This window comes from Microtus oregoni, unplaced genomic scaffold (assembly GCF_018167655.1).
Source record: "Microtus oregoni isolate MIOR12 unplaced genomic scaffold, Mior012 000028F_ref0000031, whole genome shotgun sequence".
Taxonomy (NCBI): Eukaryota; Metazoa; Chordata; class Mammalia; order Rodentia; family Cricetidae; genus Microtus; species Microtus oregoni.
In genome coordinates, this window is record NW_024543087.1 from 26,667,315 (window position 1) to 26,738,671 (window position 71,357).

At 41.8% G+C, this 71,357-nt stretch overlaps 1 protein-coding gene across 1 annotated transcript; it reads left to right on the forward strand.

Annotated features, from left to right (window-relative positions):
• The first annotated feature begins 6,965 nt into the window (after positions 1-6,965).
• Positions 6,966-40,186, forward strand: Slc25a36 (solute carrier family 25 member 36). Its single transcript, XM_041677009.1, has 7 exons — positions 6,966-7,183; positions 20,934-21,098; positions 24,419-24,496; positions 25,683-25,783; positions 33,175-33,241; positions 35,595-35,884; positions 36,503-40,186. The coding sequence occupies exons 1-7, from the start codon at positions 7,143-7,145 to the stop codon at positions 36,694-36,696; spliced, it is 936 nt and encodes a 311-aa protein (XP_041532943.1). The 5' UTR covers positions 6,966-7,142; the 3' UTR covers positions 36,697-40,186.
• Positions 40,187-71,357: the final 31,171 nt, after the last annotated feature.

The following is a 71,357-nucleotide window of genomic DNA, read 5'->3' on the forward strand; positions in this document are numbered from 1 at the left end:
GCCCAGGACCAAGGCCGGCTCCCACCTCGACCCTTTTAAGTCAGTGCCATCATAGCGATCCATATCATTGCATAACCATGACCATTTCCAGAGTTTCTCTTTACCCCAAACTGAGCTTTGTCCTCATTAAAGATTAAACTTTCTACAACCCCTCTCTGTCAGGAACTTCTGTTCTGTTTCTGTCTCCATGAATTTGCCTTTCTCTCTCTCTCTCTCTTTTTAAGAAAAAGAGGGAAAAATATGGAACTAGAAGACATAAGCAAAACCTTATAAACAGTTGCTCATAGAGACAAAATGAGGTGCTAGGAAGGCCAGGAAGCTGATATTTTCCTTGTAACTGTCCTAGTGGTATATATTTATGACCATGTGCACTGCCTGCATACTTTTATTGTGGTTAAAATTCCATAACATAAATTTTTACACATCAACCACTATGGAGCATAAAATTTATTGGTGAGATGGATGTGCTGGTGCATGCCTGAAATTCCAGCACTCAGAAAGATAAAGAAGGAGAATTTTAAGTTTCGAGCCAGCCTAAGGTGCACATAGCAAGTTCAAGGTGAGCCTAATATATGTAGTAAGACTCTAGCTGAAAACTTCAAGAGCTCAGCATGTCATTCTGAGGTACAGAGCTTGGCTGGCCTATGAAGACCATGGGTTTAATACCCAGCAACATAACCCAGACAAATGCACACACCGGACAGACAGGCCGACAGACAGACAGACAAAGGAAAAAGGTCCCACAGTTGTTCAGTTACAAAAAAACACAGAAAGGTTTATATTAATTATAAACTGTTTAACCTATTAGCTCAGGCTTAATATTAAATAGTTCTTACAAGTTAAATTAACCAAGTTTACTGATTTGTGTATCACCCATGTGGCTGTGGATTATCAGTAATGTTCTGGCATCTTTCTCCTTTGGCAGCTACATGGCATCTCTCTAATTCTGCCTTCTTTCTCTCTGTATCTCTGTTTGGATTTCCTGTCTGGCTCTGTTCTGCCTGGCCATTAGCCAAAACAACTTTATTCATCTACCCATAAAAGCAACCCATATCACAACACACAGAAGGACATACGTACCTCTATGCCTTCTGGTGGCAGTCCATATAAATAACATAAAAGAAGGAAGCTTTTTGCTTTTTCCTTCTTTTTCTCTCTGGTGCTGGCAAGGTCATCTATCCTGCTGCTGAGGAATTCCTTTGCTGATATTAGAACCTACTTCTTTGGAATTCTAGCACAGACTGAAAAGCAACTGAGACATCTACCCTTGTGGTCTGAACAACTACCTGATTCTTGGCCTTTGCATCGGGAGACTAGGGGTCCACAGCCTGTACATCACTCTAATAAATCTACCTTTAATATTAGTCAGGGTTCTCTAGAGTCACAGAAATTATAGGATGAATCTCTTTCTCTTCTCCTCTCTTTTTCTTACAGGCTGGGTTTCTCGGTCCCAGGATGCTGGGTGCCAGCTGGTCTTCTGTATGTGTTGGAATCCCAAAGACTCCAACGCCAGTGAAGGGATGGATGTGCTGGCAAGGCAAGGGCAAGCAGGCAAAAAAAGAACACACTCCCTTCCTTCTTTCCCTGTGCTTATGTAGGCTTCCAGCAGAAGGGTGGCCCAAATTAATGGTGTGCCTTTCAGCCTCAACGTCTGGACCCAGCCTCAAGATCCATATCAAAGGATCAAAGGACCGTTGTCTTCTTACCTCAAGGTCTGGATCACAGTTGTGCCCTCTACTGCTAGATAAAGTTAGGCTGACAACCAAGAATAACCCCCACAAATATAGAGAGATCCATTCTATCAATTCTGTCCTTGAGAACCCTGGCTAATACAGAGAGTTGCACCAGGAGTAGTCCTAGAGATATACTTGTAGGGGAGAGAAAAGAACATGATCAAAATAGACTGTGTAAATAAGTTCTTTTTTTTTTTAAATTTAAGATTTATTTATTTATACATACACAATGTTAGAAGAGGGCATAAGATCTCATTACAGATGGCTATGAGCCACCATGTGGTTGCTGGGAACTGAACTCAGGACCTCTGGAAGAGCAGTCAGTGTTCTTAACCTCTGAGCCATCTCTCCAGCCCAAATAAGTTCTTAAATAAAAAAATGTTTGAGGTTTTTCAGGAGCTCTTGGGCATGCTTTTAGGCCCTGAGACATAGTATTCCCCACAAAGGAAAAGTTGATTCACCATCTTTACAAGTAAAGTATTTTATCTATCTCTGCTACTCCCTCTAAATGCTTATCACCAGGGTTCATGGCTAAGTCATTAAATGTCATTCAGTCTAAGCGACACAGAGTGGCTGACAGGAAGTACCCACTGGGAGATTAGACTGCATAAGGAAGCTTCTGTCCTGGGATTTTCCATTTGGAACTCAGATGTATGTACACACTTCTCCTCCAGAACCTTTTGGAGAACCAATCCTGATGTCTCTTTCCAAAGATGTTCAAGTTTTTGTAGGAACTTCAGTGCATGTTCTCAATGGGGGAGGACTATTGCACTATCAGTGTGGACTAAGGGATGAGAGAACAGACTTTCAAGTGCATGTTCTCAATGGGGGAGGACTATTGAGCTATCAGTGTGGACTAAGGGACGAGAGAACAGACTTTCGAGTGCATGTTCTCAATGGGGGAGGACTATTGAGCTATCAGTGCGGACTAAGGGATGAGAGAACAGACTTTAGAGCCTGACTCCTTCAGTTCCCAGCCCAGCTTATAACTTGCAAGTTGAGTCAGTTCAATAAATCCCATAATCTCTTTGCATCTCAATTTCCTGTCTGTAAAATGGGACTTCCCTGCCTGTCACATGAGAGGAACAAAAGTATATGTCTATACAAATGCATGAACATGAATTTATTTGTAATAACTGAATACTGCATACAGCTTAAACGGTTGCCACGAGACCAGAAATGAGCTACTGCATGAAGTAGTCTAAGAGTAATTATGAAAAGAAGCCAACACACATATGTATATGTGGTAATGTATGTATATGTGTTTGCATTCTGTGGTTTTATTTAGATGAAACTGTAGACAAATGTAAGTGAATATACAGTGGTTGCCTACAAGGGTTAAAAAGACTGGAAAAACTACAATGGGCAGGAGATTTGGGGTGGAAGGGTATTGATGGATATACCACTTACTTTTATTACAGCGGTGCTTCTAATGTATACATATAACAACTCATCAAATTATATTACTTTATGTGTGTGGTTTACTACATGTCAATTGTAAGTCAAGAAATCTTAAGACAAAGCAATCAAGGGATAGTCATAGAAAGTGCTGTATAAATATAAAGTGCTTCAAAGTGTCCAAAGTGTCCCCATGGCACAGAGTGTCCAAAGGGATAGTCACCCAATTTGGACAATGGTTTCCACTGAAAAGTATGATTTGGGAAAGGATACTGACAAGAAGATTTTAACTTTCTCTTCAAACCCTTCTGCATTTGAACTCACTGCTGAAAGTAAAATGAGGACGTGGGGATGTGGCTCTGTTGGCAGAGTCATGCCTAGCATGCTTGAAGCAGCACATAAAAACCAGGCCCGGAGTCACAGACCTGTGACCCCAGCACTTCAGAGGAGGAATCAGGGTCAGAAGTTCAAGGTCATCTTCAGATAAGTTTGAGACTAGCCGGGAAGTCTGAAACCCCACCTCAAAAAACAAATTGAAAGAGAGAAAGAAAGAAAGAAAGAAAGAAGAAAAGAACGGAAGAAAGGAAGAAAGAAAGAAAAGACAAAAATGCCACATTTGGTATAATAAAAAAGAAAAAAGAAAATCTACTTTGCCTTTTGAGATGGTCTGAATGACAAATAGTTTCAGGTATCTGGATACTTGTTCCTCAGGTGGTGGCACTGTGGTGAAGCCTTACTGGGGAAATACATCCTTGGGAGCAGGCTTTGACATAAAAGACATGCCCCAGTTGGCTGTCTCTGCTTCCAAGGTTCCCATTGAGGATGTGAGTTCCCAGCTTCCTGTTCTGGCATCGTGCCTACAGCTGGCTGCTAGGCTTCCCCACCACGATGCACTTAGGTTTCTGGAAACCTAAGCTAAAATAAACTCCTTTTTCTTTAAGTTGTTTTTGGTCATGGTGTTTTACCATAACAACAGCCTTACACAACAAAAACCCACCAGACATTTAAAACTGACGCTGCCAGCCTGAGGCTTGAAGCTTATAAGAATTCCTAAACCTACAAGAAACAAAGATAACAGGAAAAAAAAATAAGAAAAACAAGAGATTAGCAACATGACGTCAGTCCAGCTGTGCTTCTATTGCGCCCTGCCCCAACAGCTACTAAGAACTTCCAACTATTTAGCAATTACAGTTAAAAATCATTATTTGTCAAGAAGTTGAGGCCCTTGTTTTGAGGTACTCACCTGATTGTGAACCTTCCAGAAGCCCTTTGGGTAGAAATTGGGAGAGAACGGTAAACAGGTTCCATTCACCCGGTCCTAAAGCCGACCTTCAAGAAAGCGCACAGAAGCTTGTAGAAAGGGGCAAAGGGAGCTGTGGAAGGAAGCTGCTTACAAGGTGTTCTAGTCACGAGAGATAAGGAAGGTTATGACAGTGGCGGCAGGCTTGGTTACCTCAGGCCTGAGTCCTCGTGGACTTAGCAGTAGCGCCCCAGTGGGCAGCGCCCAATTTTAGCCAGACTGTGCCCGGTCAGAGTCTGCTTCCACAGTGGCCTCTAAGAAAGACAGAAAAGGAAACGGCAACACCGGACTTGTCACTGACCTAGGAATAATTGTTATTGTCCAGAAACATGTCCACGGTGGAACTTGTCCACAGCTGCAGCATTGGGAATAGCTTCAGTATGGAAACGACCCAATTGGCCATTCACTGAATATATAGATCATATTGTGATATAGCCAAACAAGGAAACAGGCATGAAGGGGAAACGAAGCACCGTCATGCAGTATGCTGCAATCACCCAGGCCGCACATGGTATTATTTACTTAGATGGAATGTGCAGCCTCGGCAAAAGCAGAGGGGTAGAAACCAGAGGAGCGGTTTGAGGGAGTAAGAGGAGAGAATGTGAGCGATTGCTAACAAATCCGTGGTGGCATTGGGGTGAGGAGGCGCTCTGGAATCAGGTAGGGGAGGGTTGAACACACCGAAAACCACCAACCCACACATTTTAACAGCCACTGTTATGGGAATTGTGTCTCAACAAAATTGCTGTAGGATGGATGGAAAGAAATAGGCATTGGATGCGATGCCAGAATTTTTGGCATTTGCCCAGGGTTGTTACTCTTTCAGTCTGCTCTTCTACCTTTGCCCAGTTTTTTTTTTTCTTTCCTGACCTAATAGATGGCTATTATTTTAACAACTAAAGTTCTAAAGTCAGACTCTCCTGGATTCAAACCCGAACTCTTCCAGGAGGGACTGCATAACCTTGGGCAAAGCACTTTGACTGCACCTGCCCCTCTCCCAACAGCAATAATAATCAAAATAAGAAGGAAGACAGTGTCATTGGCACTGTTGAGATTCTTTAAATATTTTTACCCACTCAGTCTGTGCATTCTGTAGGAATCTAGGAGCCAGTGAAACAGAAAGAGAGTTAAGGCAATCAGATTTTGTCAAGGAAGTGGTGTCACCAGGAAAGTGGCTCTGGAGAATTCCATGTGGGCTGGAAAGGGTGATGGGGGCCTGCAAATGGACAGGCAATCATATGAGAAGAAAAAATAAAATAAAAATTGTTCCTTGTTGGGGACCGCGGACCACCAGACCCCGAATTTCTTGTAAACACTTCTTTTCCTCTGCTCTGAGCAGCCTGCAGTTGCTCTGAGCACAAGACCCTGATGGCAGGGGAGCGGGTTCTGATGGGTCCTGAGATCTGGGGCATGGCTAGAGCCCTCTGTAAGCTGCCCCAGAGCACAATAAAGGGGCATGGTTGGCATTCTTGTCCAAAGGATGTTCCCATGGCCCCGTTTGTCTGTCTGTCTCTGTGTGTGTGTTTTTAAATTTTCATCCTACTTCCTGTAGCGCGTAGAGAGTCGAAACGGTGTAGTTTTACGGTTCCTTCTGTGTGATTAGCATATTGGTGTCTATTATATTATTTTGCCTGTTCATTTGTGCCTCGGAAATAATTACCAGTTAATAGGAATTAAATTTAACAACCATTTTCTAGAGAAAAAAAAACACTTTCCTTAGTCTTATGTATACATATAAGAAACATATGTTGGTCAATAAAATAATTATCTTTTCCTATAGTAAACCTTCAGATTAATCTTGCCCTTCACTTAAGAAACTTGGAAGGTTTTCCCCCCACGTGACTCTACCTTATTCCTGTCAGGAATTCTCTGTCAGCATTCTGCCACAGGAATGTTCCACAGAGCCTGGAAGGCCTTTAATCCCACCACTTAGGAGGTTTAAGGCATGCAGGTGTCTGTGAGTTGGAGCCCAGCCTGAACTTTATAGGAACCCAGACCCATCAGGGTTCGTTTCACCGTGAGGCCTTGCACCCCGCCCCTGACAAAAAGTTTCGTGATGTATCTCGTCTCTCCGCTACAGATCCCCAATTTAACGCTAATGCTGAATGATCAGGTTTAATACTGTGCTGTTGGTGAGCATGCACGCGGGTATCTGTGCACAAGCGGTTCCAAACATTCAGCGATTTCCGAGGCGCACACAGAAAGCCGACTGGCTCAGTCCTGAATTCACGCATTTGCAGAGTAGATCAGCAGTGACCTCGGACCGCTGGGCTCTTTGTCGCAACCGGTCTGCGCAGATAAATCACTGGGCCGCCTCCCGGATTAGCGGAGCAGGTGCACCGGCGAGTCAACCCACTTCAGTCCCGCACGCGTTCCCGTCCTGCCCCTCGGCCTTTCATTGAGGAGTGCCGTGCCCCCCCACCCCCGCCCGCGATCACGTGAAAGAGGCGTGCGGGTCTCGTGACGTCACGCGGTCTCACCCAATAGAAGCTTCTGTTTATGTAGGGACGTCGGACTCCTCGGGACTCGGGCTGCGCAGTCGGGTGGAGGTCGCCGAATCGGGGACGGCGCCGGGAGGGTTCGCCAGTGGCCCTTCCGCAGCTGCGGCTCCGCCCGCTCCCCCGGCGTCCCTCTCGGCCCACGCCTCTGCCCGTGGCGGGCCGCCTGCTCCGCGTCCCGCCTCTGCGCCCAGAGGACATGCAGAAGAGAGGATGAGCCAGAGGGACACGCTGGTGCATCTGTTTGCCGGGGGGTAGGTCGGTAGGGCGCGCGGGGTGCAGGCTGCGGGCGGGACCGCGCGGGCCCACGGAGGCCACGCCGGGCCTGGGCGTGAGTCGCGGCCTAGCTTGGCGGTCGTGCGCGGGCGGCAGCTGAGGCGCACGGACCCCGGCCTCGCCTAGGAGGCTCGGCCTGGAGACAAAATGGGAGCCGCCTTGGCCGGCCTCTTCGCCCCGCGCTCCTGGGCCTCACGTCGCCTACGTTCGCGGGCGACCTTGTTTCCGGCCGCCGCTGCGCGCTTGCTGCTGCTGCTGCTGGTGGCGTCGCAGCCGTCGGGGAAGGCGTTGTTGTGCTCTCTCACCCGCGGTACCTGGAGGTTGTTTTCTAGCTCTGGAAATTTTTTTTTTTTCCCTAGCTTGTCCCGATTGCGGGAGATGGTGCAAAGCGGCAGTGACTTTGAAGACCTTTCTCTTGTTATTTTTATTTATTTTGCGGGAAATCAGCCCCCCAGCACTGGCCGCTTTGGAGAAGGGCTGAGTTGAGAGAAGTCATGCACTTAGATGAATATTTAACTATATATGTGCACAGGATTAGGATGGAGCCTGAAGTCTGGTTTGCTGATCCACAGCCATTTTGCTGAGCCAACTTTCTTCCTCCATTCGAGATGTTCTTTCCCTATTATTTAGATAAATAGAACAACGTTAAGATTTTTATCAGTACGATTATAACCTTGTCATAAAAATAACTATGGTGGATTAGCTTTCTAATCTATTCAGCAGAATAAAGTAGTCTCAAACCCCAAGGGTTTGATTTTGGATCAGTCACTTTAAGAATATCAAAGGAAAAAAAAATAAAAATAAAAAAAAAGAATATCAAAGGAATACATATGCATTCTCTTCGTGGTTGTGTACTTTGACTTAATATATGGGGATTCTATTGCTGATAATGACAGTACTTTTCTTAGCACACATTTAATTCAGCATTTATTATTCTCCCGTTTTGAACCGTTCTCTACTCTGGCGTTAAAGCAACTGCTAATTTTGCGAGAACCCGTTTGCTTTTCCTGTTTCTGAAATGTTTACTACCAGTAAGTCTCTGCTGTACCTGAACTTTGCACATGCTAAGCAAGCTCTCCCACCACAGGGCTCCATCCCTGGCCTTTAAGACATTTTAGTAAACTCTGTGTATTGGAGGGGAGGGGGTAAGGGAAAGTAAGGATGTATTCTACCTGAAGTTATTGGATTTCCACTTGTAACTAGATCTTGTAGCTACACCTGGTGCAAGGTAGAAGACCATAGATGTAGTTCAGGCTGGCCCTTTGAATTTGAATTAAGAATAGACAAAACTCTTTCATTTTGATCACTTCACCTATAAGGCAAAGTTGATGTCCTCTCTAAGGCAGGACCTTCTGTGGCTCCTGTGTTTAAGTTTCATGTTTTGCAAGTTTTGTTAAAGATAGAGCACATATGTATATGAAATAAATGTTAGCACAAATGCATTAGTTTTCCAGCTTGTACTGGGATCGTCACCTTGTGTTTATTAATACTTATGAATTTAGACCATTTAGGGGTCTTTTTGGGTTTTTGTTGTTGTTGTTGAGAACTGGAATGGAGGATTTTTATGGGATCCAAAAATATCAGTTTGTTCCCTCCTTCCCAAAGAAGTCTAGTATGTGCACAGTAGAATGTTAAGTGGGACAAGATACAGTGCTTTTGCTTGTAAATTCTCTCCCTTTGCATCTCATCTCGACTTCATATTTATATAGAGTGAATGTCTAAGTGATTTAGCATACTCCTCACAGAAATAGTGGAGTGATAGGTGAGACAGCAAAGGTCCTTTTGATCAAAATAGAGAAAAATATGCTAATGTAAAAAAATTCTCTTCCCTATGGTCAAACATTTTCATACAAGTAAATGAGGAATAAATAATTGTAAAAGTCTTGATGATTGAATAATACATAAATTCTGTTGTGCATCATATTCTGGCAGTGCTGTGTGTGATAAACACGTAGAGATGAGAGGCGGGTTATGTTGGAAATGTTCTTAATTAAAAATGTCTAATTTGTGTACCAAGCTTGCATGTTTTTGACAATGATTTGGTGTGTTCTTTGTAAGTGCTAAGTTTATCATTACAGGATTCTATCCACACTAGGAGCTGTAAGATTTATTTTACCGCACAGAAGAGGTGTGTCTTTGTAGCCTATGTCTTGGCTTCCTCGCATGGTGTTCCTTGGAATGCGTTCAGCATACCTTAAAAGAACCAAGAGGAACCTTTCATGGTGACATTTATTCTTAGGCAAGGGTTTCTTCACCTGGGGGCCTGTGAGCACCTGTCCTGATGACTTAAAATGGTGTATGCTGTGCACTTCAGGATCCCAGAAGATTTTTACTATGGGCTGTGCTGTTAATAGGAACATTTGAAACAGCCTGGACCTTGGTTCTGAATGACATTCTCACGTGCTTAACCCGTGCTTTCTTTAAGGCACCATTTGATCTCATTATGCGTTTTCTAGAGTTAATATTCAGGATTTGTAAGGGCATTCATTGGGTTAATTGAGTTACAGAGGCGGATCATGGTAGCTGTGAAGAAGAGAATGTTAAGGTTTAGTTTCTACTCCACCTCAGATGCTGTGTGTCTGTTCATAGACATAAGTACTATAAAGACAACTTTCTCAAGTTACTTATTTGTTGAGTAATATTGTGATTTTTTTTTTTTGGTTGCGAAATTATTTCACCTGGCTCCTTGTAAGAACAGGCCAGAAGTAGAAGTTTAATGAGGTTTATTTGTATTATACTATGCCCATAATTTTTTTACTGTTCTCATTTTCTTCCATCTTTTCTATTTTTCTGTGGAGTTTTCGGGGATTTTTTGTGATTTATTTTTGTGTGGCTGGAAAAACAGCTCAGTGATTAAGAACACTTCTTGTTCTTGGAAAGGACCCAGATTTTGATTCTCAGCACCCATACGGTAGCTCACAACCATCTAAAACCCTAGTTCCAGGGGATCTAACAGACACAGTACAAAACACTCACATACATGAAGTAAAATAAACTTAAAAAAAATATATATACACACACACGCGCATGCGCGCGTGCGTATGCATATTTTAGTATATGTATGTGCACCACATGTGTGCTGAAACCCATGCAGGCCAATCAAAAGAGGACATCAGAGTACTCTAGTAATGGTGCACACCTTTAATCCCAGCACTCTGGGGGCAGAGGCAGGCAGATCTCTGAGTTCAAGGCCAGCCTGGTCTACAGAGGGAGTTCCAGACAGCCAAGGCTACACAGAGAAATCCTATCTTGACAAAAGAGAAAAAGAAAAGAAGATGAAGAAGACAGCTTCAGATATCCTGGAACTGGAGGAACACACAGTTGTGGGTCGCTATTTAGGTGCTGGAACTGAACCCAAGTCCTCTGCAAGAGCAGCAAATGCTCTTAACCACTGAGCCATGTCCCCAGTTCCATCCTGTGTCTACTTAGACCTTTTGGGCTGCGATTACAAAATACCATAAATCAGGTGGCATCTAGAAAGTTAATATTTATTTGCTCCAGGTCTAGAGCCTTGAGAGTCCAGGTGAGCAGATTGCATGCCTGCCTAGAGAGGACCTACTAACTCCAACTTCATTCTCAGTTTCAAATGGTGAAAGGGGCAGCACTCCTTTATGTCATAAAGCTCTGTTTCAGTACCTAGTCACTTCCCCCAAACCCAGCCCTTCTTCTCAGTGCTGTCACCTCTTAGGGGGTAGGATTTGAACCTATGAATGGGGAGGCAGATGTCTTAAACACTGAGAAATACTCTCCTGTGAGAATTTCATTCTAATGGATTGGAAAACTAAGTTACTTACTCTGTTTTGTTAGCTGTTTCCCTGTAGAGAGTTAGCTTGGCACAGCAAGGGGTAGTGTTGGAGCTGGGGCAGTAGCAACTCCTTTGAATTCCTAAGAACTTTTCTCGTGGTCCCGCCTCATTTAGGAACAGAGTCTTAGGTTTGTACAGGGGCTAGGGAGTGCCTACTGCCCAAGCATGGAGACTTAAGTTCAGATCTCCAGAGTAGACGAGCCAGATGAGCCTGGTGGCGCATGCCCTTGGTCCCAGCACTCAGGAGACAGAAGCAAGCAGATCTCCGTGTGTGAGGTCAGCTGGTCTATATAATTAATGAGATCCTGTCTCAAAGAAGGAAAGAAACTAGAAGAACCAGAAAATGGGTTCTGAGACCAAGTGCAGTAAGAAAGACATACAGATTAAGCTAAAGAGCGCTCAGTCACTGGATCGGATCTGATTGGAGAATTTAGTGATTTTGATTAGTTGTTAAAAATGTGAAGGGAAGCAAGTAGAGTTGGTTTGTTCATTTGTTAGTTTGTTTTTCAAGACAGGGTTTCTCTGTAGCTTTGGAGCCTGTCCTGAAACTCGCTCTATTAGACCAGGCTGGCCTCGAACTCACAGCCTGCTTCTGCCTCCTGAGTGCTGGGATTAAAGGCTTGTGCCACCACCACCTACCTGAAATTTACTTTTTCAAAATAATCATGTTTCCTCGTGCATATTTTGTTTCCATAGTGGATTTTTTTAGTCCTTAGTCTGGTACTATATAACTTTATCTTGATCTGTGTATTAGTGTCCATCCACACATGTATGTTTATCTAACCAGCTGGTCAGCATTTTTCTGATTCGGGTATTATTATTATTCTTTATTTTGCTGTAGCACTCAAAGTAAGAATAGTCTTTTTAATTTTTTCCTGAACCAGAAATATCACACATACCTTAAATACCCCTTTCACTTCAACAATTTATTTAGTTTTTCATGGTAATCTATCACTGTATAGGATAATCTATCAGTTGATAGCCATTTTGAAAAGGTGTGTTTCTTGCCTTAAATACTAAAGACTTGAAGATAATGCTCAGTCTGTAGTATTGGTTAACAAATTAAGCTATAAAAGAAAAAGTTGAGGTTAAAATTCCTTAATGAAGTTTATAGGATTTTAGAGGTGACCCACATGTTTTGTTATTGTTTGTTTGTTTGGTCCTTCCCCCCACCCCCAGACAGTTTCTTTGTGTAGCTTTGGATCCTGTCCTGGAACTCACTCTGTAGACCAGGCTGGTCTCAAACTCACAGAGACCTAGGATTAAAGGCATGTGCCACCACCACCCCGCTGACCCACATGTTTTAAGATACAAAAAACCTTAAGATAAATTAACATTTTCGTGAACTGTTTTTTAGTGTTGTTTCTCATGAAATGGTGTGTTACTTGGAAACAGAAAAATGGGTCAACTTGTTCATTCTGCTTTTACAAAGATAAACTGCATTTGTTCGAGGAAATAGGTTTGTGTAAAGATTAAGAAAGATGAATTTCCAAGCACCTGTTAAAATGTGTACTCCACCCAGATTTGTGGACCTACTTAGGAAATACTTTGCACACTTCCTTGCCTGTCCAACAAGTGTTGTGGCTCAGGCATGCTTGGAACCTCAGACTGAAGGCAACCTATGTCTGACAGTCAAACAAAGTCTTGGAATCTGTTCTGTTCCATGGTCCTCCCTTTCCTTCAGCAGAATCTTGAAAGTTCTTAGGTTCCTATGTGCCCCCCCCCCCCATATACACACACATACGCCTCAATTTGGTTAGTAAAAGTTCTTTATAGACTGGGAAACTGGTCCTAGTGATTCAGCTGTTTGAGACTATAGGACTGTATTTGTAACTATATACCTGGCAGGTTCAAGATTCTTAGCAGCATGGTTGAAATGGATCTGCTTGCTACTTCACTGCTGTTTAGTGAAAACTTCCCCTTTGCCTCCCCCACCCCCTCACCCTCAGCTTACAGTCCTCGTGCCCTGTGGTAAAGTTGCACGGGAGAATACTTTGAAGCTGTCAGTCTCACAAGATGTTTGTAGTTTTTGAGTTATGTGCTTTTTAAACAGTCTCTTGGTGCCTAGCTTACTCAACTGTGCCAACTTACTCAAGAGGTTGGTTAAAAAAAAAAAAGTACTAAAGTAGTTGACCTCTGGCATGCCTGAATTTTTCTTATGTACATAAGCAAATAGAAGCAACTTGTCATAGTTGGGTAAGCTTACCACACAAACAAACATAAAAGTAGAAGAGTTTTATTTGTCTTATAAAGTAGTCGAATTTAACAATGTTGAAAAGTCTGTAGATAGACGCATAGAACACGACTGTCTTATTGCTCTAAGTAATCTTGGCTGTTTACCCCTTTAGTTCCTTTTCCTTCCTGGTTCATTCTTCCTTTCCTTTCTCCTACCTTTCTCCCCTTCTTCCCTCTCTCCCTCCCTCTTTCTGGGTGGCAGTGTTTTGTTATGCAGGTCTGCAGTTCTTGGTCCCTTTGTCTTAGCCTCAACAGTGCTAAATTATAGGTGTGGACCACTCCCCATTAATTGCCTATAAACTTTATTGTTTTATGTGCCTAGTGTTTTGCCTGCACTGTGTGCATGTTGAGTACTGTTAGATCCTCTAGAACTGGTATTACATATTCTTGTGAACCTCCATGTGGATGCTGGGCATTGAACTCCTGTTCTCTGGAAGAATGACCAGTGCTCATAACCCCTAAGCCATTGCTCTAGCCCCTGCCTATAAACTTTTAAGATGCACATTGGTCCAGGTAGTTTGACTAAGAAGAAAAAAAATTGAGGTTACTTTGGATATATCGAACATACAATATCATTTTACACATGAATACAGAAAGATGTGTAATGTAGAGATTTTTGATGCTATAATGAATTTTTAATGTTCCTTGGTCTCAAACTAGGCTATTCTCTCCCTTCAATTGCCAGTGAAGAAAACACAGCAAATGAATGATTGTTTTACAGAAATAACTTTAAATTGTAACTTTTAAGTAGTAAAATATTCACATTAGCAGATGAATTGGCTGCCATACTACATGGCTCTAACTTCTGGCCTGGTCACTGGGTCAGAGGAAAATAGCACCTGTAGAAGGCAGGAAACCCTAAGGGCTTGTTTTAATGCACTTGGAGTAGGTGTTGAGTAGCATGTACACACAGCCGGAGAGAGTTGAAGGTAATTGATTTTTCTTTTTCATTTGTTACTTTGTGTCTTTTGTGTGTTTCCTTTGCTTTTTGAGACAAAATCTGCTATGTGCCATGACTGGCCTGGAATTTGCTCTGTAGGCCAGACTACCTCAGAGATCCACCTGCCTCTGTTTCCAAGACCTGGGACTAAAAGTATGCACCACCATGCCTGAGTGGTGTGTCTTTTACTATTTCTTGTGTTTTTTGATAGTTGAGTGTCAGAAAACCTTGAATCCTTTTTATCTTCCTGGTGATTTTTAACTTCTAGAACTTTCTGCATGGGTATAGGCCTTTTAGCTTGTTTTGGTTTGAGGTACTTCATCTTGATTCTATATTCTCATGCTATTCTGCAAAGTAAACCTAGAGCCTCATGCTCCAACCTCTTTTTAATCTTAAGACGGGATCTCACTAAGTTGGCCTGGCTCATCTTGAAGTGGAGTACCCTAGGCAGGCCTTGAGCTTGTGGTCTTGCTTCTTGACTTCTTGCTATTTTTTAAAAATGTGATTATATTGGTTATGCAAGTTGGTGTTTCTGAAAGGTTTAATTTACTGTCTTAATGAAAATTTAGTTTATTGATGTGAAACTGAAGGAGTGGAATAAGGCTCAAATAATATTACATAGTATTTGTTTTTTGAGATAGTTCATGTAGCCTAGCCTTGCCTGAGTTCACTGTGTAACTAAGGATAACCTTGAACTTCTGATTATTCTTCTGCCTCCTCCTTGCTGAAACTCTAAGCCTGCATCATGGCTCTCAGGCCTTTCCTTTAATTAACTACTTGCTTAACTTATAATAATTGTGCATCCACATCTTAGATGCATAAGAGAGCTATATACTGTATATTTAATATAGTTTGGTTGTGTTCACGCTCATTTAGACATAAAACTAAAAGCATTATAGCACAGTGCTTTAATCTTGTACACAAAGCTGATGATGCCATAAAAATGAAATCCCTTTCACGTAAGTTAAAAAAGTACAGTGTTGCTGAGGACTCAGGAGGTAGAGGTAGGCCCAATCTGACTTCCAGGCCAGCTAGTGTTTTATAGAGAGACTCTGTCTCAAAAAGCAATATTTTGAAAATAAATGCACACGATAAGAACCAAACAAAGCTGCTGAACGATAATAGAACCCTACCCCTGCGATGTCTGTGTCCAACTCTAGATTTTTCTTTGTAATTTTGATTTTTAAAATTTCTATATGGTATTTTGATAGTGATAATTTAGTGTACCACTTTCCATTCCTCCCTCATTTCTCTTTTCACTATGATTACTTATCATCCAGTTTTTAATAAAATGAAGTCAGAGCTTATCCTTTTTCTTTTTGTTTGGCTCAATATTTACCTCTTGCTAAGTTGTTTATGCTTATGTTTCTTACATGTAGTATGAGCAGTGGGGTGCGTCCCACCACCCTGCTAGCTTTACCCGAAATAATTACACGGAAACTGTATTCTTTTAAACACTGCCTGGCCCATTAGTTATAACCTCTTATTGGCTAGCTCTTACATATCGATCTAACCCATTTCTAATATCTGTATTGCCACTTGAGTGTGGCTTACCAGGACGAGTCTAACGGGCATCCATCTTGGAGAGGAGAGTCATGGCGACTGCCTGGAGAGGAGAGGCATGGAGTCTGACTCACTGCCTTCTTCCTCCCAGCATTTTGTTCTGTTTACTCCGCCTACCTAATTTTCTGTCCTATTAAAGGGCCAATGCAGTCTCTTTTTTTAACCAATGAAATTAACACAAAACAGAAGACTCTCCCCCATCATTTCCCCTTTTTCTGTTTAAACAAAAAAGAAAGGCTTTAACTTTAACATAAAGCAAGAATTAGTTACAATATTTACATCTATTTTATCTTTTATCATAACTAAGAAAAACTATAGCTATCCATTCTTTAACTCCATCAAAGACTCCAAAAGGATATAATATTACTTAAGCAAATAAGAAATCCAAACTCTAAGCCGGGCGATGGTGGCGCACGCCTTTAATCCCAGCACTTGGGAGGCAGAGGTAGGCGGATCTCTGTGAGTTCGAGACTGGCCTGGTCTACAGAGCTAGTTCCAGGACAGGCTCCAAAGCCACAGAGAAACCCTGTCTCGAAAAACCAAAAAAAAAAAAAAAAAATCCAAACTCTAGAAATGACAGAGACATCTCGCTGCCTGGACAGTCACCCAAAGTTCCTCTGTACCGTTGGGGCATCCATCTTTAGCCTACAGGCCCATAGTATCCAGCAGACTTTTCCATGAAGCAGGAAATTTTAAAGACAGTCAGTTATTATCTGCTGTGTCCTGCAGAATGTCTTGTAGACTCTTTCATAGATCAGGAACCCCAAAAGACCATCTCACCTTTAGGCAAGTTCAGCAGTCCTCTCTCTGCAGGTTCTCTGTGTCCAGTTTATGTAGCAGTCCAGGCAAGAGCAGTTTCTCTTGCCCAAATGGCTATCAAACTCCATAAGGATCCTCTTTGATGCCCATCTTCCTCCTGAAGTAGCTGGTGCTGCCAGGAGCAGACGTGTCTCATTGTCATGAAAAGCCCTAAGTTATTAAAACATTTAAAATGCCATATTCTGTAGTCTTTGAAAGATATGAAGAATGCCTATCTAACTGAAATATATCTCTATATATCTAGAAAATCTAACTAACATGACTACAAGCTTTACTATTATTGATGATTATCCATTAACAACCTATATTTCCTAATTATACATTACATTTTAAAAATGAACTTCACAATCACAATACCTTAATCAATATTAGAAGTACACATACATATAACAAAATTGACCTTAAAATCCATACCAATGTAAATTATTCATATCTATATCATATCCCCCTTTAAATGTAAAAGAACATTTATAAGCAATATTTGGGAACATGGGCACAGTTTTTTCTCTCCAAACTGCTTTCTGCTGAATGGGGGCACTGTTATTTAGGTCTTTCATGGTATAACCTGGCAGTTGAATGAAGTAATTTTCTGAAGGTGTTTATGGTGATCTTTCAGGAAGGCATGGTCTATTATACCATATTGGGATAGAAGCAATCCATAGCCTCTCATTCTCTGTGAAAACAAAAGAAGACCCTCTCCAAAGCATCATATCCTTAGGCCCAAATTCTGAAATCATAATACCCTTATATCCATTTTGGTTTGGCAGCCCATGTAATGAAATGTCTCTCTGTACTTAGCTCCTTCACAGTCAAAAATTTTAAAGAAAACACAATGTACATAATCCAGACTCTGTGAATTTTCCATTTTTACGTGGCTTATTTTTCTTTATTTTTTTTTTACTCTGTCTCTTTAAAGACTTCACCCTTTTTTAAGAGCATTAACTTTATTTTTTTTCTTCTCTCTCCCAAGCCTATGTACACTCATCCAACACTGTGACCCATTTAAGTCTTTTATGTCTGAATCTGTCCTATTGTGAATCTGTAATTTTTTTTATTATCCAGGAGCAGTTTTTAAAATGCTAAGTACTTCTTAAAAACTTAAGTTGCACCATGTAGGGGTAATTCGGTACTGCCTCTTTACTGCCAGTCTAAACCTTAACTGCACTGTTGTTATGGTAATTACCATCGTTCCTGTCTGAGGTCAACACAGTTCAGCATGGAGCAGCCGCTCCTGCCTCAGATCCATTTGGTGCCCCAGAGCTGCGCACAGTTCCAGGCACACAGCAAGTCCACATTGGAGCCACACTCGAGCCGCACTCAGCAGTTTAACTCTGAGACTGAGTGTGCGGCACAGAAACTCTTTTCATCCAAGTTACATCCAAATCTGACACGCAGAGCATTGTGCAGCCTGGAAACATGTCTCTGTATGGCGGCAGGAATCCGCCATGCTCTTCCACCTGCCTAAGCCTGATTCTGTCGTCTGCCCAGGTGCAGGCGGGGAGCGCTGAGCCATCAGCACGGTCTCAGAGCACTCTCCTCAGGGTCGTGGGTTCGGGCCCCACGTTGGGTGGCTCATACCACTCTGTAGTATGAGCGGCGGGGTGCGTCCCGCCACCCGGCTAGCTTTACCTGAAATAATTACACGGAAACTGTATTCTTTTAAACACTGCCTGGCCCATTAGTTATAACCTCTTATTGGCTAGCTCTTACATATCGATCTAACCCATTTCTAATATCTGTATTGCCACTTGAGTGTGGCTTACCAGGACGAGTCTAACGGGCATCCATCTTGGAGAGGAGAGTCATGGCGACTGCCTGGAGAGGAGAGGCATGGAGTCTGACTCACTGCCTTCTTCCTCCCAGCATTTTGTTCTGTTTACTCCGCCTACCTAATTTTCTGTCCTATTAAAGGGCCAACACAGTCTTTTTTAACCAATGAAATTAACACAAAACAGAAGACTCTCCCCCATCACTTACAGCTTTGAACTTCTGATCCTGCCTTGACTTCCCAAGTGCTGGGGTTGTAGATGTGAACCTCTACATGTGAGCCTCCACACCTGGCTACTGTTCTCTGTGGTCAAATACATTAGTTTTATTAGTTCCCTTCTAGAGATTTTTGTTCTTCTTAGCTCTCATAAACCATCTGGATCGACTATTTTCTAAGTTTGGCACTTATTATTTTATGACAAAAGATAAAATTGTGTGGGGGAAGTATTTTGTTCCTGCATTCGGTTTCTACTGTTTTTATTTACTTCCTTTAATACTGGAGTGTTTTGTTGTTGTTGTTGTTGTTTTGGTTTTTTGTGTTTGTTTGTTTTGGTTTTTTGAGACTGTAGCTTTAGAGCCTATCCTAGAACTAGCTCTTGTAGACCAGGCTGCCTTTCAACTCATAGAGATCCACCTGCCTCTGCCTCCATGAATACTGGACTTAAGGCCTGAGCCACCACTGCCCAGAGGTAGTTTAGTTTGGTTTTGTTTAGGTTTCTGGAGGTAAATTTGTGATTATTGAGAAGTCTGACGTTGTGATGTTTTCTTTTTGTGTTATCTTTTGTTCTCTCTGGGCATGAAGTCTTCCTTGTCTGCAGTTGGAAAAATTGCAGTAATGTACCTGCATCCAGTGCAATTTGTTAAACTTGAATCGAGATTGTTTAACTTATCAGGGAATTAGACTCCTGCCCAGAAATGTAAGAATGTAGTCTCCCTCCCTCTTTCCCTCTCCCTCTCCCTCTCCCTCTCTCTGTATGTGGTAGGAGCCTGTGAGCGCAGACATGCTTGTGTTCATTCTATCACTGAGTCTGAATCTGTTTTTTCAGGTAAGCTGGTTAGCCAGCAAACTCCCAGAATCTACTGTTCTCCACCCCACTTCTAGGACTACAGGCATGCACTCAGTATATGGCCATGTCTGGTTTTACAAGGGTGCTGGGGATTCCAACACGGGTCCTCATGCTTGTACAGCAAGTGCTTTTACCCACTGAGTTATCCCCCTCCTTAACCTTCTCTCAACTTCTTGAGAGCTGGGATTAAAGATATAGACCATTATGTCCTGCTCTTGTATTTAAAAAGAATTATTGCTTAGGTTATTACTTAAATTCTGTGGGGTTTTTTTCTAACCAGTTTAAACGAGACACTTTATTAATTGTTTTTATTGTTATTCTGATGATCAGTCTTTATATAAAAAGGGTTTTGTTGTTGGTTTTTTTTTCCACTAATTCTGCCTGTTCTACACATGTGGACATAAGAGATAGTGACTGAAACTGTTTTTTAGCAAAGTCCTTTTAAGTGTTGGGAGTACTTAAGATTAGAAATACATATGACTATCCATAAGTAATTGATCTCTGTCCTACTGCTCAGAATGATTTCTGGGGTCCTAAAGGGTTAGAAATGTGAAAAATGGGCTGGGTGGTGGTGGCGCATGCCTTTAATCCCAGCACTCGGGAGGCAAAGGCTCTTTCCCTCTGTGAGCTCGAGGCCAGCCTGGCCTACAGAGCTAGTTTCAGGACAGGCTCCAAAAGCTACAGAGAAACCGTATCTTGAAAAACCAAGAAAAGAAAAGAAATGTGAAAAATGGAATACATTTCAAGGAGTGGCATGGATTTCATCAGCGCTATAAATCATACCTTGGCAAGAAGTATATAGATACTCTGAGAGAAGCACTTGATCTACCTGTTTCTTTTTTTTTTTTAATATTTGTTTATTTATTATGTATACAATATTCTGTGTGTATGCCTGCAAGCCAGAAGAGGGCACCAGACCTCATTACAGATGGTTGTGAGCCACCAAGTTGTTGCTGGGAATTGAACTCAGGAAGAGTTCTGGAAGAGCAGTCAGTGCTCTTAACCTCTGAGCCATCTCTCCAGCCCCCGATCTACCTGTTTCTTAGTGCTAAAGTTTCCTTTGCTTTATTTTTTTACTTCTGTTTTTGTTCCAAGTCAATTCTAATTAGACTGGCCTAAACGTCTTCAGCCTTGTCCTCCCAGATGTGGGACCACAGGCACATGCCACCACACCTGGCACTGATCAGCTCTTTTGCCAATCATTTTAGGAACGGCCCTCGCTGGAGCTCTTCCTTTACCTAATTGTATGTAAAGTACTAAGCTCAGTGTTTGTTTCAAATTTTATTCTGATATTTGGAAACAGGGGCTACCAGTTGCAACATGCTGGGTACTTTCCATAGTTCCCTCAGTACTTTTTAGTGACTGAAAGTGTTTATTTATAGTCAAGTAAGTGAAACTTAAAAAAAATTAGTCTTCAGATTTTTTAATTTTAGTAAGGTTATAAAACACCTTTGGATTAGAGCACTAAGTAAAAATGTATATTCTCATTGGCTGTTAGACACCTAAATTGTGATCTTTTCGTCTTTTTGTAGATGTGGTGGCACAGTGGGAGCTATTCTGACATGTCCACTGGAAGTTGTCAAGACACGGTTACAGTCATCCTCTGTGACACTCTACGTCTCTGAAGTTCAGCTGAACGCCATGACCGGAGCCAGTGTCAACCGAGTGGTGTCCCCTGGGCCTCTGCACTGCCTGAAGTGAGAGCAAACCATCCGTGCATTTTGTTGCTGCCGCTGCTTATCTTAGTGGTTCCCACATGCCTAATTTTTTCTTACACATTTAAAAAGGTTTTTTAGAAAAGCTAATGACAGAAGTTAGCATGCATCATACTTATTAGTTGTAGCAGACTATAATGGAGTAGAACAGCTATAAAGATTATATTAAATGGAGTATTTCCAAATTGTATATATTTAAACTATTTTTTTCTAAATTTATCCATTGGGTTTCTTTTCTAAAGTTATTATAGGTATTTTGCACTGAATTGATTAATTTTTGTATCATTTGTTTTCAGGCAAGGTCTCACTATGTAGCTCTGACTGGTCTGGAATTCAGTATCCAGAACAGGTCTACCTCTATGCCACCATACCCAGATGGCTGTTGTTTTTAGTTTTAAAATGAAGGTAGTGTTGGTGCTGCTATTGTGTGTTTAATGTTCACATATATGCACTAGTACCTACATCTAGTTGCTGACAATTTTCTTTTATAAAATATATAACATATATAGTTTATACAGCTTCAGCTTGAAACAGTTATACCAGTTTTAAAAATTTCTGTATGTTGACATTTTCTGATGATTAGAAAAAGATTGGCCAGTTTATATTAATTAATTTGCTTTCAAACTTATTTAAGACTGGCTGTGGTGGCACACACCTTTAATCCCAGCATTTGGGAGGCAGAAGCTGGTGGATCTCTTGAGTTTGAGGCCAGTCTAGTTTACAAAGCAAGTTCTAGGACAGCAAGGGCTACATAGAGAAACCCTGTCTTGAAAAGCAACACAAAACTTATTCAGATCATTTTCTGTGTCATTAGATTTGTATTAGAGCTCAATGCTTGTGTGTCTGCCTTATCAGTTCACTTGACTTAAATCTGTTTGAACTGAGTTCAGTAGTATTTATTTTGTAGTAGCAAATGAACTCATCCAGTATATTTACATTTGTACTAAGAGATTGCATCATGCTTTTTTCAACTTGGTTACCTAAGTACATGAATCTGTCAGCAGTTTTGAATTAAAATGTCACTTACAGAAAAGTACTGATTGGTGTGGGAAATGTATCTTTTTAAAAAGATTTATTTGCATATTCTATGTGTATATGGGTATTTTGTCTGCATATATATGCACACTAGAAGAGGACATCAGATCCCATGCGACTCTAGTTATAGATGGTTGTAAGCTACCATGTGGGTACTGGAAATTGAACTCAGGATCTCTATAGAAGAGCAGCTAGTGCTCATAACCAGTGAGCTATTTCTCCAGCTCCAGGAAATGAATCTTAATTCATTTCTAAATGAATAATTTTGACATTTCCATTGATCAGATCTTTTTTAAAACTCTGCTTTAGACCCCTGAGATATACAATTTTCAGTAATTGTGGTTTTCCGTCATCATGAGAACTTTCAATTTTTTTATTTATTAATTTAGATTTCTCAGGGGTGTTTGTTTGAAACAAAGCTTCATTAGGTAACACTGGCTGACCTTGAACTCTATGTAGATTGGACTGACCTCAAACTCACTAAGATTAACCTGCTTGTGCTTCCCTGGTAATGGGATTAAAGGCATGCACCACCACCATCACCACCATTTCTTCAAATTTTTTCATGCCTGCCTTAACTCTTTGTAAATCATTTAATCACTAAAGCACTCAATAAGTGAATACTGTTTTGTTTTCTTATCCTTAAACTGAAATGGGTGAGATTACTTTTTTCATGTAGTTGTTTTCTACCTTTGGACTTCATAGAAAAAAATCTTGCCTTCAACTTATACCATTAATTAACTATTACATTCATCTGCCTTTTAAAAGGTCTTGCCGGGCAGTGGTCGCAGACGCCTTTAATCCCAGCACAGGAGGAAGTAGATAAGATACTCTGAGAGAAGCACTTGATCTACCTGTTTCTTAGTGCTACAGTTTCCTTTGCTTTATTTTTTTTTACTTCTGTTTTTGTTCCAAGTCAATTCTAATTAGACTGGCCTGAATGTCTTCAGCCTCGTCCTCCCAGATGTGGGACCACAGGCACATGCCACCACACCTGGTTTCTCCATTAAAGTATTCTGCTCCGTCTCACCTCTACAGCTTCATGAAACCACTTAATCTCAGAAAGCCTCTTATGCTTTAGGCTCTCTATCCCTTTTTCTGCTGGGGATAAGTACAATATTTGCTTATTGTGACCTATTAAATTATTTGCATTAATATGCTTTTTTTTTCTCAACTGTTCAGTAGAGTTTTCAGTGTGAGGGCCTATATCTTTTTTTTTTTAATCTAGTCATGAGCTCTTTATACACTAAGTTCTCAATATATTAGATATTAACTAATTGGAGGGGAAATTTACCAAGCGTTCTAGTAACCCATGGGATGTTAGGGTGATAGACTTGCCATAGCATCTCACTGAAACTGTTGATTAACATCGTACTTCAGAACTTGAGGTAGTTTCCAGGATTGGGTAAAAACTAAAAGGATTGGGCTGCAGCTTATGGTGGAGGATTTGCCTTCTGTGTGTGAAGCTGAGTCTGATCCCCAGTACCAGGAAGAAGCTACACTTCTGCTTGTGGGATCGAATTTGCTGATTAAGTGAAAAGGAGAGAGAAAGCAAGTCAGTGTCACAGTCTAGATACTTCTTCCTCTCCTCTGTTATTCTGAGACTTTTAACTCACTCAAACTCGGGATAATCCTCATATCTCAGCCTCCCAGTGTTGGAATTACAAGCATGAGCCTACATACCTCAATAAAACTGTTATTTTTAAACATTTTCTGCACGTGTATATAGGTACATACATGGCACAGTACACATGTAGAGGAAAGAAGGCAACTGTGTGGAGTCAATTTTCCTTCCAACATTAGGTCAGTTCCAGGGATCCAAGTTAGATCCTCAGGCCCAGTGGCAAGTACCTTTACCCGCTGAGCCATCTTGCCAGACATTTTAGAAAAGAATGTGTACAAGGCCGGGCGATGATGGTGCACGCCTTTAATCCCAGCACTTGGGAGGCAGAGGCAGGTGGATCTCTGTGAGTTTGAGACCAGCCTGGTCTACAGAACTAGTTCCAGGACAGCTCCAAAGCCACAAAGAAACCCTGTCTCGAAAAACCAAAAAAAAAAAAAAAAAAAAAGAATATGCACAAGTTTTATTACTAGTAAATCACTATGATTTTCCAGTACTTTGCCTGTTCCCCCCCTCAAAGTTTTTTTAGCAATGAAATTGGACTGGAAAGATATATTATAAATAGGAGAAATTGGTTTTGTTCTAGGATATTAGTAAAGGATGATAGAAGAGCATTTCTTTCTAATATTTCTTTTTCTCTTTTTAGAGTTATCCTGGAAAAAGAGGGTCCTCGCTCATTGTTTAGAGGATTAGGCCCCAACTTAGTGGGGGTGGCACCCTCCAGGTAAAAGAAAAAGGCTAAGTAAAATTATAGCAGTCTTTGTTTCAAGGTATCTGGATATAATCATTTGTAGACACAGTTAAATTTATATATATGACTTTTCAGTATTTGTGGGAAGGCATTTGAGAGTTTCGGGTGCTAATCAGAAGGAATCTACAAAGAAAAGCTTGATTCTGGGACTAACATTCATTGTTAGGAAATGTTTCTTGTTGTCAGGGAAAAGGTGTAATGTTTGCTTTAAACTGTTAAAACTTGCACTTGGAAAATGAAGTGTGGAATAAAGTAACTCTGAGTTCAAAAGTATTTGTAGACAGTTTCATATTTTAAATTGTTATGAATGGAACTGAGATTTGAGGGGAAAATACTATATTTGAAACTCTCCATTACCAATTATTGGTCTACTTTGTTACTGTAAGCTTTGTTGAGAAATAATGCGATATTGATTCAGCAAGGCAATAATTCAGTACTTCAAAGGCTGAAAGAGCTCCAAGTCTAATGGAGTATTTTATACACATTGCAAAACCTAAGCTGGCCCAATGGGCCTGATCACATTTGTTAAAATTATTTTGTCTTAAGAATACTGTGGGGCAATGTCAGGAGGTGGTGGCGCACGCATTTAATCCCAGCACTCGGGAGGCAGAGGCAGGCGGATCTCTGTGAGTTCGAGGCCAGCCTGGGCTATAAAAGCTAGCTCCAGGACAGGTCCAAAGCTACAGAGAAACACTGTCTTGGAAAAATAAAAATACTGTGGGCAAGAGGTATAAAAGGAATAAAGACTTGGGTAGGATCTCCAGCACCAAAAAGTAGAATGTGTAAACCTACTCTGTATGTGTTTGTAGGGTAAAGTATACTACAGATTCTCAAAACTGTCCAGCATCAGATCAATTAGATCAACTCTGCCTCTAAAGTTACGACCACCTAACTCAGTTTAAGTACACTAACTCAGAAATGCAAATAGCATAGGCTCACTGGTGCACAGGATGTGATTCGCGTTGTCAGTGTTGAGCACAGCTTAGGAGCTGTGAGAGTAGGTGCTGGGAACTGCACATTGGAGTTTAGCCTTTGTAAAGTATAAAACATGTTCAGTGGAAACATAGGTAAACTGATGTTATAGTGAATATGACTGAGACTTTATTAAAATTCTCTATTCTAGAATTTTAAAGATTTATGCTTTATTAATTATTTTTAGAGCAATATACTTTGCTGCTTATTCAAACTGCAAGGAAAAGTTGAATGGTGTTTTTGATCCTGATTCTACCCAAGTACACATGATTTCAGCTGCAATGGCAGGTATGAATATTTAATAGTAAAACTTCTCAAACCTGGAAATGTTAATATTATATGATGACTTTATATCAAAATAAGATAGTGTGTTTTTAATAATTAAAATCTATAAAGATGATTTTGTTCGTTTGAATAAAACATTTGCTATACGTAAAATCTGATATCAGTTACATCTCTAATTAAAGAGTTTAAGTGGCAGACAGTAGATAGTATATTTATTTTGCTGTGTATTGCCTAATATTTAATGCATTCATGCTTTAAGAGTCCAGCCATAATCCCACTGGAATTAGAGCTGCCATTTGCTCTCTTCAGTTTCCGTTAGTGCCTTCCTGCTGCATATTTTGGCTTCTGTCTGAAATGTGCCGCCAGTACTTGGTAAAGTATTCGTTGTGTCCTGTGCTAGGATGCTACAGTTTTTGTGATCTTTATTATGGCCCAGTTACTATAATTTGTTATGTTTGAGAAGATGTTTATCATTCCTCATAATCTAGACTATATACTGACCTTAACTTTAGACACTGGCGTATGTGTGCATGCTTGTGTAGAAATGTTTCCAGGAACTTCTGGATCAGCACAACCCTCATAGGTCTTTCTAAGAGTAAGTGGTAGAGATTGGTTTGTCACTCTGGTTCTGGAGTCATTTGCTGCCATGCATGTTAAACAATGCCTTGAATTTAGTTCTTAATAGGAAATTCTTCCAATTTTCTGAGAATTATTTAATCCACCCATTTCCAAATTGTTCTATAACTTTGTAAGGAAAACTATAGTTGCTTTTATCAGCTGTTGATCAATAAATTGACTTCCCATTGTGCACTTAGTGATAAGTGCCTTAAACTGCTAATCATTTTCTCTTTAGAATAGTTTAATTTGAACCACATTTTAACCAGTTTAGCCAAGTGTAACCTGAAATACTGATTTATGAAAAGACTGATAGCCTCTGCTATATAATAAACCTAGCATATAGCTTACAAATTGTTTTCAAGACTTTTTATATTTACAGTTGATGACTAATTGACATTTTGAAGCTGGAAGGGACAGTGCTTAAAGTCAAGATAGTGTATACTCTGATTTGGCAGTCTAGAGATCTTGATTCCTGGAAGTTTTGGGGACTTTATCCATGGAATAACTGGATTGATCTGGATAGACTGGATTTTGAAAATTAGTTCTTAGTATAATAGTATTTGCCTAGTTACAGAATAGAATTTTTTAATTGTACTATTTATAGATGTTAGTTAAAGATATTTTTCTCTCACAGATTTGACTGGGTATAGGTGAAAGTTGGGCCAATTAGTTATAAACCCAGCAACCATTACACTAGGTTAACAATCTCTTTCTAGATTGTCGACGTTTGTGTGCGGGGCCTATTTGTCTCTAACTCCAGAAAATTAAAAAGAAATGTTTATACTTTAAAAAAAATTGAAATCAAGAAACTATATAAGCTGGGCAGTGGTGGCGTACACCTTTAATTCCAGCACTTGGGAGGCAGAGGCAGGTGGATCTCTGAGTTTGAGGCCAGCCTGGTCTACAGAGCAAGTGAGTTCCAGGATCGTCAGGAATACAGAGAAACCCTGTCTCAAGAAAAAAGAAAGAAAAAAAGAAAAAGAGATTAGTCACTTTAAAGTTGACAGTGTTTATTATGGATTCAATATTACACATTTAGAAGTTCAGGGTATCTAAATTCTTACAGAAACATTTTATTATATTAGAATATCTCACCAAAATTTATTATTGTTTTTATATCACATTGCAAATTAATTCAGTAAAACGTATTAAAAATTCTTTTCTTAAATGTATAATATCTTCATTAGTACTGTTTCCCAACTTGAATTCCTTCAGTTTTGGTAAATTGATAAGCATGCGTATTCAGACTTTATTTACCCTTTGCATTTACCGTGTAATTTGAAAGTATTTTTTCATTTGTTTGCAGTTATATTTCCTGAAAATTACGCCTTCAGCATTTCCTTGTACTATTTGTTAGCATTAACATCTAGCTTTGCAGGTTGTTATGTGTAGCTACATGGCTGGTGAAAGAGAATGGTCCAGTACAGATTGATTAAGGTAGCTTTTTGCCCCCTTTATTCTTGAAATAATCAACAGCAGATTGCTCTGGGTTTTCTTCAGGGTCATATTTTTGGACATCAAAGAATGATTTAAGAGGTACAAAATATTTAAAGATAAGTTATGTGAAAAAGATTTTAACTGATTGTTAAAAAAAAAATGCTAACCTTGTCACCTTAGTAGCAAAACTGCATTAAAAGAGGCTGTTAGCCCCATTACCTGGAGATTTTACCACACCAGTCAGCATACACAGCCACAGGGCCTGTCTTTAGTTTCATTTAGTTCCAAATCGACTAACACATGTAATTTAAATATTAGACTTAGTCAGAACTGCAGTCATAGAGAGTCATTTTTGGCAGTGTTGTAAGTGGCCACAGCTAAAATATATTGTTTGTTTTTGTTTACTGAAACATTTTCTAGTTACAAAGATATTTAATCCAAGTAATCCTGGTTGTTTTTACCTTTACCCCTTACACATGACTGTTGTTACACTGTTTACTGTAGCTATTGGGGTATCTGCTTTGTGTCTGTCTTGTTGAAATAATCTTGAGTAGCCTTCTGATATACCATGGCACCCGTTGGTATGCCTAAATGTATTGTTTTTTCTTTCTTTACAGTAATTCTTAATTTTTAAAAGTTTACCTGACAAGCACATATTTTTTATATATGACATAAGTATAAAGGAAATAAATTTCTGTTTCTATTTTTATCTGTAACCATGTATTTGGTGTGAAATTCCTAATGTGTCAATAATATAATCATTTTGTGTCATCAGTATATCGAAGTGAGTAATATATGCTTACAGAATGCATAATTATTATTTGGATTTTTTTGTTTGTTTTTAAGAGCACATTTTTTCAAGGTATCTTTTTTCTGTGATTTTTTTTTAAACTACATTATTTAAATGTAACGTTAGGTGTTTTTTTACTCCTTAAATACAAAGTTTACCTTACAGTAGTCAGCCAGGTGCATAACGGTTGGACAGCTGCTTTATATGCTTATTTGTGAACATTTTTCCTGTTTTCTGTTTTGTAGAACACAAGAATTAATACAAAATAATCCAAAATATTCCATAAGTATGGATGTGCAATATTACTGCTAGAGTCAAAAGGTGACAGGTACTTTTGTTAGCACTGTGATCTTCATTAGTTACGCAAAGTTCCAGACTTTAATATTCTGTTGGGCCTCTTATTTCTGTTTGCTGGGTTGGTTTTAAAATCACTAGATAATCTGATTATTAAAGAACAGATAAAAGTGTCTGCAGCTCTTTTCATGGTAGATAACAGTGGTAGGAAATGGAACATAGCATCCCTTCTAAACTTTTATTAGAGTCTCCCTTGACAAGGTTAGCATTTTTTCTTTAAGAAAAAATTGATCATCTTTTTAGGTAAGTATTTGGACTCTGAATCTGCTGAAGATGGCGGGATTGTCAGTACTCTGTGCACTTCTGTAATAAAGCACAAGGCCCTTTCTGATAGTCTTCTTACTTAAAATTTTTCAAAAAAAAGATCTCACAGTAAATATTTCTTAAATCCTTCCAGTGGGATTCAGTTTGTACACATGTATCTGATGAGGTCACTGCTTGTTGTTATGATACAGAAAAGCCTGTGTCTATTTTAGGCATTTACTGTACATTTCTCCCGAGAAAAGAGTGAGATCGTGTCATCTCATGCTCCCCATCCGCAGGTCACTTCCTGTAGAAATATGGACTAACTTAACCTCGTGAGTACTGATCTGAGCATCTCTTGCAGCCTCTAGTATAAGAAACACACCCTGGGATTTTATAATAGCTATGGAATGAGTAGAAGGTGGGACATGGATTTGTGTGCATTATGGAGTATTTCATAAAGATTTAACTCTGGTCCCTTTGTTATCCTTCTAGAAGGAAGCATGGGGTACTCTCCAGTTACCATGTAAACATGGGGTCTTCAGCTTGGCTGTAATATAGCCTTGGCCTCCAGAATGACAACACTATATTAATATATTGGAGAGAGCTGTAGTTGATAGTATGCTGTCTGTCCCACAACTGTTAAATAGTGATAGCTGTCTTGTCTTTACTTAGCTAACGTTTTAACTAACATTTAAAATTCTAATATAGTGCTTTTCACTCTAGTCTGTTGGTATTTGAATGACCCGATTACTCTATTTTGAAAAGACTGGTGTCTCTACTTTCTAAGAAGTACAGGCTATAGTGAATGAAGTCTTAGATGTTTTAGTGTAGTTTTAATTTTAAAACAGTTTTGATACTTTTATCTTAGATTGTATATGTTTTGCATTTTCAGATTTAGTTGAAATAAGTACTAAAATGCAATACTGCAGATATCACTTAAACATTTTCAGCAAGTTTCTATGGGTGGGATTTGTTTATATTTTTAATTGGCTTATTATCAAGTGGAGTTTTATTTGGTGCATAACTTAAATTTATATATAAAGTTTTCTCATAAAACACGGACACTACTAACTAAATGTATTGGCACTTTGCCTTAGTTGATTCTGGAACAGTATAAAGTCTTAATTATAAGTGGACTTTGTTATACTCTTCAGCTGATTTTAATGTTTTATTTGGGTGTTCTGAATACATTAACCTTTTATCAAAATGTAGCAAAACTAAAATGCAAAATAAAAAGTGATAGGCAATTTTTAAACTTTATATCGCCATGCCCAATATCTGCGTACTTGTTGTAAATGTAGGAAGAAGGCATGTTTAGTGGGGATAACCACAAACTGCCTTACCACATAAATTTCGTCTTATTCCATTTGTTTCATTTCTTGTGTTAATAGGTTATACTTTTCCAGATTTAATTAGTCTAAAAATGTCTATTTGCTACATAAACTATTTTTTGGTTAAGAGAAAGTAATACTGTGAAACTCAAAAATCAGCATTTTAAAATATATATATATGTATATATTTTAAAATATATGTACATATATATATATGTACAAAATTTTAAAGAACCAACAGCTAAAACCCTAAAGCTAATGCCTGGCTTCTTTATCCAAGCCAGCAGTAGTTTGCTGATTGACTGGTTGTCTGTACTGAGCACAGGCACCAATTCCTCCAAGAGTTAAGTCAGAACAGCCACAGCAAGCATAGCTTCAGCAATACCAACTTCAAGATAGCGTTCTCTCACTTACCTAAATCTTAGTCGTGGCCTGGTGCATACTGTGTCTGGAAGTAAATTTTAGTTGGGTGAGAAATACCTGCTGTTTGCTTTCTGACATTGTTTATTTACAGAGTAGTTTTTAAGTTACCATTTGAGTCTTCAATTTTTATATGTATTGTTCAGATATTAAAGTGAGGGATTTTGTGACTTGGAAAGAGATTTAGGACAGAAACTTTAACTAAAAGTTTTATTTTAAATTTAAAATTGATGGTAATCTTTTTTAAAAGTTAAATGAAAATTTTTAATTGAATAGTTTTATTTTTAGTTTAAAGAAGGATTTCTACTATATTCCTCTTAAATTAAGTTTTTAAAGAAGGCAAGTTGTTTTTTTCTAGAAATAATTAAAATTATTGTGAATAATGAATAATTGTAGATTTATACTGCTCCCTATCTTTTTACTTAAAAACCCTTAATCTTGCTGCATAGACATGTAACTACTAAAAATACTTACGAGATACAATCTTGTTTAAGAATCGTGGTCAGGGCTCCGACTTTGTAGTTAGATCACTTGCCTACCAGTGGTGAGGCCTTGATTTCAGTCTCCAGCAAGGAGTTACGTGGTGTTTTGACCTGTATTGATGCCTGATCATACATAATTTTAAAATGTTGAGTTTAACTTTCTCATTTACAAAAATAGGGCTCAAAGGAAGAAAATAACAGTGTAAGTTCATTCTGAGACTAAAGATGTAAGACAAACATTTAAACTAGTCAGATGGTCACATTTATTCTTTCACCAAGAATGTACTCATGAGAAGAACCTCTTATTAAAAAAGATGTTCCTTAGCAATCTGTTCCACATTTATTATGTTATTACTAGCTAATGCTGCCATAGTTACTGGTCTCTTTTCTCTTTATGTATGTAATATTAAAAGCACTTAAGAAAAGCAGAAACTATGTACTAGTCACAAAATTATGAAAGTTATAAGCCAAGACTTCATATATCTTGCTAAATAGGTTTAATTGGGGACACCCCCCCCCCTTTGTGTGTCATGTGGCTACTTCAACAGTATTAAAACATGGCATAAAACAAATAAAATTTGAGTGAGTTAATTATCCGGTATTGCAGAAGGGGAAAGAGCATTCATTATGAAACCTAGTTTGGCTTTGTAAACAGTTCGGTAAAATTATTTCCCTTACGTAGCAGCTCTAAAAGCCAAGGAAAGTTTGACTGAGTCTAACTGCTCTTAAAGTAGTATTAAACACATCACAATATTTTTGTTCATATTTAAATGTGATGAATATAGTATCTTTTTAAAAAACAATCTGCTTGACTTGATAGTATTTGATAGGAGGTATTAAATAGCTAAGTTTCTTATTTCGCTTTGTGAGTTTTCAGTGAATTTAAAGGCCAGTTGAGTAGAAGTTTGTATTACTGATCTTAAATGTGAAAGCAAAAGGAATACCCTGTTTTGTATAGGTGAAGCATCTTTATAAATTCCTGTCATTAAGACTGCATTTTCTGGGTTGTTCTTCTAAAAGTAGGAAGACACCAAGTAAAAGATAGTGCATGGTCCAGAAAACTCACTGCCCAGAGATCCTAATTTACTGTCTGAGCCTGAGCCACCGTGGGGACTGCTCTCTATAGTAGTTACTGGATGACACTTGAATGTTAGTGAGAGAGAGTGCCTTCTACCCCACTGATTTTCTTCACTATCTGTACCAATGACTTTAGAGTTTTATTTAATTGGATGACAAGTAGATCCCACCTATTAACCCTAACAGAAACCTTACCTCTGTGCTAATACTTCCTTTAAAAACCAAAAACAAAAAAACACGAACTAAAAAACGGGGCCCAACCAATCTTTCCTATATTAATGAGTGGTGCCATTTGTGTAGACGTCCATGTGAATGGGGTGTGCAGGGGATGCGACTGCCCCAGGCAGCTATTGCAGAATGCACAGAGTTGCTGTCTGTGAGCTCGGCTCACAGAGTAGAGAGCACCCTGTTGCACGTGAGTTAGAGCGACACTTAAGGGGAGATAAGATTCTTCTAGGAAGGCCAGAATGGAGAATTTATGTGGATGATCAGGTGTTCAAAGTGTAAAGCTTTACTTCAGTTAATAGTTTAAACCTTTGTAGCCATTGTCGTTACTGTAGATTCATACAGTGTAAAGATCCTTAGTGTGAATAGTGTGGTTCCTGTCTACTGACATTCATTTTAAATATATTTGTTTAGGTTTCACTGCAATCACTGCAACAAACCCCATTTGGCTTATAAAGACCCGGTTACAGCTTGATGCAAGGTATGTGCTTGTTTGGTTTGGTTTGGTTTGGTTTGGGGATAGGGTCTTCGTGTAGCCCAGGAGGAACAGAGGCTGCCCTCTTCTGGCCTCAGACTCCCAAGTGTTGTGCTTACAGGTGAGTCACCACACCCAGCTTAAGGCATATTTATTCTTGAAAGTAAAATAAGCTAACATAGATTTAAGTGTTTTTTATATATAAATTTGTAGCAGTAATGCCTCAGGGCCAGGTTGCCTTACCTCATTTTATCCTGTTTATACACAAACATGGAATGGCATTATGACATCTCCATACATGCCCATGATGCATTTCTGTCATTCACCCCCGTTACTCTCTCCTGCCCCATTCTCTGTGATCCTGTTCTTCTAACTAGCTCCAGTTCTGCTTTTGTCTGTTTTGAGTATGCAGCTGTGAATTTATTTAGGGTTATTTATAGGAGCCATGGGTAAGAGTTTATTTACAATGAGGTAGCCCCTTAAAATAGCTATACCACTGAAGAAATTCTCCCCTCATCAACCTTTAACTACATCCAGATCTTCAGGAAAAAGTGGCATCCCGTGAACCCCTTCCCCTCCCCCGACAGTCTTGACCAGCCCAGTTTTGTGGAGATCCTATGCAGGTCATCCCAGCTGCCACACTGCAGTCACACCATGACTGGGAATCAGTGTTCCACACCTATTTTTATTCCTCTGGCTCTTACTTCCTTCCAGCCCTTCTTCCAGTAGTGTTTGCTGGTCCTCGGAGGGGCTTGTGTCCCATCATAGCTGAGCATTCACCAGTCGTTTGTTCTTGGCGCGCTGACCAGTCTGCAGTCACGGCTCACCACTACAGAAGGAAGCTGGCATCAGCATTCTTCTGTGGACATGAGCATAGTATTTGGAAGGCAATATGACAGGGGTATTCTGCTCATTGAGGAAAACACAAGTAGCTTGCCCACTTAGCCATAGGGTTTTGACAGTTTTCAGAACCAAATATGAATCTTTGCCATGGAGCAAGCCTCACGTTCAGTCAGAAAGCAGATTGAGTATCCCCTGAAATAGACTTGCCAGTATTGCACCAGTAGGTTCATCTTGCCTAGCCAGTCAATATTGTTGCACACAGGGTCCACAGCTGAGTAAAATCTAGTTGAAATCTTCCCAGCATCCTGAATAGCACTTTCTGGTGCTGTGAGGGCTACTGCTGAGTATTTATTGTTGCTTTTGTTTCATTTTGAAATGTGGATCTCCCCTCGGATGCAAAAAAGTTACATTAGTTGATAATGAGACAGTAAATAAGAAAACTGCCTGTATGTTAAAGAGTTTCATGTGCTTTTTATTGGGAAACAATAGGTTAACCAAGCCAGAAAGTTCTACCCACCTGTATGAATTGCTTGTAAGGGCCTCCCAATAGCTAAACAAGTTATATGGTAGCTAAAGTGAAGCCCATTGCTCAAATCCAGTGACCTATGTATAAAAACCCTGAGCTAGGAGTTAGTATTCCTATGATGTATTAATAGTGTTTTTACAAGTGAATCTGTACCTTTAAGTGGTACTAAAGATTATCTTGGGAAACTATAGAGACAGAATCATCGTTTACCAAGCTACTCACAAGGATACCACATAGGCATTACATTTGTCTGGTACGTTTTCAGGTGGACCTGGGTGAAATGGAAGAAAGTCATAACCCTTGCTTTGTGGTACAGTGTTCCTCAGTTGTTGTTGTGGTTTTGTTGTTTGTTTTTTTTTTTTTTAGTTGGGGACTGTTTGAGAGTTTTTTTTTTTTTTTTTTTTTTATGCTGTATAAATAGGCTGGCCTCGTATTCACAAAGGTCCAGCAGCCTCTGTCTCCCAGAGTATTGGAATTAAAGGTGTGCACCATCATACCTGGCCCTCTTTGTTTTTGTGTTACTAAATGCAAAGAAAATTAAGGATAATTAGAATGGGAATGATGACAGTGTAGGGTTTGGGTTTTTGATGCTGAGTCTTCCTTGAGTCAGCACTTGAGCATAGAGTTCTCCCACATTGAGGAGCACAGGAAACTGAAGAGTTACAGTGTGCTGTGTGTTTGGGAAGATAGTTACATGATATCCATCTTAATAGAACAAATTTAGGAGAAAAGAAATGAGAAATCTAAGAAATGTATACTTAGAATTTTTTTTTTTTAATTTTTTTTTTGCTTTTCGAGACAGGGTTTCTCTGTGGCTTTGGGGCTCTTATAGACCAGGCTTGCCTTGAGCTCACATATATTTTGAAATTCTTAATGAGTTGACAAAGACCATTATTTAGTAGAGTGTCATATTAAAATATATATATATTGTTAACTGATAAAAAAACTTCCAATAATTAATGTCAGTTGTTTTCTCTCTTTTCCTTTCAGGAATCGTGGGGAAAAGCGAATGGGTGCATTTGAATGTGTTCGTAAAGTATATCAAACAGATGGACTGAGAGGATTTTATAGAGGCATGTCTGCCTCCTATGCCGGCATATCAGAGACAGTTATCCATTTTGTTATTTATGAAAGTATAAAGCAAAAACTGCTGGAGTGTAAGACTGCTTCCATGATGGAAAGTGATGAAGAGTCTGTGAAAGAAGCATCGGATTTTGTGAGAATGATGCTAGCTGCTGCCACCTCAAAAACCTGTGCCACAACCATAGCGTATCCACACGGTAAGACAGTGCTTCAGTTTCTCTGTGTGGTCCTGGCTGTCCTGGAACTCGCTCTGTAGACCAGACTGGCCTTGAACTCACAGAGATCCACCTGCCTCTACCTCCCAAGTACACCACCTGACTCAAAATGTTGTTCTTAATAATGTTAGGTATGCCATCATTTTCAAATTCTAAACAAGAAAAAATGTAAAAATTCAGTAATTGCCCAAGGGTACATCAGAAATGGATCTCAAATTTAAAGTCTTTAAACTGCAAGGGCCCAAGCAATTTTGTTATGTTATTTTGTGTTGGCACATTAAGCATGCCTGCCAAAAAAATTTCCTATATTCATAGCCTATATTCATTTCTAATTCTTATATCCATATATCTGTGGGTATTATTTATTTATCATGCTGCATATACACCCTTTTATCTGTTTCTGCAACAGATATGTTAACTAGTGTATATGATCTGCGCTGTATTAGTTTGCTGTTATGTAGTCTGACTGGTTCAGTAAGCTATGCATTGAACCACTATCCTGCATTTATAGAGTAATAGCAGGTGTATGTTCTGTATGATGAGAGTGGAAAGATAAGAGTAATGTTTCAGTAAATTGATTTTTCTTTTTTTCGTAAACAGAAGTTGTAAGAACACGACTACGAGAAGAAGGAACAAAATACAGATCTTTTTTTCAGACACTGTCTTTGATTGTTCAAGAAGAAGGTTACGGGTCTCTTTACCGTGGCCTAACAACTCATCTGGTGAGACAAATTCCAAACACAGCCATTATGATGGCCACCTATGAATTGGTGGTCTATCTACTTAATGGATAGCAGCGTGGGCTGTCATGCGACAGAGCAGGAAGACCAAAAGATCACAGTGGACCATGGAATCTTGAAGCCAGCATGGTGGACAGAAGACAGTAGTCTGGAAGCATATAACTACTATGGCTGAGAGGAAGTTTGGCTGTAGGAAGTAAAGTACCACACTACATTAGTCGTTCAGTGAACAGGCCCTGGGCCACCTCTAAGAGGATGCTTCCAAAAGCATTCGTTTCTTAAAATTGCCATTTTCTCTACCATTGTTCACAACTATGGGTTTTTTTTTAATTGATTTATGACATTCAGAATATGGTGTTAATTGTGTTCTTTCAGTCTTCTAAACAGTCATCTCTAAGTAATTATCCAAAGATAGTGGTGACAATTGCAAATGTCTAACGACATCTTTTGTAATACTGTAAAATAATGATAGACAGATCCTTAAGATGATTTTCCTGAGAGGGCCCTGCCTGGTACAGTGTTCTAAAATCATTTGGCGTCAGTAGTCACTGTATTTGACAACCAGTGAAATGGTATCTAAATACCTTACTTTCAGCATTAGAATGTTTTGGTTGCAACTAATATATTTATTACAATGTGGACTTTTATCATATCCGGTGTGCATGGTTAATGTGGGGGCTATAAAATAAGCTAGTGGATGCCAACCCAGTGACTTTATGACAAGTGCTTCGTCACATCTTCTCCAATTACATATGCATGAGTAGAGCCATCTGTGGTTATCACATTCTCATACCCACATGTTATTTACAAAAGTAGAGAAGTTAATGACTTTTGAGTCTGTTCTTCTTACTTTTACAGTAAGAATTTTAACCTCTAAATTATTTCCACATCTGTATAGATTATTCTTGGTTGATAGAGAAAATGGTAATTTTTCACTTTTGACCTTGAAGTGATGCTAATGTTTAGTACAAGATAAATATTACAAAAAGAGGTCTTCAGCTATGTGACAGCAACCGTAGTTGACCAGGAGTTTGTCCGTCAGTGTGCTGCACTGGACAGATGTTATCTGTCCTAGTTTCCTGAATGTTCTATCATAAAGTCAGGCGAATTTCAGTTCAATGTGTTAACAAGATATAGTTTTTAAATTTTGCTATTGAGTCAGTGACACCTTTTAACAATTTAAATGTATTATATAAGGCCATTATAAAGGTGTTTGCTGTAGTACTATAGATTTTCCAATGGATGTTGCTATACTAGTATATAAATAAAACTTCTAAATTAAACTCCACTGTGGTACTCATCGGTGTACCCTAACCTTACATTTTGTGCAATGGCTTTCTCTTCAGAATGACTACGTGAATGCACTTTGTGGCCTTTTAAGGGGGTAAGAATTTGTGTTAATTTTTTAAAATATTGTTAGGTATTAGGCAGAAGCAGTGTTCATAATATTTTTTTGGATTTTTAGGCATGTTTTGGAGATATTTTGGAGATCTTCCAGTGTTCTAAGTGTGCCGTGTACTGTGTAATGCCACACTATGGAAAAAGCCGCGTGCCATTGAAAGCTTTCGCTGCTGTCACCAATGAAGTTTAACGCCCTCCTAAATTTCTCACCTTGACTTCCTTGTAACCAATAACTGGATGTTCTTGAGGTGCTCATTTGGAATTAAAAATATTCCAGTCTATTTGGAGACCAAAGGCGAGTTCAGATTGTTACCTTTGGAATTCTTGCAGCTTTGACATTTGTTACATGGAACATACCAAAAATAAATCCTCACCTGGGGTTTAACTTAAATCTGTAGAGGAGAAGGTCTCAGGCTATAGTGTTTGCCTCTTCAGGTGCCATTGATACTGCCTGATACAGTGCCATTTGCTCTGTGAAGATCCAGAACTTAATTGTGTTGAATGTAGGACATGTTCTCCTGTGTTACACAGATCTCGAATGATGAAGAATGACAAGAAAACCAGCAGCTAAGGAACAGCCTGTGTAGTTGTAGCAGATCCGTAATAAGTGTCCTTCAAGGATGAACATGTGTTCTGTGTTTCGTAAGAAAAACTTTCCATTAGCCTCTAGTGAGCTGTACTCGGTGTTTAAAGAGTTGTGGTGTGTGTTCTGCAAGAAAGTCTTAGTATTTACATTGAAAGCAGTCATTGGAAAGGAGCAATGAGGTCTGTTTTGTTTTTCCCCTGAGTACTGTCTGCCATAGTTTACTTTATGACAGAGATAATTTAAAAACATATATGTGTATTATATATAGTGTCTCTTTAAAGATTTTCTTAAGTCCATTGTAATGTTAAAAAGCTGTGCATACTCAGAGCATTGGGTTTTTAAAAATTGTTTTCAGTCAGATAATCTTGTTAAAAATGTCTTAGAGAGCTAGAGTGGACCTTGTTGTGTACTTTTGTTGTGGTCCTCTCAGAAAATTGGACTTATTCAGACAAGCCTAGAGCAGCAGCCACTGGAAGCAAACCCTCACCCATCAGGGACTCTGCTGCTGTGGCTCAAAGGCTTGAAATTTGGGTATTCCAGTTGGTGAACCGCAGAGCTCTAGTGGGATACCATATAGTGCTTTAAATTTCCAGGGAATGCTCTACTACCAAACTATGCTTTTTGTTTTATGATAGGGTCTCTTATTATCCAAGATAACCTTGAACTCTGAATTCTTCTGCCTCTGCCTACTAAGTGCTAGTATTACAGACCCTGCCCTCCATGCCCACCAGATCTGTCCCAGTTCTCATTATATGACTGTAGAACCAGCCTGACTCACTAGAGGGAGCTCAACTGGCTTAGAATTCTGAAACTATGACAACATCCTTAGGTCATTGAGCCCAGCCATATCTCCTAACCCTGGATGTCGGTTGTGTGTTAGCCTTGTTAGGATGAGTGCAGTTTGGGGGGTTCAAAAGAAAAAAAAATGTATTTAAAGTGGCTTTTTAAAATCACCGTGAAATAGCGATTTCAATTTGAAGAAGTTAAGTGGCAGGAATTAATCTCCCCTTTCTCTAAGGACCTGCTTTGTATCTGTTTACATGCTCTTCTGCAAACTGCTCGTGTTATAGGGACCCCTGTAGGGCTGAGACATAGCTCATTTGTCTTCACTGGTCATGACTTAACATTCCTAAGAAGATGGTGTCTGCTAACAGGACCGCATTTTACCCTATGAAATCAAGTGCTTTCTGCCCCTCACATACCTTTTCTAACATTGTTTCTCCTTAACTCTACCTTGGTTTTTATGTTGCCCATTTTAGAAACTAAAAGTCTAGTTCTGCTCAGTTATGTTAAACTTTTTTGACTGTACCCCAGTGGATGTGAATTAAATTATACCAATCACTCATAGTTCAGCCAGCTTTAAAAGAGCTGATGAGTTTTGCCCATTTATATGAGTGTTGCTATTGTTGCGTTTTTGTACATGGCTGCAGATTATGTGCATTTATTCTGTATTTATGTTAACTAGCTGACTTGTACTTGAATTAAAATTCAGAAAATTAAAATGCTTTTGAAAATGTGGTTTTTAAAATATATATTAATATTTTGTTATGGTGAAGATATAATTGTACTGTATGTGGAACAGACTGCATTACTCTCTGAGTTAGGCATTAGGCTCCTTTGTTCATACAGCAAACAAACTTTCTACCCATTAGACCTGATAGTTGTCTGGGTATCAAAAAGTCTGGTAGTATAACTCTTTTATAGCTTGGTTTTAAAAAAAAACAAAAAACAAACAAACTATTCTTTGTTGCTCTTTGAGTCCAGTGCTTTTCATAAAACAAAACAAATCTAATTGATAGACCATTACACAATTAGTCTGATTAGAGTATTAAATTGATGCATTCTGTCTAGGTTGTAACATTTTACATTAACTTTTTTGTTCTAATTGTAGATTTCAGGAAAGTCAATATTTTTGGAAACCAACGGGCTTGTAGGATAACCAAGTGAATCCACACATATTAGGTGATGTGGATAAAATAGATGCTAGTAGGCAGGCAAGATGGCTAAGCAGGTGGGTTAGATATGACCTGGATTAGGTCCTTCGGCTTCACATGGTGGGGGAGAAGCAGAAACCAATTCCTGCCGGTTGTCCTCGCCTTGCCCATGCACACTGTGGCACTCTTGCTCCCCACATACACACTAGATAATGGTTGCTGGTTTTTAACTGAATTACGCTTCTGGTGCCTACCCACTTTACATTTGTAATTTTCCCTGAGTCCCCATCAACAACAAGCATGACATGTTTTTAGAGACATGAAAGCCAGGTCAAACTGGTGCTGTTCTGTGGCTTGTGCCTGTTGTAAAGTTGAACGGTGTGTGCTGGTAGTGGCGCTCTTAACACAAGACACACCAACAGAAGAACAGTTGAGACCCAGCAGTCGGGAGGCAGAGACTGGCAGTTCAAGGCCAGCCTTGTTTACAAAGCAAGTTGCAGGGTAGGCCCTAAAGCTATAGAGAAACCTTCCCTTGAAAAAAAACAAAGCAAAAAAAAAAAAAAAAAGAATAGAAATATCAGTCTGGAGAGATGCTCAGCAGTTAAAAGCACTGACTGCCCTTGTATAGAGGGCCTGGGTTCAATTCCCCGCGCCTCCGTGGTGTCTTAGAACAGTCCAGTACCCCCTTGCCTCCACAGCAGACACATGTAGTACCTACACAAATGCAAGCCAACATGCATACACAAAAACAGCTAAAAGGAATAAGAGCATATAAATGTTAAAGCTTGTTTAAATCAACACTGTCTTAGTAGAACAAAACGTGAGTAACATGAATGTTATAAGCATCGCTCAGCCAACTTGATCTAGTCAGCATTTATAGAGTGCTCTAGGCGATGAAAACATCTTTTCATTGAGTATGGTTGTACTTGTTTTACTCTTGACTTTTTGAGGGGTTCGCCACCCAGCTCCCAAATAAATCACACACAGGCTATTCTTAGTTAGAAATGCCCGGCCTTAGCTTGTTTCTTGCCAGCTTTCCTTAAATTACCCTGTCTACCTTTTTCCTCTGGGCTTTTTCCTTTGCTTCTGTACATCTTTCACTTTTATTTGGAGGGTGACTGGCTGCTGACATCCTCCCCTGTCCCTCTCAGTTGCTCCCTTTTCTCTCTTCCCAGATGTCTCCTGTTTATCCTCTCTGCCTGCCAGCCCTGCCTACCCTTTCTCCTACCTTACTGTTGGCCGTTCAGCTCTCTATCAGACCACCAGGTGTCTACAGCTTCACAGAGTTAAATAGTGCCGCATAAACAAAAGCAACACATCTTTACAACATTAAACAAATGTTCTGCAACATAAACAAAAGTAATACCTTAAAATAGTATTCCCAACATATAATGTATTCACCAAGGTAAACCGTGTGTTGGGTCATAGGAAGTTTCAGTAAGTTTTTTAAGAAAATCACTTTAGAAAGGGTTATGGAAATATACCTGGAATAGCCGCCCCAGTACTTGAAATTAAATAGCATAGTTCTCAGTAACATGTGTTAGAGAAGAAATCTGTGAGGAAACAATTTTGAAGTAAACAATAGTAAAGACTTCAGTTTTCAGAAAATATTCCAAGGGTAGAGAATAACTTAAACTGTTAGATTAAGCGAGAGACACAGAATTAATGACGTAAGCTGCTATCTTAAACTAGAAAAGGATCAAATTCCTAAATAGAAGGAAATAAAAGTGGTAGTAAAGCCATCGATTAAATAGAAAATGAGAAACATCTGTAACATTCTTTTAGTACCAGCGAAATAGATAAGGAGAGTAAGAGTCCAGCTGGGGAGCACTCAGGAGGCAGAGGCAGGCAGATCTTTGTGAGTTCAAGACCAGCCTGGTCTACAGAATGAGTTCCAGGACAGCCAGGGCTACGCAGAGAAAAGCTGTCTCGACAAATAAAAAAATAAGTATCCAATTAGTGTGACCAGAAGCAGAGATGGGCATCAGACAAACAGTTCAGATGCCCGAAGGGCAGTAAAAACTATAACTTAGGGAAAATTCGGAATTCTTTGAAGTGGGTCAGAGCGGTACATCTTTCTGCCCATCGGACTCTGTTCACATCTGCTTTCCTGTGTATTTCAGAAGCAGTCCCAGATGCCACTGTGGCTCTTCTGCAGAGAAATGCAGCTGCTGGGATGAATCCCGGCCCCCAACACTGGATGCTCACAGAGCTGCAGCATTTCCCTTTCCCGCTGCACAGTCTAGGTTCCCCTCACTCTCAGCCCTTGGAAAGGGTTTGGTATCTGGTATAGATTCCACCCAGAACATGGGTCTCCTTTACCTGTCCAGTTATCAGCAAAATTGATCAAGAGGGAAAGTGGGTCTTTGAGACACCGTCATATCCCTCCCTACCTGTTCTTAGGAAGCAAACTGACTTTCTGTGAATGACAGTCAACTCCGCTGACAAAAACTGACTCGTCTTGCCTACTAGTCTCTAGACATAAAGAGCCAAATGAACCTTAGAACTTGAATCGTTCCTGTGTGTGTTTGCAGACATGCCTGTCTTTGGAGACCTGGGCCTTGAAAGTTGCAGAGCCTGAAAAGTTGCACGTCCCTGCGAGTGGTGCATGGATTCAGTCCCATAGACCGTGTGTCTCCAGACATGCAGAACCATGTAACATACATACATGCATGCTGGCCACATTCTTAGTTCTCAGATGGTGGTTCTGGTGAGGCAAGAACAAAAGTCATACACACATGAAATTCAAGTCTAATTCTGTTAGGACATGTTCCTGAACCTTCTCAAATGCAAGACGCTGTATATAGGCAAATTCCCACTGTATGGTTTCGTGGCACTTAGCTTCAGCCTTCATTAAAGGAAAATGGCCACTAGGTGGCAGCAATAGCTACATCAGACCCGATAGGCCATACCGTTGGACCCGGGGATCCCTCCATATCTGTGGGGGAGATTACTTTGCTACAGTACCTGTTTTGAGCACTAGGGTAGGAATTTAAGTTTTTCAGAGAAATCGCTCCCAGATTACACTATCTAGGAACCTTTTCCCTTCTAATCACAGCGCTGGCGTGGACATAGCAGACCTATCTTAGTTAGGCATTTAGTCTTTGAAGCCGAATCTTTTCATGTTGCTTCTCCTCTCTGGTTCCATTCTTGATTTTCAGCCACCTGCCAATCACTGCAGCCTTGGCTAGAGCAGTCAGAAAGCTGAGTCACAGCCAGCCAAGTCCATGTCTTTGTGCCTTTGGGGGGTATGTTGTGTACCCGCTGAGTGGGCTTGTCTCCATAGTTTTGAGAATAAATAAGAAACATGTGGCGGGGATGGGGAGATGGCTCAGAAGCTAGAAGCACTGACTGCTTTGTCTAGAGGACCCGTTTTCAGTTCCCAGCACCCACATGGCAGCTCACACCTGTCTGCAACTCCAGTTCCAGAGTTTCTGGCACACTCGTACATGCAGACAAAACACCAGTGAACATAAAAATGTTATCTTTAAAAACGTATCTATCTCAACAATGCCCACATCTTGTTCCCTTCTTTATTTCATTTTGCCTGCAATGAAACTGTCATGCCTGAAACCAACCTGAAGTCAGTGACAAGGCAGTCATAAGCATACACTGTGGGGCTGAGCGGAAAAACTAAAGAATCAGGTGCCAGATGGCACAGTGAAGGTACCCTAACACTGGACAACCTACCTCTGATAGTCAAGAAAAATAAAACCTGCCTAAGTCACCAGATTTTGGATTTCTGTTATAAAAACAAAACGGCAAAATGCAGCTCATCTTAATTGTGAGATATGGAAATGTCAATAAAACTGCAAATTATAAGGATCACCAAAACTAGCAATACTTGCACATACAAGCATCCTTGGCGGTTTCAGTCATGTTTTAACCAGCCACACAAGGAACAGATCATCCCAAGTATGCACATTTTACCAGAGGGTAGGAACAAGGCCGTCCTCCATATGCTCATCTTTTGGGTTAGTATATAGTGATAGGAAAAGCTGCAGGGGGGTCTCACTCATGGTCCTGGAGCAAACTGAGGTTCTTCCTGACTTACTTAAAGGTCTTTGGTTTCTTTTGAAACAGGATCTCTGTGACTCAGTCTGGCCTGGTATTATTTTTGTAGACCTGGCTGGTCTCAAGCTTAACAGCCACTGAATGGTAGAATTATAAGTCTGATCTACCATGCCCAGCATTCGTTTTTTAAAAAGTATTATTTATGTGTGTCTATGTATGCCTGAATATACCTGCAGAAGTCAGAGGAGGGTGTTAGATCCTCTGGAGCTTGAGTTACAGGTACCCAGTTGTGAGCTGTTTGACTTGGGTGCTGAGAACAAATTTTGGACCTCTGCACAGAGCAGCAGCACCCTCAAGCACTAAGCCGTCTTGCCAGCTCTGTTTGTGGCATTTTGTAAAAAGATAGTAAATCTTGACAAAATTGGGTTAATTTTCAAGAATTTGAGGTTCATTTATTGTTAAATTTACCACATCTGACCAGGCGGTGGTGGCAAAACGCCTTTAATCCTAGCACTTGGGAGGCAGAGGCAGGCGGATCTTTGTGAGTTCAAGACCAACCTGGTCTATAGAGTAAGTTCCAAGACAGCCAAGGCTACACAATGAAACCCCCCCCCCCAAAAAAAAAAGAAAGAAAAATGAGCACATTTGAAGTTTGGTGAAGAAAAAACTTAGGACCCTCCTGGAAAAGCATTCAACAAGCCTAGTATTAACTCAAATTGCTTAGCAAACTCAAGATAGAAGGGGTTGATTTTCCGTGATTTAAAGATTTTTCCCATCGTTAGGGAGACAGATCTCTGAGCCTCACTGGCTAGCCAGCCTAGCCTAGTCACTAAGACCCAGTAAGAGATCCTGTCTCAAATGGCGGTTCCTTGAAGGATACCCGAGGTTGACCTCTGACCTCCACATGCACTCAGGCATATGAGCATACACACGCATGAACACATAAAAATTCAAAATAACCAGTAGAACGAGAGGCCTAACGAGCCTGGATGCTTGACAAGTGAGGAGAAGTAGGTGACCCTGCAGTTACAAAGTCTGGGATAATAAAAGACCGTGGGGCTTGAAAACGGATATAGAGAAGACAGTGGGGCTGAGGGCCTAGCCAAGAACAGACACCTAAGCTTAAAGTAGAATCTTGACTGGAAGATGGGTGTGGCGGTGAGCCTGCAGTCCCAGCCCTTGGAAGCCTTGGGCAGGAGATTGAGAGTGAAGCCAGCCTGAACTACATAACAAAACACTTAAGGGAAAAGAAACTTATTTGGGTCATAAATAGCGTGACAAAAACTGGATGGACCAGCCAACAAAATGGTATTGGTTCAATGGTTATCTGTGTGAAAAGATATTCATCTCCAGTTGGCACACGCTCATGCCCTAGACTCCTTTCCAGGTGGATTAGACCTAACTCTGGCAGGCTAACCTTTTACAGCGGTAAGAAACCATAGGGGAGAAGTCCTCATAGACAGTGGGAGAGAAGGCTTTTTTGAGCACAGTATTTAAGTGCACACCAGACAGGAAATGACTGGTAAATTAGTCTCCATTAAACTTTAGAACTCCTTCTCTCAAAGTAATTCACAAAAGGGGAAAATCTAATCCAAAGGCTGGAAATATTTGCAATGCATATTGCTGTCAAGGGATAGAATCAGAATTCATAAAAACTTCTATGAATCAGTCAGCTAAAGGCAACCAATAAAACTGGACAAAAGTTCTAAGTAGGCATTTTACAGGAGAATCAAGCCATAATAAATGTAAGGGGAAAGTTCATCTTAGTGGCAATTACGAAGCAGCAAGTTAAATTGCAATGAAATGCGATTTTTAAATCTTTAAAGAATGCACAAATTAATAAATCAGACAGTATCGAATGGATGTGGGATAAAGACATTCGTAGGTGCTGCAACTGCCCAACATGAGACTGTATTAACACTGGAAAAAATGTGTGTTGTACAGTTGATGCTAATAGCGTCTAAGCTGGCCGGTTTGCTCCAGGACACAGACCCCAGAGAAAACAGCTCAGATGTTCCAGGAGTCACACAAGAATGCTCATAGCAGCCTGGTTGCCATAGCAAAGCAGGGAAAACACACTCCGTGTCCAAGACTAGGAGAATGGAGAAATTCACAGGAGGGAAAACGAATGAACTCCAAGACCAGGCTGACTCAGTCCAGGGACCTGATTTGGAATACGGAAAGTAAATCATAACGGTAAACAGAAAAGTAAGCCACAACCGAAAGATCAAACCTGCAAAATGCAATAATGTATTTAGGCAAGCGAGGTACCTGTCAGTACGGTACCGAAAGCCAAGAGTATGATAAACAAAAAATTCCTGAGATAGTCATCTTAGGCAGGAGAAATTATTTCTCTTTTCTGTCACCACATAACTACCCCAGACTTAGTAGATACTAAGATATTCATTTATTATCACTTGGTTTCTAGGGACCAGGAGCCTGGGTTCTCCATCTCAAGGACTCCTAAGCGGCGCGGTACCCTCTGGGCAGGAGGCAGTTGCGGATCTGCTTCCACTCCCTCCTGTAAGAACTGCCAGGCCTCGTCCCGCCATTGCTGGGCTAAGGGTTCTGAATCTGTAGTAGTTTAGTCTCGATTCTTGAGCTCAAGGAAGCTCTAAACTGCTAAACACTTTCCCATGGGAGGAACAATCTGATGTTGCACTTCCGGGAGCCATCCTCTTTAGCGCTTCATCTTTCCCCACCGGCTGGTCACACCCTACCCATCTCCTGGACAGGGTGGCTCACCCAGCAAGTAGCAGCCAGGGCTTTTTCCCTATTTACATCCGGGCACCTGACTGGGGGCCCAGCACATGAGCAGGTAACACAGCATGGACCAAGCGGAAGGATGCAGGCAGTAGTGGTGAAACGCGGTTGTCATGGAAAAGGAGCAAAGGACTGTAAAGTTCCCAATGAGGCAGGGTTATAAAGAATGGTGTGTGTTGTGTGCGTGTGTGTGTGGGGGGGGGTCACTTTTAAAAGCTTTTGAATTTCAGATAACAGGTTGTGTATTTGTGGTTGTTTAAAATATCCATCATTATTGGGAGGCGTTTCCTTCTTCCAAATGAGATTTTTCATCTTGAAAAGAAGTTAAAGCCTGGTGATAGTGGTGCACGCCTTTAATCCCAGCACTCGGGAGGCAGAGGTAGAGGCAGGTGGATCTCTGGGAGTTTGAGGCCAGCGTGGTCTACAGAGCGTGTTCCAGAACAAGCTCCAGAACTACACAGAAGAAACCAAGAAAAAAAAACCTACAAAAGTTGTTTAATATATGTCCTTCATTTATTAACTCATTTGTTAACATCCTGATACATTTACTCAGTGTGTGTGCACACGCACACTTGTGTGTTAGGCAAATGGAGGGCATGAATGTGTCCACATCCTAATCTCAGCACATGTTTGTTATGTATATGGCAAGGAGGGATTAAGGCTCCTAATCAGCAGACCTTAAACCGAGAGGCTATCCTGGGCTATTAAGGCAAGCCTCGTTCAATCACAAGTGCCTTTGTAATTGGGAAGAATGAGGGAAAAGAGAGGGTAGAAATTATCAGCTCTTAAAAAATACAGGTTTTTAAGATGAGGGAGGCCTTGCACCAAAGAATTCAGGCAAATTCTGGAACCTGAAAAAGACAAAAAAAAAAAAAAAAAAAAATCTGCTGCAGTTTCCAGAATGGAATGCAGCCTAGTGGGACCCATCTCTGACCTCTGACTTTCATAACTGAGAGGCAGTATGTCTGGGTTCCTTAGAGCCACTAGATTGGTGTGTTAGCTTTCCTTTGCAGTGACACAGTTGTTGTAGGAGCTGCTTGTTCATTTCCCGGCCACCCAGACTCCTAATCACACAGAAACTATATTGTTTAAAGTATTGCTTGGCCCATTAGCTTTAGCTACTTATTGGCTAACTCTTACATAGTAATTTAACCCATTTCTATTAATCTATGTATCGCCACGTGGCTGTGGCTTACTGGGCAAAGTTCCGTCCAGCGTCTGTCTCTGGTGGGGCTACATGGCTTCTCTCTTTGCCTTTTTTCTCCTAGCATTCACTTTAGTTTTCTCTGCCTACCTCTATTCCTTGCACAGCCCCAAGACAGTTTCTTTATTCATTAACCAATAAAAGCAACACATAGACAGAAGGACCTCCCACACCACATGGTGCCCGAGAAAATCACTTCATTTGGAGCAAGGTTTATTTGGCTCATGGTTTTGGAGGCTTCAGTCAGTGGTCAGTTGATTCCATGGCTTTTGGGCCAATGGCACAACAGAATATCTGGGCAAGTGTACAAGGGTAAGAAAGCTGCTCAATTCAGGGCTGCTGGAATCACAGGAAGGGCCGGCATCCCAGCATCCCCCACAAGGACTCCCTGTGGTAGTTAATCTTGACATACCTGGGAAAAGGGAACCTCTATTGAGGAATTGTCTCCATTAGATTGGCCTGTGGGCATCTCTGTGGGGGCATTTTCTTGATTGTTAATTTATGAAGGAGAACTCAGGTCACTGTGGGTAGCCCCACCCCTGTTGTGGAATGTTATTTTAAAATGTGTTGCTTTTGTTTATACTATGGGACATTTGTTTTAATGATGCAAAGATGTGTTACATTCTTTTATGCTCCATTTGTTTAACTCTGTGAAGCTGTGTTACTTTGTCTAAAACACCTAATTGGTCTAATAAAGAGCTGAAAGGCCAATAGCAAGGCAGGAGAAAGGATAGGCAAGGCTGGCAGGCAGAGAGGATAAATAGAAGGAGAAAGAGAAAGGAGATCAACAAATGAGAAAAGGAGAAGAGGAGGATGCCAGCCAGAGTCAGACACAGAATAAGAAAAAAAAAAAAGATATACAGAGAAAGGTAAAATAGAGAAAGGTAAAAGCCCAGATGCGAAAGGTAGATGGGATAATTTTTAAAAAACTGTCTAGAAACAAGCTAAGCTAAGGCTGGGCATTTATAAGTAATAATAAGCCTCCATGTGTAATTTATTTGGCAGCTGGGTGGCGGGCCTCCAAAAGAGCAAAGAGCCAAAAGAGGAAAAGAGGAAAAAACAAACAACAACATCACACCCCTGAGCAGGTAGTCCTGAATTATGTAAACAAGCTAAGTGAGCTAGCCAGGGGAAGTGAGCCAGTGAGCGGTGTGTTAGGTTTCAAACCCAGAACAAATGGCTCATGTGCCTATTTACCATATCAAAGCTGCCACTGGACAGGGAGGTTCTCCCTGCAAAGCTCAACCCCTGCTTGCTACAAGGCCCTCCTGGCTGGCATACCCTGCTCCCTACCCTAAACTTCTCCAGCTCAGGGGCTGGGCTGCCCTTCCCCCAGCCGCTCTTCCCTATGTAATTCAACCATTTTGGTTACCAGGCCTTTTCTTCTACTCTTTGGGTGTCTTGACTGCTCGACTTGGTTCCCCTCTTTACCCCCTTCCCTCCCTCTTCTCCTCACGTGACGCACAGTCCTTGACATGTCCATTCTGGACTCCCCCAGATGTCCCTGCCTCTAGCTGTGCTCTCCCACATGTCTGTTCTTATGGAAGCTTCACCCCAGTCCCTGGCATCCATATGCCCAACGAGTGGAATGTTCTGGTGGAAGTTCCACTCCAAGCCCCCTCCCCCAGCTCTCTCCAAATCCTGCCACATTTCAGAAAGCCCCCCAAATGATGACCTCCTCCCCCCAGAGATGCTCAAGACCACTCCCACAGGGTATTTAAACTGCCCCCCAGAAAACAGACATGTGGTTTTCCGTGTCTTTTCCATCACCTTGGGTGTGTGTGGGTGGGTGGGGGGCTGGAAAATCATCCATTAAACCTGGGCTTTTTCTAGTTCGGTTTGATTTGGTCTGATTTGGATTGTTGCATCAGCGGAGAGGCTAATAGAGGTGCAGAAACTTTTCAGCATCTTTAATAAACTTCTCCTCCACCATACCTAGGAGCAGCCGTGTCCTTTGTTTCCTTCCAGTGTTCCTCCCTACAGTCTGCTTCAGTTCCTGCTCTGGCTTCCCTTCTGGATGGGCTAGGTGCTGTAAAAGCTAAGAAAGTCCTTTCCTCCCCAAGTTGCCCTAGGTCAGAGTGGTTTATTACAGCAACAGCAAAGCAACCAGGATTACTCCAGTGAATTCCTCCCAGTAGCCCTAAGGCTGGGAACCCAAACCCTTAACACGGGAGTCTTTGGGAGGCACTCAGAATCTAAACTGCCGCATTGGTCCAAGTAACTACACAGTGTGCTGATCATTTATGAATTTTTATGCAGATTTTCCCTTCTACGTTTCTTGTTTTCACTTTGATCATTTAACAGGAATCAGCACATTATTTCATACAATCACAGTACAGTGGTCCAGTTGAGGAAAACTGGTATCTGGCAGTATAGATGCTAGCGATGTTCAGCACATGCTCAGTTGTGCCTGTCCAGTTCACACATAGTTATCACATCTTTTGAGACACTTATATTTTCTAAACAGGCTAATTCTCCTGTAGAATGACCCACACTTAAAGTCTGTCTCATTTGTCCTTATGTTTACGTTGACATTGTACGGGAGGGAAGGGATACCACAGGAACAGTATCGTGTTGTTACAGGGCATTTTTCATTATTATTTTTTTAATATTTATTTATTTATTATGTATACAATATTCTGTCTGTATGCCTGAAGGCCAGAAGAGGGCGCCAGACCTCTTTACAGATGGTTGTGAGCCACCTTGTGGTTGCTGGGAATTGAACTCAGGACCTTTGGAAATTTTTAATTTTAAATTGTATTTACTATTATCATGTGTGTGTCTGCACACATGTGAAGCATTCCACGGGATGCATCTGTGAAGGTCCGATGACAGCCTTCAGTTCTCTTTCCACTGAGGGTCCCAAGCGTGAAGCTCAGGTTGGCAGGTTTGCAAGGGGTTTTGTCCTCAAAGCCATCTCCCTGGCCCTCTCGTAAGGTATTTAAAGAGCTGGTAATTCCTGACGCAATTAAAAAATAATTCCCAGTGCAGCTCAGTTTCCGAACTGGGTGAAGGATGATTTAGAGGAAGCCCATCCAGCCCAGTGTTGAAGGCATAAGTCACAAAACAATCCCACACCAGTTTGGAATTGTGATTAATAGGGTGGTATTTATTTAAAGGGGAAAAAACTTACAGATCACCCTCCCAGACAACAGCCCTCTGCGCAATCAGGAAGTAGTCTAGTCGCCAGAAGCGGAGCAGGAAGTAAGAGAGAGGAGAGGGAAGTGGCCGCTTTTTTAAAGGGAGAGAGACCACGCCCCAATGGGCTGGTATCTCAGCGGCTATTGGCTGGAGGAGTGGAAGGACCTCCCGCAACACAGTGTCTCACCAAGTTCCTCCTGAAAGGGCTTTAAGAACATTAAGTAGGCCGGGCAGTGGTGGCGCACGCCTTTAATCCCAGCACTCGGGAGGCAGAGGCAGGCGGATCTCTGTGAGTTCGAGACCAGCCTGGTCTACAAAGGGAGTTCCAGGACAGGCTCCAAAGCCACAGAGAAACCCTGTCTCAAAAAAACCAAAAAAAAAAAAAAAAAAAAGAACATTAAGTAGGCACCACCCACCCTCAGTCTCCAGGGGGCACCAGCGCCTGCTGTGGGGTATGGAGCCACTATCTGGTCTCCAAGGAGATTCTTCCTGCCCTTAGGGGCACAAGCATCAGGAGCCTGCAGAACCTGCCCAGAGGAGTGTCCCTAGAAGTATAGAAAACGCTCCAGATGCCAGCAGTCTGCTACGTTGTACTCATTGAAACACAAAGGAAATAAGAAATTATTTTATAGCCTTATGTAGTAAAGGCCAATTAAATGTAGTTTGAATAAATATGTTTACCATTAGTTTGAATAAATATATTTATCATTATTACCCAGTAATAGCACTGTATTTAAGCCGGGGGTAGTGGCTCATGGCCCCAGCCCTCACCCTTGTGAAGGATCACCATAAGTTTGAGGGCAGCCGGAGGGACACAGGGAGTTTCAGGTTGGCCTGCACTGCAGTGTGAGACCCTGGGTCTTAACACTGAAAGACCCTCGACGAGGACCTCTTTTCGGGAGGAGACCTCCCCAACGCCAAGAAACAGGCCGAGACTGTACGGATGCAAATCACAAGAGGTTTATTGAGTAGACACAGGTACCTGTGGGCAGCAAGATCTCTCGGAAGATTTGCGCACCTGCCAACTGGAGGGCAGGCTTTTTATAGGGAAGAGCAAAAAGCAAGTTTACAGAAGCAAAAGCGTGGTTATCGGTCTACCGGAATGAGGCGGGGGCATAAATGGTTTCCTCTCTCAGCATGGGTGTCAGCAAGAAGCAAGTTTACAGAAGCAAAAGCGTGGTTATCGGAATGCGACGGGGGGCGTGAATGGTTTCCTCCCTCAGCATGGATGCCTGGCAACAATCATCCTGTTCCTATCTTATAGCTAACCTGCTTTGTTGACATCCTATCTTATTGACATCTTGCCTTGCAGTCTTCCTATCTCTAACTCCTGCTCTCTCAGGCACATGGGATGTTCTTACGGGAGCAGGCTGGCTGCTGATCCGGAGAATTTTTTAAAGCAAACAGGACGTTTCCCCGGGAGCATGCTAGCTACAGATTTTGAGGAGGGGGCTTGTAGGGTCTTTCAACACAAACCAGTGAGCAAAACACCACCCTATTAGTGCTGTTGAACAGATCCAGATTTGTGTGGGATATTAATTAGTTAATGATTGAATGTTGTAATTTAGGTAGAATGAGATTGCAATGCTGGAAATAGCAGCCAAGTATTCCCAGAGTTCCCATCTCCCAGAAAACGGGGCTACAAAATATTGACACTGTATCTTTAAAGGCAATTTAATTCTTATCTAATTGCAACTCAGAAAGTACCCTCTTCATCTCCCTCTAAGCCCCTTCCTCTTTCTTGGGATGGTGTTTTACACTGACTTGAGCAGCGTTAGTTCAATACACTGCCAGCCACTAAGGAAACCAAGGATTTAAAGTAATATTGTGTTTATTGGTGCAATTTCCTCTTCGTTCCCTGGGGGTTTCAGTTTAAAGTAGGTGGGACAGAGAAGAACCCAGGCCTTCAGTAGCTACCCAAGCCCCTCCCTTATCTATCACTCATTGAGACTGTTCACGGCCTGGGGAAGTATGGGATACCATCATCAACTTTCTTATTTATTCCTCTATATTCAGCAGGTGTCTGCTGAATTAGACAGGTCCTGGAAGAGCTAGCCTGTGCTTGGAACTTCTTCCTTAGCTCTGCCGTGCACATGGTGAAAGACCTGTGCTCTTACTAAACCCCCAAAAGAGCTGTTCTATACCTGGGAGAGTACTCCAAAAAGAGCCACCCTGTACCCCTGGAGAGAGTTGCCCTATACCCCAGAGACAGCCACACTATACCCTAGGAGAGAGCCACCCTATATTCTGGAGAGAGCCACACTACCCCGGGGAGAGCCGCCTATATCCAGGAGAGAGCCTCACTATACCCCAGAGAGAGCTGGCTCTGGCCAGTGAGCTAATCTAGAAAGGCCTTGAGGCAGAGTCCAGATTTACATTGTGCTCCTGGAGTTCCATATTTGGGAAATGAGACAGATACCAAGAACAGGAAGTCCGGCCCACGGCACCCACAAACTACAATATTCAATAAGGCAGTGCACTCCTGTGCCCTAAGTGAAACGAGGAGGGGGACAAAGTCATTCAAACAACCAATGACCTACCAATAGGTCATCCGAGAGGATCACATGATTTTCCAATCCCAACAGGCCTTCAAACCAAGAGTCTGTCAGGCACTCTGGAGACTTGAGTAAGTTATATTCTTTTTTCCCAAAAACTATAAACTAGATGATGGAACATAACACACAAGGCTGTTCGGAGTATAAAACTTGATAAGCAAAGGCCTGATGCACAGAGGAAAGACTGTCAAGTACTGCGCCCTTTTGTGGTCGCAGGTGAAGGAAAGAGCTGGAGGCAGCTTCCTCCAAACACCAAACCATCTTTACATGCTTAGAGACCTTCTGGCCTCCATCTTTGTTGTTTTGAGAAACAAGACAAAACTGGCTTCGGAAAGGAGAGAACTGGGTAAAGAAAGCATTTTTCTTGATTGGAAAATGAAAAGTATATATGAAAACAATGGAAACTATTTAAGTCAGTTAATTGCGTACTCATTTGGTGTCTATGGATAGGGGAGTAAAACCACGATGTATAAATTCACCTGCAGAAACTTCTGCAGGGCCAAGGCCACGCTGAAAGTGGAGGATGGATTGGGTGTGGTAGCACACGCCTTTAATCCCAGCAGGGGCAGGCCAGTCTCTGATTTTGAGGTCAGCCTGGTCTGCAGAGTTCCAGGACAGCAGAGTAACACAGAGGAATCCTATTTTAAAAAGAAAGAACAGATGGAAGGAAGAAACAAAGAAAAGAAGAAAAAAAAGGAAGACAGATAAGGGTGGGGCTGTCAGAACTTTGAGAGAAACGGTACGGTTGTTGCGCTTGCTGCTTCCTCTCAAGCCTGTGCTCCTGGGGCCCTGAATTAAGAGCTGACTGCATGACTTCATGTGGAGTCTGTCCCCCCCATACCATGTCTCGGCTGAGCAGTTGCTGGTGCACATATGCCTCAAAGTCAGGCATCTTCCCCCAGCAAAGCTCCATTAGGCTGTAATTTGACAGTATCTGTGCGTTGTTTAGCAGTGGGTAGCATCGGCTGCGTGTTTCAGGATAAAAACAGACATCGTGTTAATGACGATGGTCCTTACTCTGTGCTAGGCCTTTTTAGAGATCTGGGATTCAAGTTGTTAAGCATCGCAAAACACAGCTGTTTACGCACCAGCAATTTCCCAGGGTCACCGTCTTTCTCATCCCACAGATGGGGATGATGAGAAGATCCTGGAGCCACTGCTGGGATCCAGGTCAAAAGGTGTCCGGAAGGAGAAGGCACACCTCTTGTTGAGCTTGTTCTGCAGGGGAATTCAGCAAGGACACAGCAGTGCTGTCCTGCCTTGTGCCCAGCAGGAGTTTTTAGTGTCCCCTAAGAAACCCACCTGGATGGAACACTTGGTCTTGCCACTCTCTATAAACGCAAGATATTTCTGTGAGTTTCTAATACGTAAGGCGTTTGTCTTATTAGATTGGAAGTTTCTCGAGGGACATCTGCCATTTCAGAAAGTCACAAAACCTATGGCAGTACCAGGTCTATATCTGATTGAAAAATAGCTCACCCTTGAACTGGCCGAGCCCTACATGAGGTGAGTCTGCCTATGAGGATTGGTATCTGACCGCCACACTTGGGCAGCTAGTCCAGCTGTACCCAACCACTCACATACTGAAGAACAACACATCAGTACAAGACACTCTTTTGTATTTCTCCTGTATGGTGGGTACAGTTATGTATTTCAGATGTGCCCTGGCTTAACAATATCATGATCTATCTTTTTAATTGTTGTTAGTTTTGAGATAAGGTCTCACTGTGTAACACAGTTTGGTTTGAAACTTAGTATATAGTTCAAGTTGAGCTCAGACTTACTCTACAGCCCAGACTAACCTCGAATTCACTAAGTCATCCCTGATGACCTTGAACTGTGACCCTCTTGCTTCAGTCTTCTGGGTGTTAGGACGTGCACTACCACTCCTGACAAGATTTGGGGGTTTAAGACTTATTTATTTATTATATTCACAGTGTTCTGTATGTATGCCTGCCTGCCAGAAGAGGGCACCAGATCTCATTACAGATGGTTGTGAGCCACTATGTGGTTGCTGGGAATTGAACTCAGGACCTCTGGAAGAGCAGCCTGTGCTCTTAACCTCTAAGCCATCTTTCCTGCCCAAGACCTGGGGTTTTTGACACTGGTGCAAAAGTGACACCTATTCAACAGAAACAACATTGCAAATTTTGCATTTTGGTTCTTTCTGTAGCTAGACAGGAAGTGGTGTGGAGGTCTCCTGCTGTTCTGGGAGCAGCAGGGAGCCGCAGCCCACCCACCCCGAGAGTGAACTATTTCACAGTGTGCTGGGTGCCGTGATGTTCCTTACGCTGGGTATGTTAAATGCATTTTCCACCTATGGAATTTTCTGGGTATGGTGGATTTATCAAAATGTAACCCCATTTTAAGTTGAGGGACATTTGCGTGTGGATTTGGGTATACTGTAATTTTATTTCAAGATGATAAGGAGGACTCCACACAATCTTTTTCATGTAAGGGGGAATTTTGCCAGGAAGCAAGGCTGGAAGCCTGTGAGCTAAGGGATCGCCAAGGGTCTAGATTCTCTCTTGTTCTTGCTTTTTCCTTTTCTCCTCCCCTTGCCCCAGGCGAGACTTCTCGTGTCCCAGGCTGGCCTCAAACTCTCTACAAAGTACAAGATGACCTTCAACTTGTGAACTTCCTCTCTCCACCTCCAAAGCTCTGCTTTCTGTGGTGCTGGGGATCCAACCAGAGCTCCGCGCAGGCTAGCCAGCAGTCCGCCTGCCAAACCCTTCAGCGTCTGATTCTTATCTATAACCCTGCAGCAAAGTACCCTAATAAATGGCTCAAATGAGACAGAGGTCTGTTTCTCTTTCTCATAAATGAAATTCAGAGAAAAGCGATTGCAGCTGGCATGGCAATTCCGGCAGTCGCCAGGGACCCAGCCTCCTCCTAGGCCTCTGTTCCCTTATCTTTAAAGTCAGGCTTTCATTTTCAAGGCTGGGTCCAAAACGACACGGGAGCGCTGGTCTTCACAATCACAGGCTATGCAGGAAGCTCGGAATGGCAGGAGGGCGATGGGGTACCTTGCAGCTGTCTATCCCCTTCGATGGGGCTTGTGCAGAAGCCCAATCCAACAGCTGCCCTTCATCCTTTCTCCCCATCTCCCGCACAAGAGGCTGGGAATGCCGTCTTTTCGCTGCATTGTTCTATAGACAAAATCAGGAGTGATTCAGAAAGGAAGACAAGACGTTGGCGTGGCATTTAGTGAACTCAGTGACTTGCTCAGAGTGGCGATAATGTAGAAATACCGCCCTCCCCAGATGTGGAGTGCTGATGGCCTTCCAAAGAACAAAGGCGGTGCCGCTCAAGAGACGTAACGTCTCATTGTGGCCTCTCTACCGAATTGTGTGCTGATTTGAGCCACATGACAGCATCTGGGCTTCCGTATCTGTACTCAGAGGACAGAAATAGAACCTACCTTCTAGAGTCACCATGAACTTTAAAGAAAAAAGTGTTCACAAAGGCCCTGCCAAAGCCCCAAGTCGCCTGTCTCCTCCTTCTGCCCAGTTACTCACTGAACACTAGCAGCGCTGGTCCCTGTGTAAGGAGGAAACCCCCGTGCACTGTCCCACTCCCAGCTCCATGAGCAGAGGAAGCGGGTGTCTAGGAAAACACCCCGCCTCACACCTGTCAGCTCTTGGCCCCCGCCTCTGCGGGAAGGATTCGGAGACAGCTGGGTTTGGTTTTTCTGGGCTCTTCTCCACGATCCTTTCCGGCAGGGCCAGCCAGAGGCCAAACTGTTGAGCATAGTCGAGCCCCTTGCAGCATCTGCCTCCCTACACAAGCAAGGCTCTGGTGACTGGTGTACGTTTCTCGTCCCCTTCCTGACCACAAGGGACTTCTCTTCCTCAAGCCACCAGGGGAAATAGGGCCTGTCGCAGAATCTATACAAGATAAGTCTGGGATAGCTCACATCCAGAGGGCATGGAAGTTACCACAAAACCAGACCTAGGAGAAGGAACACAGAGTCCAACTGAAAGGCCTACCTTTTCGATGGCCAAAGATAAGATGACTTGTACATCATAATCAATAATGATCAACATATGTTGAAGCATAGTTTTAATACATTTTATTTTTAGCTTGTTTCATATGCAGTGTGTGTATGTCATGTATATGTATGCATGTATGTGCATGTGTGCATACACCTGCATATGGAGGCTAGAATTTAGCTTCATGTGTCTTTATTGTTTTCTGCCTTAGTTTTTGAAGTGGGGTCTTTCATTAAACCCGGGGCTCTCTGGTTCAGACCCATTGACTGGCCACGAGCCGAGGGATCCTCCTGTTGCCTCCCCTGCACTGAGATTACAGGTGTACATGGACAAACAGGACCTTTTACCTTGGTATTGAAGATCTGAACTTGGGTCCTCAACAAGTTGAACAAGCTTGCTCTACAAGCACTTACTGACTGGGCTGTCATCTCCTCAGACCTCCAGTTTTTATTGTTTGTTTGTTTGTTTTGTTTTGTTTTTCAAGACAGGGTTTCTCAGCAGCTATGGCACCAATCCTGGAACTAGCTCTGTAGACCAGGCTGGCCTTGAACTCAAAAGATCCGCCTCCCTCTGCCTCCTGAGTGCGGGGATTAAAGGTGTGCGCCGCCACTGCCCCACCGCCTGGCAGTTTTAATGTTTTATATGACAGTGAATTCTTATTGTGTTTTCTTGTTTAAGGTTGAAAGGTCAATGTTCTGAGAGAAGGTAAATGAAAAATATCAAGTAGAAATATTTATTCTGCCCTTATTGGGTAGACTATATATCAAAGTAATCAAATAATTGAAGTTCATTTTATCTTTATTGAATAACCATAGCAGGTAATTGTTTGAATCAGAACTCTCTGGCTCCCCACTTTTTGCAAGCCCTATTGGCATCAGGGACCTAAGCCACAGCCATTCATGTCCTGAAGCATCGGGGTGAAAGGTGAGGCCATCTGAAGGCGGAAAAGCTTTCGGCTTTGATCAGAGCTAACACTGATGAAAGTGCACTGTCTAGTGTCCCACGCTTCTAGGTGAGTAGCCATAGAAAACACACAGCACCCCAGGGAAAACCTCCTCCAAAGAGTGTTTTAACCTGATAGAGACCCAGCCCCCCAGTCATCCTCCCCCAAAGGGATGAAAGAACGTACTAAGAAACAGTATGGGGATACAACCCTTCAGGGCCTAGGGGCTGAGCATCTGCAGGGAAATGGGTCTGTTTACATAGTTTATAGACGGGCTGGGGTGAGAAGTAGAGGGGATGCTGATGGAGGTTAAGATAGTTGTGGGGGGCCCTGGGGACAGCTAAGCCATATGCAAGAGAAGGAGAATAATTGGAGTCTGATTTGGAAAAGGCAACAGCAGAAAGATGGTCAAGACAAAGGGGGAAACCTGAAGGTGGACTGGACAGGAGATAGCTAATAGATCTCCAGGATCTGGAATACAATAATGGTATTTTCTCATGTTCTTAATTTTTAACATAGATGTATCCAAGTTCTATTATTTTATTGAGACCTTCACATGAATGCTGCATCTACACCTCCCTGAGCCCCCGAAATCCTTTGCGTGTCCCTCTTCAAGTTCCAAATTGATGCTGTCTTTGTTACTGTTATATGAACATACAACCTACGGTGTCCATTTAGTGTTCCCCACATGAACACGTGTTCAGGACTGACCACCCCGGACTGGATAGCACCTCTGTGGGCGCTGCACTGGAGGAAACTGCTCTTCCGTCTCTCAGCAGGCACCGATCGCCTACAGCTCTTTATCTAGAGGTAGAACCCTGTGGAAGCTCCTGAGCACCAGGAAGTGAGGGGCATAGCCTCCCGCTGGGGAGGGGGGCAGCAGCTTACACACTGTGTTCAGCCCCTCTGAGGCCTTCCTGGGCCTAATGATAAAGAGTCACAATTGAGCAACGTGATTAGCCCTCCCACCTCACTTGAGGTCAGAAAGAACACAAGGTGTCTTGGGGAAAATAGAGGAAAAAGAAAGCTGGTGGGCTTACCCAAAACTGGGTTGCTGAAAGCCCCCCCCCTCACTGAACCTATTGATCTCTCACCCCTACTTTGTGAGGTTCTTCATCAGGAAGCCGAACCTCTGAAGGCCCGCTACCCCTCTGTCATTTTTCTGTTTTCCGGGCTCTCCGTTCCCAGTGAGCCAGCAGCTGCTCCAGATACTCCTTTTTCCTGGCTGACTTGGGTCAGTGTGGACTCTCTGAACCTATCCCTGGGATTCAGGGATTGAATACTGTGAGGGGGTAGCTTGGTCAGCCATCCACTCCCCCCCCCCCCAGCTAGGCAGCTTCCCTTGACCCACAGCAGGCTCTCAGTGGGGCAGGTGACATAACCTGCTAATGCCACCGAAGGGGCGGTGGGGTAGGGAGAGGTCTTGATCCTTGACAAAGAGGACAGGAGATGCCCCTCCATCTCTTTACCACTTGTCTCCCATTCCTTGGCTGTAGGTGAAGATGCTGCTGCTTACCAGAGGTCTCAGGGGGATCCGTCAAGCTCCTGTCAGTCAAGCCTGTGACCCTGTGATGATGGGAGCTGTTATCCTTCTCTCTCTCTCTCTCTCTCTCTCTCTCTCTCTCGTGGGCTTGTGTCCAGTGCCAACCTTAGACTTCAAGATTTCCTGAAGCGTACACACGTGTTCATTCTAACATCCATGGTATATCACCGTCTTCTCTGCCACTGGTGGCAGGGAGCCCTAGAATTGGCAATTATAATTACAACAACAAAATTAGGAGGCCAATGTATTCTACTACATGGACACTGAGTCAGCCACCATGAGGTTTTTGCAGAATTCAGCCAGTGGACCTGGCAGATCGGCTGCACTTCAATCTAAGTATTCTTGATCAAAACTCTTTAAAAAAATTTTTTTAAACATCTTAAAACATATTTCTATTATGATGTTCTAGATTATGGGTCTAGTTCAAGACAGGGTTTGTCTGTAGCTTTAGAGCCTGTCCTGGAACTAGCTCTGTAGACCAGGCTGGCCTCGAACTCACAGAGATCCGCCTGCCTCTGCCTCCTGAGAGTGCTGGGATAAAAGGTGTGTGCCACCACCACTCGGAGCATTTTGCCTTTCTTTGGACCTAAATTGTTTACAAGAAGCCATGAGCTTACTATTTGCCATCTAGAAATAATCTCATGAAGTAGATCAAACAGGTAGAGTTTGGGGAGCAGACCTTCTGCTTGAAACCCTGAGCATGCTAAGCACTTCTGAGCCCCACTTTCCACATCTATAAGGAGGGGGGCAGAATTGGACTGTGGCAATTAAATGGAGAAATTGGATTTTCCCACGAATGGCCATTTCCCCTCCCTTCTGTGTGCCATTGTTTCCGGGGTATAGTGTGCCTCTGAGGCCAGCAGGGCAGGACTCCCTGCGGGGACTGGGCTCTGTGACTTACCTCCTTTGTGTATACCTTTTGTCCGCCATCTGTCCAGCGAGCCGAGGCCAGCTGCCACATGAGCTTAGCCTGCTCCACCACTGCCAGCCTGGGTGCTGTACAGGGCCTCCTTCTAAGTAATGTCCCGGATGCCTGGGCTTTGCCTATGCCTGTGGCTCTCTCTGCCTCAAAGCCAAACCCAGATGGACCAGCATGGAAAGGGATGTGGGGGACAGAGGGTTTGCCACGGTGGCCTGGACTCTCCCTCCCTTGATCCTTGCTGTTGAGCTCAGATCTTGGCAATGTTTGCTTACAGGGCAGTTCTAACCATGTCTGGGGACTGACCAGACAAAATCCTATGTGTGTTAGGACCCCCACTGCATATACAGTTCATGCTGTCTCCTTGCAGCTAGTCTGTGTCCTCCTTGCTAGGCAGCAGCTATACATTGCGATTAGGGCTATGCTTTAAGGAAGTTTCTTGACTCTTGCAGTAACAGGATTCGGCTCTGCACAGGGAGTACTTGTGGGATGGGATGTGTATGTACAGGGGACAAGGAAGATGCGGGGAGGAAGGGAAGTAGAAACGAGTGAGGGAAGAGAATGGTCTTAAATACTGCGAGCGGCGGTTTCCGTGTGTATTTCCCTGCATAAATAAGACTTTAAACACTCAGGCATTAATGTTTCAACTTCAGACGAGACACACACACAAAAAAAATCCCTAAGCAAATTCGGCTTCGCTGGGAAAGAAATCAGATAAGCACTTTGTGGAAGATTGAGGCAGATTTGTACATCTGATTGTCATCGACAGTTCTGTGTGGCCAGCAGCTCCTTCCACAGCAAAGAACAGGAAGTGGGAACTCAGAGATGGCAAGTGAATTTGCCACAATCATACAGGTGGCAGATGGCAGCCTTTGACTCAAGCCCAGGTTTGTCTGGCTCCCAAGCCTCTGCTCACCTCAGCAGACACCAGCCTCCTGTTAAACACGCAGCATGATGGGGAGGAGTGTAGTTGCTGATGGGTGGGCTGTGTGTCTCAGTGTAGCTGGCCCACCTGACCCTCAGTCTTCTTCCCTGGAAAGTGGGTGCACCGCTATTCTATCACTCAAGGTGATTTTAAGCCTTAGTGAGATGTCTAGATTATAGCCTGCGATTCTCCATGTAAATGCTTCCTTTTCTCCTCCTGTGCCGAGGTGCGTCAGGGATCTCCTCAGTGGAGAAGGGAAGCATGGGACAACTCTGGTCAAGAGAGCAGAAGACGGACAAGAAGAGAACAGGCCAGAGTGAGGAGGAGGAAAGGAGGTGATCACAGGCAAGAAAGAGGAGTGACGAGAACCTTGGAGACGGAGAGTAAAGGAAGCACATACACATACACACACACAAATACACACACATACAATACACACACGTGCAGACATAAACACACATCACACAATAGACACAAACGTACACACGCACGGTCTGATTGCACCTGGAAGCATCTCCCGTGTGGTACTGAATGGCTGCGCCAAGACCGAGCATTCGTTGCTCTCTCCATTCTCCGAAGGGAGCCTTCAGTCTTTCATCAATGCTATGGGTGAGTTTGTGGTTTCCCAGTAGGTGTCATTTATCAGATGGAGAATTTTGCTTTGGGTTATTTTTATTCTTGGTTTTCTGAGAGGTCTTCAAAGATTGCAAGTGGGAAATGAATTTTATTAATGATTTTCTTTGTGGTTTGAGATAATCAGAGTTCTGTTTTGCATGTTGGTATCCTGAGTTGCATTGGCTGTTCTCTGAATGTTAACTCAATCTTGTATTTCCGGCATAAATCTTACCTGGTCATACTGTATTGCTCTCTCTTAATATCTACTGTAGGATCAAATTTGCTAATTTAAAAAAATGATTTTCATTTTATAGATGTGAATGCTTTGCCTTGCAAGTGTGTCTGTGTACCACGTGAGTGCCTGGTGACTACAGAGACCAGAAGAGGGCATTGGAGCCTCTGGAACTAGAGTTGTAGACAGTTGTGAGTTGTCGTGTGCGTGCTGGGAACAGAATCTGGGTCCTCCCAAGAGCAACAAGTGCTCTTAACCACAGAGTCCCTGATGTGCAGATTTTACAAAGGCTATTTGCATTTGTGTTCACCACAGTCTGTGTTTTTCTTTTCTCACTGTGTCTCTGACTTTCACAGTGAATTGGAAGGTCGTCCTTCTTTTTCTGTTTTCTGGAAGAGTCTATATAGAGCTGGCTTTATTTCCTCCTTAAAGGTTTAGTAGAAAACACAACTGTAACCATCTGGAACTGGAAATCTCAGCCCAGCATTTCTGTCTCTATTGTTTTGGGCCTGAGGGGCTTGTGGGACCTTCCATCATAGTGGAAGGCTATGGCAGACCAGCGCCTCATGGCCGCTAAACACAAACAGACAGACAGACGTGGCCCAGTGTAATATATGGCCCCCAAGGAAGTGCCAGGCTCCACCTCCCCAAATTTCTAGCACCTTCCTATTTAATAGCTCCACAGGTGGGGATCAAGCTTTCAACACATGAGTCTGCAGGGGCGTTGTGTAACTGTTTTCCCCAAATTAAACATCCTCTCCCAGACAAAAATCCAGGAGGTTCAGGTAGATAACAAAACTTACAAGCCCCAGGATGGTGTGGGAAGTCCTTCTGTGTATGTGTTGCTTTTATTGGTTAATAAAGAAGTTTCTTTCTGCCAATGGCTTAACAGAATATAGAGATACAAGAGATAGAGAGAATAGGCGGAGTCAGAGAGATGCCGTATAGCTGCCAAAGGAGAAAGACGTGAGCCATCAGCTAGAACCTTGTCAGTAGGCCACAAACCCTGAGGTAAAATATAAAATAATGGAAATGGGTTAATTTAAAATGTAAAAGCTAGCCAATAAGAAGCTAGAGCTAATAGGCTAAGCAGTGTTGTAATTAATATAGTTTCTGAGCGATTATTTTGGGTCTAAGCTGCTGGGAATGAATAAGCAGCCTCCCCCAACATAGCATCTATTCTTTCATTTGTGAGAGTGATAATTTGTCTTGGTTAGTTTGACCAGAATTTTATCAATCTTTTCTTTTTTTAAAAAGCAAAACCCCAGTGTGTTGTTGATTTACATATTTATTTTTGTTTTCATGTTCACTAATTTATATTTTATCTTGCGCACCTGAGTTTATTGTTTCCATGGTAACTTAACTACTGAGCTATCTCCTCACCCCATGTTATTTTTCTTATCATTCAACTGAAAATAAATTTAATTTTCTTTATAACTGTCTCATTCATTTGTAAGTTATGAAGAGGTTGGCTGCTTAATTTCCAAAGAGTGCATGTCCCAGGCATCCTCCACTTAGTGGGTTCTGGTTTAATTTTGTCACTCTCACGTGATCTGACTTTGCATTATGTTAGCCTCTTTTAAACATGATTGGATTAATCTCATGATTCAGTGTACGGCCTACTTTCATTTTCCAGGTCCACTTAGAGTATACACTCTGCTCTTTGAATGTGAAATAAAATGTCGGGTGGTTGATCTGTGTGATGTCAATGCATTTAAGTTTATTGGAAGGCCTTTATAGCCTGTCTTGATGAACATACTCTGTAAACCTGAAAAAGCATGCATTGGATGGGGTGACATTTGCTCAGCGGGTGAAGGCACCTGCTGCCCAGCCTTTGTGACCTGAATCAAACCCATGGGGCCCAGAGGTACAAGTGCGCATTCACACACACAGAATAAATAATGTTGCATAATTTAAGAGAAGAAACATGTATTCTGCAGGCGTTCTGTAGCTATCCCCAGATCAATATTGCTACTAGTGTTGATTAGATCTTCCCCCCTCAGAAGTTAAATTCTAGACTTGATGAAGTCATTTTTATAAACTTCCTCATTCTGACCCAGATTACCAATCCCTCAGGTCTTGCTCCACCAGGGCCATCTATAATCAATAACTTTTTCATAAAATGCAGAAGAGGTGGTGCTAAAACCTTGGGTAGTCTTAAAACTGCTGATATTTTCTCTTCCTTAATACTTTTGCTCCATAAATTTTAAAGCCATGATGTTACGCACGTGTGTATTTATTATTTATATGTCTATCTGATTAATGCCTCCTTCATAGTTATTAAATGACCCTTTTATCTCACTAGTACTTCTATCTTGAAGTCTATTATTTTTTTACTGTCACTAATATGGACACTGGTTTTATGGCAGTGATTATTTGCCTGCCATATTTTAAAAATATGTTTTTATTTTTATTTACGTCTATGTCGGGGACTTGCCCTTGGAGGCCAGAAGAGGACGTCAGGTTTCCTGGAGTGGGAGTCACAGGTGGCCGTGAGACAGCTGATGTGGATGCTGGGGACCAAACTTGGGCCCTGTGCAAGAACAAGTGCTCTTCAGCACTGAGCCGTCTCCTTCAGCCTCCTCCACCATCTCATCCTCCTCTGCCTGCTGAGTCTTGGTTAGAATGCCAAGTCTAGTGAAATTCATAGTGACATTCCTAATGTCACTATGACATTCTAGTGGCACTCTGTGACATTCAGTCCACAGAGCACTCACTGGCTTCTCCTCCCTGTTCTCTGCATCACAGGGACAGCTGCCATGCAGGTTTCTTGTGTATAACTGTAGAACTATTTCATAAGCACATGTGAAAAGTGTTGTAGCTGCTGCTTCTTAGAACAAGGCTGTCCTGTGTGGGAAAGGGGCTTGGGATCCCACGAACAGCGTCTTGTTTCGTTTCTCTCCCTGGATGACATGTGAGGACTTCTACACCACCATGGTGTTTCCCAGATGACACACAGCGCTCAGTACAGGATGTGCCGTGATTTCCCTACCCGGTTTCCTATTGATGAGTTATTAAGGTTTATTTTCTGTTGTTGCAAACCACACTGTGAAGATGAACTCTCCTGTAAAGATATGCTTGCGCACCTGTGTGAATGCATGCATAAGATAGATTTATTTCGATAGAATTTCCTGGCGAAGAGTGTGAACATTTACAACTTTGATAGATATCGCCTAATTGTCCTCCAAGACATGCTTATACATGGCCTTTTCACTCCACAGACGCGGATTGTCATCAGAGTCTCTGAGCATGCTCAGTGGCGGCACACAGTATGTATTAACTTTCCATTCCAACAGGAGCTGAGCATTTGAGATCAATAAATATTTAATTAAGTCTCTACAATGTATTACTTCTAATGTTATTAGTCATAGAAAATTTATTATATTAGAAAACAATTTGTAGGTTATATTGTTCATTTTATAAGAATTCACAAGTATATAAGACTGCTCAGCAATAGCCCATCATAAATCAAGTAGTCTATTATAAATTGCATAGCTTATAATAAATTAAATAGCCTATCATGAGAAATACTGATCGTCATTGCTAAAAGTGAAATTGGAAAAACTCTTTCAATATTTCAGTATTAGTGAAAATTATACTTACTGTGAATGACTATATATTTTATATCATACAGGAGCTCATTTCTAGAAGTAAGAGAGCCTGGGACTCACAAAGGGCCTCGATTGTACCAACCACATCCAGGAAATTGCTAGAATCTTTAGATCCTCATCATGGTGCATAGTCTCAAAGGTTTCAATCTATACCCACATCGTGGGCAAATGTTTTGCGTGTTTTTTTAGGTTTCATATTTAATTGTGGGAAAAATTGAGTACTTCTATGTTATTTATGGGTCATGTTTATCATGATGGAATTTGTTATTTGGATGCTGATTGTTTTCTCCTCCTCCTCCTCCTCATTATTATTATTATTATTATTATTATTATTATTATTATTATTATTATTTTCAAGATAGGATTTCTCTATGTAACAATCCTGGCTGTCCTGAAACTCACTCTGTAGACCAGGCTGGCCTCGAACTCACAGAGATCCAAGTGCTGGTATTAAAGGTGTATGCCATCACTGCCTGGCTCATTTTTTTTATTGACTTATGAAGTCTCTTTATGTGCTGAAGAAAACGATCCTCAATAATATGGAGTTATACATATTTCCCTTCCCCAATTCATTTATTTTCAGCATTACAGAGTTTTACACACTTTTTCCAAGTTGAATTTAGAACTTGCTTCATGGCATCCTAAAGGACATCTAAGAGCAAGACAGAAGTTGTGGATGGATCCAGCGTGGACGTGGCATGGGATGATGGGGACCACATCTCGAGAGGCAAGATTAGACTGCTTGGCAGCACTTGGCTGGATCTGCAACCAGGATGATAACAAAGCTGGCTTATTAATACTATGCACTCACTAGCTGCTGCTCTACAGTAAGGACAAGCTGACCTCTGTGTGTATGCGTACTTGTGTAGATAAAAATTCTTCTTAAAGATTTATTTTTATTATTTTTAATTATGCATATGGGGGGCACATGCGCATGAATGCAGCACCTGCAGATTCCAGCGACGTTGGATCCCCTGGAGTAGAAGTTACAGGCAGTGTGAGCTGCATGATGTAGGTGCTGGAAGCCAGACTTGGCTCCTCTGTAAGATCAGTACTCCAGCCCTCAGATATGAATTCTTAATGAGCTCAGTTGGCTTGGATTCACAACTTCCTATATTTGGTGCTCAGTGCCTTCAGGGGTCCCCTGGGGCATACGGCATGAACGCTACTAATATTTGTTACCACATGATGCTCAGGGCTTATCTTGTATCTGCCATAACCCCATCCTTCCATCAGCCATTTCTTCCCGGACCCATGGCTCCTCAGAGCAGAGGAGAACGACTTTTAGAAACCAGGAATTCTGTGCTAGAGTGTGTCCATTGCCCCTAGGGCATCAGTTGTTTGGCGCACTTCCCCTGGACAAACCCAGAGACACTGGTATCCGTGTTTCCATGCCACACCGTTAGGTTTGCTTGCCCTGTTCATTCATGGTTGTATCTCCTACCATCCACAATGACAACTGCTTACCAACCGTGCAAGATTCTCCAAGGTGGTGTGGATGAACCGTGAAATGGAGAGGACAAAAAAAAAAAAAAGATTTTAATGAGTTAGTCACAGATCTTCTAGAACCACCCTTAAAGACTGCTTCAATTTTTGTTCAGAAAGATTTACAATGGAAACTGGAATTAGGTTAGCTGGCCAGATGATCGGTAGAAGGGAATATTTGAATACAGAGACAATAAACCTGGAAAGAGCTGGAAATATCTGTAGCAAATTGGTCCTTATTGACGTTGGTTTGGGCAAAGAGCATAGATAACAAGATGAGACCAGATGCATGGTACGGGGAAGATGACTACCTCACGGTCACTGCTGGAGACCAGCCCAGCATCAGGGCACAGCCTGTGCAGAGTGGCCAAGGCGACATGGAACCGTTAGGGCGTGCTTTGACGTGCACTGTGAGAAGCAGCTTGCCTTGATACGGACATGGTAAGGATGCACTGAAAGCAACCGAGGCAAGAGCCGCGGAAAGATTTCCACTCCTGTACGTTCTGCATAAGGGGTTTCCTACAGCGATTTCCGTGTCGCCCACTGTTCTTTATGACGGGCTATGGGTCATATATGTGAGGCTGCCACCCCACATGCTTAACAGGATCCTGAGCCACTAATATGATCACACATTTGGTTAGACAGTGTAAAACAGAAAGCCTCTTCCGGTGCACGGGGTCAGTAGGTGCACACGCCCGCTGGCAAGCACGGTGACCAATCCAAGGGAAACACTACTGTCTCCAAGCTCGGAGAGGAAGCTGAACAGAACGGAGTACTAGAGCGGCATTCGTGTCTGTACGAATCGAGAGATTTTAGCTCGCATGTACATGTGCCAGTGGATGGAACTTCTTTAGTCTCCATGCCTCCGGGCAGCACCGACAATACTGTACCCCAAGTTGTAGCTGATAATTGTGAACCCTGAGAGAGTGAAAGACAGCACATTTTCTGTTGTGGAAAATTCTATTTCTTCACGTAGGAAAGTTAACCAAATGACTGATACACAGACACAAATTGGCAGAGAAACTTCGTTAAAATGGTTCATACTGACTTGAAGTCTCATTTCAGAAGAACGGAGGGCCAGTCTTTAGCCACACTCGTGGTGCTTGTGAGCACTCACAGGTGTGCCTTCTCACAGTTTCTTTTCCTCCCTGGAGTTTGCAAACCGTTCATGTAAAACATTCTTTACATGTTTGGGTTCTTGTCTGTAGGCCAGAGGAGGTGGAGGAAGGCCCTGCTCACTTCCCTGTAAGTGGGCACCTAGAGCGAAGGCCTAAGAAAGACGGAGTGATGATTAGACATCCTTAGGATTCTGTGTTAACTCTAGAATGTGAAGGTGGTGATGTAGGGTGCATGTGCAATGCCAGCACTGGGGAGGCTGGAGTAAAATGATCCCACAGTTTGAGGATAGCCTGGGCTACTCAGTGAGTTCCAGGCCATCTATGAACATACAATAGGACCCTGTATCAAAGATATGCACATTTGTTACAGAACGCTATTTAACATCTTACAACAGAACATGTATGTACATATGTATGTATTTTTGTATGGATGATGTATATTACTATCACTGTAAGCATATATTACTGGGGATACTAATTTTATTTTAAATTTTTTTTTTTAATTTTTGAGATAGGTTTTCCCGGTATCTTTGGAGCCTGTCCTGGAACTAGTTCTGTAGACCAGGTTGGCCTTGAACTCATAGAGATCTGCTTGCCTCTGCCTCTCGAGTGCTAGGATTAAAGGCATGCGCCATCACAACCCGGCTAAAATAGATTTTTTGATAGAACTTGTTTACAAGCTCATTAAAACCCAAAAACTTTTTATAATTTTTTTAACTGAAATTAGTTCTTTTTCTACTTCACTGTGTTTGTTCTTTTGAAGTACAATTAGTTTTTTTGCTCCATTTTATTGTCTCCAATATCTAGAGTTAATTTAAAAATATTAAATACTAGCCCACTTCCAAAATGATATAAAATGTTAAGTTCAAGTAAACAATCATCTCCATTCTACCCTTTCTTAATTCATGCCTGTTGACCTGGGTAAGTAATCAGCATCAATTGTTTGCACTTATTTTTGCTATATTGCTTTAAAAAAATATGTTTCCTGTTCTTTCTGATTACAGGAGGTGAGGGCATGCGACTGCAGGTGCCTGTAGGACCAGAAGAGGGCGTTAGTATCCCTGGAGCTGGAGTTACAAGGTAGTCGTAAGCATTCTATGTAAGTGATAGGAACCAGACTCAGGTCCTCTGCAAGAGCAGTGTGCACTCTGAATCACGGGGCTATCTCTCCAGCCCCTTCCTTCGTGTTACATAAAAGAGTAGCTACATGGATACTCTCTTATTGAACCTTCATTTTGCTTAAAGGTGGCACGCTCTTGTAATCTTTTCCTCCTGATAATGTTTGATCCAAGCTCTCCTGAGTTCTTCTTTTATAGCCAGATCATGCTTTATTGTCTGGATGTGTTTCAGTTCATTCAACTAAAGTCCTAGCATTTTGGGTAGTTTCTCAACATTGCAGTAATAAAGAAGGCCACAATAACAATGGCGTGCAATCATGTCTTCACACCATTGGAGGCGCATTATCTCTGGGGTACCTGTCTTTCGAAAGGATGACCTGTTTTGAAGGGTGAATGCTGATGACGATTTGTTAGATGTGCGTTTCTCTCCCATCCGCGCCACTAGCTGCATTCCCACCAGCGAAGTATGAGAGCGATGGCAATGACCCTTGACCTCGGAGTCCTATTTAAAATAAACATGCCAAGCCTTCTTTAAAACCAAATTCTGTTGGTTTACAGGCAGGACAGTCTCTCTATCTGGGATTCAAGAGAATCAAGAGAAGGCATGACGTCAGGG

Excerpts from the sequence above, each read along its gene's own strand:
- Slc25a36 (XM_041677009.1), top strand. The coding sequence starts at position 7,143 with ATGAGCCAGAGGGACACGCTGGTGCATCTGTTTGCCGGGGG. Across the intron at positions 24,497-25,682 it reads GTGGGGGTGGCACCCTCCAG|AGCAATATACTTTGCTGCTT; the intron begins GTAAAAGAAAAA and ends AATTATTTTTAG. Across the intron at positions 33,242-35,594 it reads CGGTTACAGCTTGATGCAAG|GAATCGTGGGGAAAAGCGAA; the intron begins GTATGTGCTTGT and ends TTTTCCTTTCAG.